At 41.1% G+C, this 72,089-nt stretch overlaps 4 protein-coding genes across 7 annotated transcripts; 2 read left to right on the top strand and 2 right to left on the bottom strand.

Annotated features, from left to right (window-relative positions):
* Positions 1 to 29,858: 29,858 nt before the first annotated feature.
* LOC137786878 (dexamethasone-induced Ras-related protein 1-like) lies at positions 29,859 to 30,999 on the top strand. The gene is made up of 2 exons (XM_068579009.1): positions 29,859 to 30,217; positions 30,332 to 30,999. Exons 1-2 carry the CDS (start codon positions 29,947 to 29,949, stop codon positions 30,853 to 30,855), a joined length of 795 nt encoding a protein of 264 aa, XP_068435110.1. The 5' UTR covers positions 29,859 to 29,946; the 3' UTR covers positions 30,856 to 30,999.
* Positions 31,000 to 31,866: 867 nt separating this feature from the next.
* Positions 31,867 to 32,659, bottom strand: med9 (mediator complex subunit 9). The gene is made up of 2 exons (XM_068579199.1): positions 32,568 to 32,659; positions 31,867 to 32,364 (listed from the first exon to the last, which is right to left on the bottom strand). The coding sequence occupies exons 1-2, from the start codon at positions 32,645 to 32,647 to the stop codon at positions 32,145 to 32,147; spliced, it is 300 nt and encodes a 99-aa protein (XP_068435300.1). The 5' UTR covers positions 32,648 to 32,659; the 3' UTR covers positions 31,867 to 32,144.
* Positions 32,660 to 39,108: 6,449 nt separating this feature from the next.
* LOC137786607 (ubiquitin carboxyl-terminal hydrolase 22) lies at positions 39,109 to 65,161 on the top strand. Of its 3 annotated transcripts, XM_068578598.1 has the most exons (14): positions 39,109 to 39,621; positions 40,527 to 40,559; positions 52,397 to 52,529; positions 54,182 to 54,295; positions 54,380 to 54,481; positions 55,732 to 55,898; positions 57,432 to 57,591; positions 58,166 to 58,271; positions 59,441 to 59,599; positions 60,585 to 60,711; positions 61,514 to 61,605; positions 62,066 to 62,128; positions 63,779 to 63,928; positions 64,015 to 65,161. In XM_068578598.1, the coding sequence occupies exons 1-14, from the start codon at positions 39,502 to 39,504 to the stop codon at positions 64,055 to 64,057; spliced, it is 1,569 nt and encodes a 522-aa protein (XP_068434699.1). In that variant the 5' UTR covers positions 39,109 to 39,501; the 3' UTR covers positions 64,058 to 65,161. The 3 variants fall into 3 exon arrangements, with proteins under 3 accessions (XP_068434699.1, XP_068434700.1, XP_068434701.1); XM_068578599.1 differs by lacking the exon at positions 40,527 to 40,559; XM_068578600.1 differs by lacking the exons at positions 39,109 to 39,621; positions 40,527 to 40,559 and adding an exon at positions 45,392 to 45,453.
* Positions 65,162 to 67,654: 2,493 nt separating this feature from the next.
* Positions 67,655 to 71,407, bottom strand: LOC137786545 (somatostatin receptor type 2-like). 2 transcript variants are annotated; one of them, XM_068578485.1, is made up of 2 exons: positions 71,209 to 71,407; positions 67,655 to 69,853 (listed from the first exon to the last, which is right to left on the bottom strand). In XM_068578485.1, the coding sequence occupies exon 2, from the start codon at positions 69,814 to 69,816 to the stop codon at positions 68,704 to 68,706; it is 1,113 nt and encodes a 370-aa protein (XP_068434586.1). In that variant the 5' UTR covers positions 69,817 to 69,853; positions 71,209 to 71,407; the 3' UTR covers positions 67,655 to 68,703. The 2 variants fall into 2 exon arrangements, with proteins under 2 accessions (XP_068434586.1, XP_068434587.1); XM_068578486.1 differs by lacking the exon at positions 71,209 to 71,407 and adding an exon at positions 69,947 to 70,033.
* Positions 71,408 to 72,089: the final 682 nt, after the last annotated feature.

The following is a 72,089-nucleotide window of genomic DNA, read 5'->3' as shown; positions in this document are numbered from 1 at the left end:
GGACAGTACACCACAACATATTAGGTGACCATTGCAATATTTGTTTAATAAGCATATGATCAGCAACACATGTCCATCCTCTCACACTTGATATCTTTTGTGGTATGACAAAGAGCAGAGGAGAGGGGAAAAAATAGGGAAGAGTTTGTTCTCCCATGTGGTTTTGGCCCATTCTGGGGAGCTTGGAGCAATGCCAGTCTATCCCTGGTCCAGCCTTTGATATGGATGGGGTTCATTATGTAACTAAATCTATTGTCAAAGAATAAAACAATATGGGGCCAGCAGGAGAAGCGTGTGTGTGTGTGTGTGTGTGTGTGTGTGTGTGTGTGTGAGGACCGACAAAGTAAGTGGCTGAGGGGGCATTTACACAATCCTCTCTCACTTTATCACAGTCCAGACACTGTGAAACGCTCCTGCTCTCTACTCTGGCTTTGAAATGAGCGACACACTGTATTTACAGACAGCGATCTACGGACAAGTTGCAGTTATTATGTTAAAGCAAATAGAAACAAATCCTTCAAGATATATATGTTTTTAATTTTCACTCTTTTTTTTGCGCATTCACACAACTGCAAAGCCTGAGATGAATCATAGGAGTCCTTACCACCTCCCAAGAATCACAACTGTGGATCATCAAACAGATATGAATCCTGCTTTATCGCCTCCTTGACATTTTCCTCTCATACAACATATTAACACATTTAAGACTCAGCACCAAACCCACGAAGTTGATCAGCTGCAGTCAGTCAATAGGCAAGCTCAACAGCACTGCAACTAACCAAATGGAGCATATAATGCAACCAAAATATTTGCTTTCACCCTCGGTCTTCCACTTCTCAAGCTACAGCTAGACCCCCTTGACTGCGGCCTCAGAGAGGCTGGGAAGCTGGGACCGAGCGATGGTAATGAAAGGAAGTCTTAGCCTTTTAGTGGTGGGCTGAGTTCATTACAGCTGAGCAACAAACCTCAGCGTGGTTACAGAGGTCACCCACTGCACAATGCTCTGGCGCCTCCAGCCCGTCGCTGGGTCCCTGACCGTCACTTGCTCTCACAGACAAGGAGACACACAGAGGCCCTGCACTGTGGCTGTTCACCGCTGCGCTGAAGAGACCAGCAGTTCGATTTGACTGCAGCAGCTGAACGCGGCTCGATGCAAATGGTCGCGGTCAGTTGTATTTGGATCAGCCGGGGCTGATGATGATTTGAATGAATTAAAATGAGAGCAGCTTGTTTGCTTTTTGAGGACAAGATAAGAGATAAAGGATATACAAACTTTACCGTTACGCTAGCTTGTTGCCAGCACATCACTCCAAACTTGGTATTCTGCGATGGGAATGACGCAAGGTGGAAGGGATGACTCAGTTTAGGTAAATGGTCAAAGGTTTGTGTCTGGGATCGTCAATCTTGACCACAATATAGCCAGTAATAAAAGACTGGGATAGGACTAATTCGGTGGTTTCCAATCCTCCTTCCTCTACTCTGTATTCCTTGAGGTATTGTCATGTTTGTCTTGGCCTTGCTTCCCACGTATAGAATCAACTTGACAACAGTCTGTTTAAGGTCTATTATATTCATAATACTTCATAGTGAAGCAACAACAATGTTTGACAGCACTATGTTGACTTTTCAGAAAGACCAAGGACTAAGCATTATGCTAAGCACTCAGTAAGGACACACACAGTCTGAACCCCGAAAAACTAAAAAAGTGGTTTGGGTTCAAAATCAACAAAAACCCAAGATCAAACGTCTGCCTGCTTAAATAGTCATTAAGCAGCTTATTGGTTGTGTATTCATAAAAATAAAACTCAACAAAAAGATTCAATAAAACAATTCAAATCTCACGTGTGGTGTGTTACACGCTGGGTGCTTACATTCCCTCATGACCACGGATAAAAGTCTTCCTTACAAGTCTCTCCTCAGTTCTTCAGCCAAGAGTAAGAAGAAGGGCTCCAACAACCAGATTCCAGTCACATGTCGCATCCCAGCTAACTGCTCGAGTGAAAGAAAAAAACCCTGAAAAATCAGCATTTGTCTTGGTGACAGCAACATAATGCCACATGGTTATGAAGTGATCTCAAAGGTCTGAGACCAACACTTGAGAAGGGCAGAGAGAAGGCCGAGCTACTCGGCTAGAGGAAGGGGGACGCAGTGAACTCTCACTTGTGCCAGAAAGAGAAACTATTCCCTGTAACAGCTAATGAGCTTGAACTATGACCTCTTATAGGCAAGAGGCCTGCTTCTCGGTTGACTGTTTTTATGGCTTCATGGAGGAGTGTGTTTGGCGATCAAACGGTAAAGCTTTCCACTGAACAAGATAGAATTTACAGCAAGTTGCTACAGAAATGGATTTCACACTCTTATTTCAGACATACTGAAGTCATCTTCCAAGAGAACTCTTGCTACATATATTAAAATGATCTGATTAGGAAGTTCTGCTACCTTCAATCACAAATGCCAAAGATATGATTGGCTACAAAGCTATGCATAGGAAGTGCACATGCACAGCTAGCCAGGTAGCTAGCGTTTCACATCCTGGCAGTGGAAGTGGGGTAGGATGGTGTGCTGGGATTATATGATCGAATGGGAAAAGTGATCTGCTTTTAAATAAAACAGATAGTTTACTGTGTGATTTGCCGTGTGATACCCCTGAGAAGAGGAGCTCTCACTGCTGCAGGGGAGGGAGGCTGCACAGGGCAAGCAGATGAGCCGGCAAACTGGTGAAGGTTACTGGAGGTCAGCGATTCACACTATAACAGATCAAATCACTTGAGGACAAATCATTTAAAAGGCACCACAAAAAGACCGCTTTTAAAATTTGATTTTGCACGCAGGTTATCTACTTTGTTTTTATAAGCAGAAGTAGGAAGGGGTATACTTTCCAGTCCCACTGGCAGGTGTGGTGGTGTGAATGGTTAATGGTTGCTGTATAGTGCTTAAGGAAATGATGGACTGATGCCATAATGTATGTTATTACAGTACAGCTGTGCTTCTTGCTATGACAAGTCACATTATCTGCCCTGAGAAAGGTTTTTGGGAGAAGTAGTTTGAAGCATGGCAGGTATTTAACATCTAGACAAGGTGAGTTAATCTAGAAGCCCAAATTTAGTTAAACATCACCTGAATGAGTGCAACTGCTAACCGACAAACTCTAAAAGTCATCCTCTGTCCAATTAAAAGTGTAAATTGCAAAAAAATGTCTCGGATCTAATTCTACTCATTCTTTTGTTTCTATTTTGTCAATTGCCCTCATAATTTGATTCTGACATATCCAAATAGAGTCTAACTTACAACTGATGCCCAGCACACTTCATTCCACTGCAACGTGGTAGCTTACTTTATTTATGCTGCAGCTTGTGGTTACTCAGGAATTCTGTGTTTCTTATTTCTCATTTTCCCATCACTCTTGACACTTTGCCTCTCTTTCTCAGCTTTGCTTTTTTTTCTTCCACTCCAATTATAGGGTGCATAATGCATGTAAAGCGTATGTGTGTGTGTGTATGTGTGTGTGTGTACACATGCCTGCCTGCACACATGTAAAATGTAGGATGGGACTAATCCCGGGGTGGCAGGAGCGCAGGGGGAGCCAGCACATGTGCAAATCTTTCAACTGCGGTTTGCAATGTTTAGTCTTGCTTCGTCAGCACTTCTTGAACCTGGTCCAGAAAAGCTTTCAAATCGCCCATAATTCTAGACTCCTTCTGCATCCTGAAGCACAATCGCCCTCTGCCCATGGACTTCCCCATCACAAGACGAAAACGTAACCAAGTGAACATAACAAAATCACCTTCATAATGCGATGTTGATTTCGTCAGGAGGTAAAGAAGAAGCCCCTTTTGGACTCCCAGGTTCTTGCACTGCGGGGACTTTCCAAATATCACTCATGATCTTTCATCACAAGGCAGGTTGGCACCACCAGACTCAGGTATCACTTGCTTTTCATCCCAATTTATTTCCCGCCTCCCTCTCTCTTGTCCCAAGTTCTCCTCTGAAATATCTCCAGGGCAGCTGATTTGACTGGCAAAACAAGCCACATTTTGGCAGGAAGGTTGGGGGGGATTCCCCTACATTTTTGGACTACGGTTTATCTCTGGCGTCCCTGTCAAAATACAAGCCACAGTCATGTAATAACATCAATTATCAGCATCTGAGAGGATGGGAAGGTGGATGCAAGTCACATGCTGGTTTAATAAGACAACTTACATTTAGCTATACGAGCTAACTTCTGTGAACTTGCATCATTGTCTATCTGTTGTTTGCTTCATGCTCTCCATTGTATTCAATTTCAGACACAAGCAGTTAAATTATCAGCACAGGGGCAGCCTCTTTCTTTGTTTGTTTTGTGTTTACTTAGACATCTACATGTGTGTATAACGGACATAAAGGGCACACTTCTTTCTCTGGCCCTCACTCTCATTGTGATCTCTGCACCTCCAGCTATAATAAACACTCGGTTGCAAAACACAGGACAACTGCTCGACACAGTAATAACTTTGCATCTGTCGAGCAACAGATGCAAAGCGGTCTGGTCACCCTGGTCCTCGGATCATAACAACAGCTGAGGCTCAACCACTTTCCTCACAGCAACCTCCGTGTCATGAGCAGCAACATAATCTCAGATATAGTCCCTCCAAAGCTCTCGTCTAACTGTTAAAACATGTTTGTTCAGCCTTTCAACTTTGTATTATCCTTTCTAACTACGCTTCCACCTGAAAATGATTTAAACATCCATTTAACGATGATCTAAAACATATTAGAATTAAACATTGCTCATCTCCATTCACAGATTGCTCATTATTCAAACCCACTCAACCCATTGAACAATATAAAGGAAGTAGAAACAGGGCCTCTTGTAACAGCTAAACACACAACACCCAGTGTATCTCGCCCACCTCCTGCACACACAAACACACTTCCTCTCTCTGCGCATGGGCGAACTTGGAATCAAACAGAAGAAATGATCTATTTACAGTTCAAGGTGGGGAATGTGTGCGTTATCTTTACTTTCTCCTGGAAAACACAAGACCCACAGGTGATTAAAGCTGCTCTGGAAGAGAAGATGACCCCGAAAGAAAAGGTCAAGATTCACCTGTTCTTTGGTTACCACAGAAACAACTGAGAAACATAACACTGTTTTACACATGACGTGAAGCTCTAAATAGTTTTTGCTGTAAATTTGTGGATTTTGTACTAACAGAAAAAAAAAAACGTCACACATGATATGATGTGTTGTATAATATTGACGATACGTGTGTTTCCATAAAGAGGTGTTGTCAGAAAGGCTGTGGGAACACATGAAGGAGTTCACCAGGAGATGGAGCTGCAGCACTTTAAATCCATTCATGTTTTATTCTGGTATCTGTTGCTCCACCAAGTGTTCAGAAGAACACATTACACACGTTAACTAACCAAACGATGCCTTTTTACCTCATTACCATCTCTGCATGGAAATAGTATCGTTTATTAATATACGTTCACATTCAGCTTGACATCAACACACTGGTGACTCTTAATACAGTGCACACATCCTGAGGTTTGAGAAAGCAACAAATCAAAAACTAACTGCATGAGTATTTATATTCAGCACATTGGCAGCAGAGATATTAAAACGGAATTCTATATCTTATGAATAAGCAAGCATGCACGTTGTTTATTTGAACAAAGTACCAAATTAAGATGCTTAAGAACTGACAATAATTCATTTTCACTGCGTAATAATCAAACTCTATGTACGGCAAAAAATGTTAAATCAAATTGGCCCCAAGACAGAATGAAGATAAGATGTTGTTTTGTCGGTACATTGGAATAAAATGCAACTCTTTATTAGTTACACTTGCCAAGCAAATATGGAATACATTAATTTCCTGTACAATGATGCTCATTAAACTCTTGTCCAAACAAACTTCTTCCACTATGAGCCACTGTGGAACCTGGCAACTCATCCTGTTTGCACGTTGTTATTTACCTGAGAGCAACATAATGGAAAGTTTTATTCTAAGAGACAATCCAAGTTAATCAGAATCAGAAAGATTTATTGCCAGGTATGTTTTACATACGAGGAATTTGTCTTGGCAGGTGGTGCATAAATTAGACAACATGTGAATGAAATAAATGAAAATATAAACACTGAAGGCCTCAACACCAATGCCGGATTGTGGTAGAAATGAACTTTTATAAACAAACTATGCTGCCGGCTGATAGCACTTCCTTTTCCCATGGGATCATATACTGCCTCTGCATTTGGAAAAGTCTGTTAATTTGGTTTGATTGTGTAGAGTCAGACCTGGAGATAATAGAATCACGGCACTATTATGGGTATACATGGCAGTCAGAGGGCACGCTAGATATATTGTAATAGTTCAATAATACACAGTAAGTAAATTAGGCAATTGTGTTACTATTTTACTTTTACAACAAAGGCTTAATGTAAATGATCTTAAATCAGAATAAAATCTATTCACACCATACTGTTTAGAAAAATATCCTCCAGAGCTTTGATTGATGCTTTAACCAGGCAGGATTGCTTCACAAGATGCAGCCACTTCAATGTAATAAAGATCACCTCTAACCTAGTCCTTGATGTATTAACATTTACTCAGCAGTCAGTCCTAAAGCATTCATAAATATTGATGTGTGTCAAATGTAGGCATGATTAAAAAAACAACAATCAGACGAGCTAATCATGACAAAAAGAAAAAAAATGATTTGAACTGTGTATTATTGTATTGTGGATGTAATCTAATAATGTCTGCTGCCTTTCTTTAGAAATCGTCCACCTTTCCTGTTTCTGTCTTTTAGGCATCACTGAAGATGGCCTTTCCGTTTTTGCTTTTGAATACATTATTACAATAACTGAAACATATAGAAATTCAAAAAGAAATGGAAAAAAATTAAGACTAAATTAACCAGGTTATAGTTGCTTTTCAATCTATATGCTCCAATTGAAAAGTATTGAAGATTGTACATATTGCCATCTTAAATTAGGTTATTTGTCCCCACTATTTCAGTTTCATCATTGTTTTTTTTTTTCTCAGAAAAATATTATAGCTATTGATTGTGTCTTTATGCATCAGCTGACACTACCCTTTAACAAATAACTCATTTCCACAAAGCCACTAGATGGCACATTAATGCTGCTGAGAAATTACGTTTTTTTTTGCCAATTGCACCCAAACCACTGTCAGACAAAGCCTCAGCAAAATATCAACCACATTGAATTTTTTTCCGGCCCAAAAACTGAAATATTACTTCTGGATTAAACAATACTTGCTTGGTATATGCAGGTGCATCTGCTCGAGCAGAGCCCCTCTGTTGAGCAACTAGAGGCGTCCAAGGTCTAGAAAGTAAGTTAGGGCATTTTTGCTCACAGCAGACCTAAACCTACAGTTCACGAAATCTGCACTAAATGAACTATACAAATATATAAGTTTTCTGAATCAAAGTCAAACTTTGCAGAGATACTATTAACACATCGTGCTATCTTGTATTTGAAAAAAAAGTGATGATGTGTAAGAAGAAGAAATACATCCTGGAATATTTCTTTTCTTCTTTCCTGTGTTCTATCATCAACTGATAAACCAGTAACACATAAACTGCTATATGAACCTCTTAAAGGGTATCAAAAGTGTTTTCTGTATATTATACCTCTTGAACTTATTCAAATAACAGTTAAGGAGATATTCTGTATTTAGTATGGGTATGCAAACCATTCAGAGTTTTTGAGGAAAATGGCTTGGACTCAAGTGGGGCTAAACAAGATAATGTTGAATTCATGTTTCGGGAGGTAAGGGTACCAGTTGAAGACACTGGCCAAATCCCAATGTCATCCCTAAACCCTCAAACCCACAAACCTCAGGGGCTTACTGATGTCACCTGGTAAATCGTTGAGTGTGAGAAGCTGTGACGGCTTGAAATAGCGTCGACACGAATGGGACGGCACTTTGTCTCGACATATTGTGGTCATGACAACATTAAAAAAATATTGTCTAATTGTACGTATTCATTTTATACTTTGAACTCCCTGATTTGAACGTCTTCAGGCTCTTTTCCTCACGAAATGAGACGTCATTTTAAATAATGTATTTCAAGCTTTCATAACAAAACCAAATGTTTGATGAATAAATCTGTGTGTGTGTGTGTGTGTGTGTGTATAAATGTGTATTTATATATGTATACATACATACACTTTATACAACATCGTCTCCCAGCTATGCTAATGTGGCCCTCAGAAAATGTGCAGAAGATACCAAAGAACAGCTCAGCCAGGAAACAGTGGACAAGGTGCCACATTGCTCCGATGTTGATGTTTGTCTTGCGTCAGTGGGTATAGAGGAGGAAGCTGTATCTCGTCATCGTGACCGCGGTTGCATCTGTGCAAAAGGTAGATTCCTGCTTGCAAAATAGAAAAGCGACAGATGTGATGTTCTGGCAGCAATAGAGCTAAGGGTGTGAGAAGGTTGGGCGTAGACTGCGCAGTGATTACTCAATGTGGAATGATGCAATCTATCTGATAGAAGAAGGAATTCTGTCAAATGTTTGCTCCATCTATGCTCCTTGAGGAGTCTTGTTGTGTTGTCTGCTAAAGAAAATCTGAAAGTATCTTTTCAGGAGAGCACTCAGCTGGCCAGACTGCCAAGACTTTGATTTTCACTGGCTAAATTCACATAAATGACAGTTAAGATCATTATGACTGGGTCTAGGAGGTGGTTCTCTCTGGCCTTATTGACTTATGACTGAAAGAAGACAATGCATAGAAAATATATTTGATTGTTTGTCTTTGGATTGCTTTTATGATCTTTATTATAATGTCGTATATGCTATAATAAGTTGATCATTTTATCCGATATTTTTCTACAATTTAATTGAGGGCAAAGCGTCGCAGTTTGCACCATAACATTAACATCACTATTTAATTATTTTAAATGATCTTAAATCAGAACACAATCACTTTATAGAGGATGCTTTTCCGTCTACTGCATGGAAAAGCATCCTCTGTGATTAATATTGGAAAAGGCAAGATTGCTTCACAACATTCCTCAACTTCAATGTAACAAGGATTTCCTCTGTCGATCCTCTGATAGATTCACTGCTGTTGCAGCAGTTAGTCCTAATGCATGCTTTAATATTGATGTGTGCCAAATATAGACATGAATCCAAATACATCAATCCAATCAGTCCATATCACATTAATAAGATAACAGAGATTTAATTTTCACATTTGTGGACATATTTTATTAACGCCATTTCAGGCAAGGAACTTAATGAAGCCAGATATGTTTGCCACAGTGAGAGAGGCGTGTTTGCTGAGTCACAAGTGCAGCTCATAATGTGGTTGCTCCTAGTAATGGGCCGGCGATGCGGAGCAGATGGTTGTTATTACTGTAATCAGTGGGCTGAGGAGAGCTGCAGAAATGAACTGAGAATTAACAAGATTCTGTACGCATATATACTCACAGGCCTAACCTGGGCCTTATTCCTCGTACTCGGTTCAACAAAGTTGATCACATGTCCTATCCTCCAGCTGAGATGATTGACATCAGGCTAATTCGTTTCATCAAAGGCTGATGCGTCCTCAAACGTTCAAACCAGACGTCAGATATACTTATAAGGATACATATAATGTATGTATTGTATACTATATGTTTATATGTGTAGATTATCATATAACTAGAAGTTTAAATGTGTGCATGGGCGGATGAGTATGCATGTATTATTCATAATCAGAAATTCAATCAATCGAAGCAGGGCAAATAAATTATGTGTGATTCTCTCTTATTCTTCTTATCATTAGTCCATCTTAATCATGTTCTACAATAATGATATGCATGGTGTACTAATGCCACTGTTATAATTATGAGTGCGTTCAACACATTCAGCACAGGAATACGCTCAGATCAGCAACACACTGCATGCTGTTTTAGTCTAATACTGAATGAAACTCGTTTTTTATAAATATTATTCATAAATAATAAACTGATTATACTGTCAGTGTAACAACTTCATTCACGCTGGCGACATTCTGTATATTCACACAACTCCCATTCTCACGGGCTCCAGGTGGTTATACTGTTCTGTTTCTCGTTGCCTAGCTAACTCGGTGATGCACTATACCCCCTAACACGTTGAGGCTCACATTCAACTTGCAAAACTCCGACATACATCGCTTTTACCCCACCTGAAAGCACAAGAATACACTCAGATAAGCAACCCACTGCAAGCGGCAGGCTATTTTAGTCCACTACTGAATGACACAAGCGTAACATTTTCCCTCCTTTCTTCCCAAAGGACCCCTGTGCTGACCCAAGTGGCTGCCTGAGCCTTAATCATCGTAACCAAGCATTAACCTCTCAAACCACTCCAACCTCCCTTGCAGATTATTACAAGCCAGGTGAACAAACAAAACAATTAACAATCAATAAACATTTAAACAAATGAGAATATGTCTAGTTTGCATTATCGTGTCCATTGTTAATGTGGGCCCCACACTGTACTATAATTAGGTTAAAGGGGTATTTATTGTGAGCACGTTATATTAATCTCCCAACTGCACTGTACACAAATACATGAAGCTGATCAGCTGGTATGAATCCGAACAGTGTGTGTTCTGACTGTTAATGTCGAAGAAAAGAAGAGCTCAGGAGGGAGGAAGAAGAGATGGAAGAGAAGCGGAGAGGAGAGGACGAAATGGGAGGACAAAGCATTAGGGCTTCATTCAGCACTCTACCCTGAAATCAATGTTTAGCCACAGCTTGCATCCCTGTTGTCCCTGCTGTCATGGAGACAAGCACAGGATGATTGAAGATAAAAATTATGATCTGGAAAAACTAAAACATCCAGATGAACAATGCGAGGAAGATTTCAAATTACTTATATAGGCTAAAAATACTTTTTCCACAATGTATCTTTCTTTGAAGCCGATAATAACTTCTATTAGTATACTTAGTATACTGTGTTATACACATATTCTAAAATTGCTCAATGAATGAGTCACTGTGTTAAGCCTCAGTTATACTTTCAGAAAGCAGAGTTCCCTATTTTCCAACTAAAATGTTGGATTTCCAAGTAAAAACAAAAACGCACAGAACCCACAGACACTCACAGATGCGGCAAGCATAAATCCGGCTTTACAAGCCTCAGGTTTCTTAAGGCCAGATGTAATGTCACATTACCAAAACAAAAATAAAAGCCTCAGGGTGCAAGGGTCTGGATTTCTGGAGTTTCGGTGTTATCAGCCGATACACGAGGCAAGACATCCTTACTTGTGCACATTTGCGAGCTCCATTTAAACCAATACAAATATAACTCCTTGTCAGACGAAAGTCTATATGTGCTCCAAGATTGCATTTCAGCCAATACATTGCTCTTTTGCTCTCCACACGGACTGTTTATCTGCATTCAACCAAAGCCTGCTCTTATGTGATTGGTATATGCTCTGACCACAAATAGAAACCAGAAGACTTCCGATACCATATTATTGTCCTTTTGCCCACAGATTCAGCATACAAAATGTATACTGACCATTAACTAACTACAATAAATCATTTTTTGAATGGAGCCTCTTAAGACCAGATGGGTTTAGGGGTTAATCATATTGGTGACTCAAGTCACAGTTATGGCCATACCAATCAATATGATACTTTCAGAGTTGGAAGTGGGGCTTTCATTGCCAGGAAACCAGATGACTTAAAACGCTGTTATGTTCTATAAAGATATCAATATAGAGGGTGATTTGATCGTGTTTTGTTCCCCGATTAAAGTCCAGAGGATGAGGGGAGTGTTAGTGTAAATACACAAAGGGAAAAAGGGTCACGAGCAACAGATGAATAAACAACATGGTAATTTATATCAACAATAAACTGAAATGCTCACAATGCAACAATTGAAAACAACTTTCTAAAAAGAAAAGCATCACTGATTAACAGCAGTAAAAGTTTAACTCAAAAGACCACAATTTAAAACAAACTACCTGGTCAAACAGAGGAGATCATCACAATCAACACACACTGCTTTCTTAATATCAAATGACGTTCATGTCTCCAATGTTTCACACACACACAACAGTTGTTTTTTTCAAAAAATAAATTATTCCTATTTATGCGTTTTAAAAAAAAATCTTAATCACCATGAATGAGCTGACACTACCCTTTTTATGTCTTATCTGAAGAGGGAGCATCAAAACAGCTCAACAAACCACACATATGTATACCTTTACAATACATTTACTCTGGAACTTGGGGTATTTATTTATAATAACTTAGTAATCAGTAAATTGCCTTAAAGGCCAGATATTTTATATATGACAAACAGAACATCTAATCAGAAAGTTTCAAGAAACATCTCAATTTTGCTTTTTTCTCCTGATGATTATTGCGTGCGTCAGGCTGTACATAGGTACACTATTCAATCAGGAGGACTTAACAAGGAGCAAAGGGTCACAACAACATAACACGATACTCAACATTACCATTGAGTGCATTTAGTGGAATCAACTTGTGTACATTTTGCTGAGCATAGCATTCAGTTTAGTTTTAAACTCTGAACTCACATCGAAGGTTTTTTGTCGGGGTTAACAAGGTTTGCAGTCACCTCCACACACTATTCTGAAACAAGGAGCCCTCGAGTGAAAAGACAACTATGTCGCACATTAGTCCCTCTTGTAACATTGTGCTGTTTCCACATCGCTGCTAAAATCACTGATGCATCCTTTCTGCCCTTTTCTATTTAGTTTTCTCAAATGGAGGGCACATGTTAGAGAGAGATGAGTCAGCTTGTATGTTGTTGTTGTTGTTGTTTTTTTCCTCTTCAAACACAGGAAACATTTAGAGTTCCACTTGAGCAGATTTATCAGTCTTGGTTGACGCTTTGGTGATAAGAGGGATTCACAAACATTTGATGCTCAAAGGACGTACCAGCAAAACCAGAAACAGCTGAATGCGAGGCCGTGCATTGACCGGGCCCAAAGACAGAATTAACTTCATTCTGCCGACCTTGCTTGGAAGCTCAACTTCATTTTGAATTCTACAAACCTGTGAAGCTTTGTGACTGCATCTTGCGAGTTGCACCACTATTCTGGTGACACAATCTGTCCACAGACATGTACCTGGACTCCAGGTGAAAGGTTAAAACAATACCAACGTTGTTGTTGTTGCAGCTGGTGATAAGCTGCTGGACTGTTTATCAACCGTATGTGTCTGTTCGGCATGTCTGGATTTGTTCACATAAATACTCACAATTCTTTGTTTCGTTTGTACATGTACATTTTTTATTCTTAAAGCTTATTCTAATATTGTTTATTTAGTTGTTGTACTTTGTCCTGAAAAGTTGAGAAAGCTCCTCAATAATTCAAAGTCATCCATATTTTTTATATTAGTTTCATATATTTTCAGTGGTCAATTTACAATTGAGTGAACTTGGTCATGGGCTACTGTGTGTAAAGGTGCGAGAGACAACACTGTTCTGCCAGTCACATCACTACGACTTAGATATATATTCCTAGAGAATGTTTTCTTCTAGACTAACACATTTCTATGAGGACTTGATACCTGCAACATCTCTGAATTAAAACCCTCAATCACGATGAGAGGGCTGTCTTTGGTTCAGCGCCGAGAGGACACAGACAGCAGACAGCCTTCTTTTAACTGAAACACAGTCAACAGTTGACTGATCACAGCTGACAGTGCTCTTGACTGATCTCAAAAGAATGTTTTCTTCAATGAAAAGTCCTTTTAATTCAAATATAAGCAATTGTATTAAATTATTGTTGAACTCTGAAACAGGTCTCTCCTGGTTGGAAGAGCATTGGCAGACTTTTTGGGGAAAATCTGGTCTGATTAGGAGAGACGGCATTTATCCCACTTTGGATGGAGCGGATCATATTTTTGCGAATATGATGTACAACTCAAACGGCAGTGAGCATAACGGTTGGAGAGGTGGAGCCACTGCCAAATAAGGCCACCAGGGCGAGGAAGGCCTCCACATACTTTTTGATCTGCTGAAGGAACTATCGCATGGCAAGACACCTTGTAATGCCCAAGCACATCCGAAACGACTCTTTTAAGAGCCAATGTTAAATATGGATATAACGGTTACCGTTTTTTTCCAAAAAATTGTGCTTCTTGCGATGGCTGCCATTTTGTAAAGACCAGCAAAGTTAAGTTGGCAAGACCACACAAGTTTTTCTAGTTAGCCTGGATGAAAATCAAAATCTTTTAAAGTTGGTGTTGAGCAGCATCGCCTCCTAAATTGCATTGGAGTTTATTTGTGCATGTCTGGGATTTTGTTTAGTTGCCTCTGTGTGCATATTTACGATCCATCCCTCATTTCCAATCTCAATTAAATGAGGCGGGTTTGATATAGTCAGATTCGGCCAAAAGCGTTAATGCTTATGTATTTCACATCATCCAGTGAAACATCAGGAGAATGAATTTGCTCATTAGAGTTATATGTACTGCAGATAATCTTCCTAAGCACCTACTTATGCAAATGTATTGGATTGGTATGTGGATCAGAAGTCACACATAAAACAAATCCTGTGTGCCTTTTCATTTGGCCCTACTCCCACTAAGTTTCATAGTATTCTATTTGCAGTACACATTTTTCACATTTTTCTTCAATGCCTGTGTTGATCTGAAAGCATTTTAATGAGAGTGTGGCTGTCATTGACATATATACATGCGTCATAATAAGCAGACACATGTCTTGTGGTTTATCACAATTCACACTATAATGCACTATATACTCAAATAAACATCTTGATAATTTAAGAGACAATGACGGAATACAATGTCTGTATGTGATGAAATCCGCTTTATTATTTGATTGCTAATTTTTGTTTTTGAATCATTAAGCTGCAGGGATTGTGTTTTCGAGTGCATGTGTGTGACCTATCAACAATAACCAACGAGTGTGTTAGTGTGTGTAACTTGAAGCACCAGGCTTAGCTTCATCTGTTCCTCAACTCAACGGTTGTTCTGCTCAGCCATGTAATAAAGGTACAAGTGATTCAGCTCGTGTATATGATTAGCATATGACAACGTACTTTTTGAATAACCTTTAAAAAAAACCCACACAAACAGCTTTACTTTGTTCACGTGATCTTTGTTGAGTTGGACAAACTGTTCATGTGTGCAAATTCCTAAGTCCATGATGGACAAACATTCTTAGAAAGCTAGTTCCTCAGAAATAGTCTGAACTCTCAGGAAAATGTACTTAACGGAATAGCTCTTTTATTTAAATGAATGGAAATTATAAAGTGTCACATAACTGAGAGTACATCTATTTAGGTATTAATTCTTATAATGTCCAAAAAGCATAAGAAATGACGCTTGAAGCAAATTCTACCACACTTGGTTTCTCCATCACCTCCAGAGCTCCATCTGTTGCTTACTTGATGGGATCTGGGCAAACTCTTTGCAATATACAGGAAAGAAAGAAACACATGTTTTTGTCTTGTCTTTTATTGAAGACAAGGCACATGCACAGACATATACATGTGTCATCATAATGGATTAATACATTTAATATGCCCAAAAACACATTAAGTACTAAGTTACAAAAAATCGAGATAGAGGACGGTCTTGAGAGATATGCATGTTATACTGTTTAGACATCATGGAGTCTTCAGCTGTATATTCTCCAAACAATATGTTATTACAAAGCAATTCAACAATATAGTTGAATACATTTAACCTCAATAAAAATACAAGCGCATTTGTTATCTTATATTTAGATGTCTTTAGCAAAGATAAACATGCAAAGAGAGACATAAAAAGGTGTAAGTATATCTTCATACATTATTTAATAAATATTGTATTTGTATTTATTTTTATTTCATGTATAGCCTGACAGTTGTGTTTAACTGTATGCAGCAATATACTTGATATCTGACAAATAACAGAGATTATAGAATCTTGTTAACCAAACTTGACGACTAATTTCCTTTTCATTACATTAACAATTTGTGGAATTACGTTCAGTGCAATCTTAGTATATCGGATGTTCTGATTATTCTAAGAATGACTTCCCACTACACGGAAATTGTCCCTTTAGTATTTTAATCCTGTGGAAGAAGTTGTCTGAAGGATTTCACTGTCGGCAGGATCAGCAGAATTTTATTTTGATCAGAAAGCTTCTACAACTTCCTCAGGGTGGTGACTGAAAGGCAAGATGAGCAACATTTGGAGTACAACAAAGTAAGCCATGGCATGTCCACACGGTCAAATAATAAATAATAATAATACTAAATAAAAAACAAGCATTTGTATTTTACTTCCAGTTCTTTTATTTGTAAAGGGTATGATTAGAGGAGTGCAGTACATTTCCAAAGAAAACCAAATGACTCTTTTTACATAAGTGTAACTATTATTAATATAATAGTTAAAAGGAATTGAATGATGCCTGAAGCCCAAGGCTCACACTTCACTATATGATTAAGATTAAAGAAGAAAAAAAGATTATATATATATATATATATATATATATATATATTTATATATATATATATATATAACAAATAAAGGCCAACTGTGGGTGGAACAATAGTGGTGTATTTTCTAAAATGAGCTGTTTTTCTATTCCATGCCACCCATCACTAACTCATCTACACTTCAACAGGATTAGCCAACAGGAGTAGCATGTTCTCTTACATAGACGTAAGGTTTTTATCATCAAACTCCCATCTTCTCCATAATGTGAATGACAGAAACATCGTTGTTCAAGATGTTACCTGTCCTTGCATATTACTGATGCATGGGCTTAAAAGAGGTCTGGCTGTGCAGTCTGGGGAGGTGGGTGTAGAGATGACATTTTTCCTTTTTGTCTAAATAATGGAAAAAGGAACAAGAACAGTATGTATGTCTGTGTCTATGTGCGTACGTGTCTATGTGTGTGTGTGTGTGTGGGTGGGGGTGGGTGAGGGTGGGGCGGGGGGATCTCCTTGGCTGTTCGGAGATAGAAAAAAGTCATTTGGAAATAGGACTCTGCAAGGTGTGAAGATGTGCACAACAAAAGTGCATGCACACAAACAGGTCAGGATGTGTTTGGCCTGCTGAGTCGGCAGAGAGAACAGCTTGTCCAGTGTGTGTGTGTGTGTGTGTGTGTGTGTGTGTGTGTGTCAGGTCTAGCAGTCCTTTCCTCCTAACCTTTTCCAAGGCAGCTTCTACTTTTGGTCCAGCCCGTGCTAATGCCTCGGATAATGTTCTGCTCTTTTAATTGTGCTTTGGCTGCGATGGCCTTATCATGAAGGTCCTGTGATACTGCACTTTATTACTCGTGCTCTTGAGAGAACATATTGTTATGTTCAGGGTGATTGTCATTTTCTTTGGATTGTTCTGTCTCTATTGCACTCAGCTACGAAAAGAGACAAATTGGTTTAAACTGTTTCATTATATGCGAGCATTATAGTGGCACAGAGAGTGAGAACGATCTGTTCCTGATTGGTCTGGATAAACAGTTTAATGTGTAGATAAAGTAGTTCATGCATTAAAGGAGTTCAAGTTTGTTTCTTCACACTTCTCTTCAACTTTGAACATCACATGCAAGCAGTCACACAGATATACAGTGAGGCATGTCCCTAATAACATCCAGTCGCTACTGAATTGTTCCTCACAGTAACTTAAGCTTCTGTTACAAACAGCAGTAAATTGGCGAGAGAATAAAATAAGCAAAAAAGTAGAATTCTCCTCTCGTGTAATAGCTACACATTATATTGTCTTGTCTCATTATAAAATAGACACCTTTACTCTATTGCAGATTGTCTCTCTACTCCAGGATACTTCCCACTAAAGAGCTTGAGGGAGCGGCTGTGACTTTTATTACAGGTAGTCCAGTTACATTTGTGTAAACAATACACACAATCGTGAGATTTATGCCTGATTAAAACAGTTTTCAGTTAGTTTAAATGTTCCACCTCTGATAAAAAAAATCCCACAGGTTCTGTCTCATGCACCATGTACCATATCAGTATAGAGCAGGTAGAAACGTTTTCTTGAAACGTTATAACTTTATTCTTAATAAATTACAATTGCATTCTCTTTATTAGATACAATATTATCCCTCAAAATATTACAAGGTTATTCTTGACTTTTCAGAGGACACTTGTGTTCTGAGTGTGCAGAAAGTTTGAACGTGTTATAAAAGTGTTTGCACCACCTGCTCACCTCTGCGTCCATTCTCACATCACAGAAAATATAAATTAAAATGAATGAATTCTTAACATGAATATACCTACATTATACAATATTTTGACTAAGCAAGGGAAACAGCCAGTTTGACGCCATATTGAGTTTATGTTTTACATACTCAATGCTCCTTACCATAGGATCAGCCATATAACCATGCACGCATAATACACGTAAAAGTGTCAACAAGGTGACCACGCTCAACGTCGTAATGGAACACTGAATTATTCAAAATGTACCATCTGCCTGACATCACCTGGCTGCTTGTCGCTGGCTGTATTCAGTGTGCTTGCGACAAAAGGTGAACCTGGTGTAATTTTGCATCGCATATGGTGAGAAAAAGGTTTCCCTTCAATAACATCTTTTCTATTTAAGAAAGTTCCAATTGTAAGGAAAGTAGGGCATGGAAAGGAAGTTCAGTGAGAGGTTGAACAAAAACATAAAAAGACAAAAACATAAAAAGAAAAGAACGTCTTTCTCCTCAATATGTTATACGATGAATGACTTTTAAAGAGTATTGTGTCGGTCCATTAAATAAAGCACATTAAAAGATTGACGCACGTGTTTTGTGGGAGTATAAGAAGGTCACCTTGGTGCTAATATGAAACATAAGAAAAGGGTTTGATTATGGGGGTTATAGGACTTCTTTTTTACAACCGACATGATGCACAGGTCACTTCCTGCTGTGTAGGACAGGTCACTTCCTGCTGTGGAGTTCTTTTTAGTGCTACTGAGAGAGTTCAACATTAAAAGGACAAGACACTGTGACATGTGCCCTGAAAGAGATATTGATTTCAGGAAATCTGCTCAGAAAACTGAGTAAAGTGTCCACTAGTAAAGTGATTGAATACCTCATATATTTATTATTGGGAAGATACAAAAAATGTTGAAAGAGGTGACTCATACAGCTTCCATGAAAAAAACCCAACACAAAACCAAGCAAACCTGCACTCTTTATCTGTTTGTCCTTTTCTGTCTCTTCTCAAGACGGTGACTGAAAAGAATCAAAATAAGTTCGACTCATTTTAACGTAGTCAACACACAAAACCGGTCCTGGTCCTTGAGGTGTTGTGCTGGGTTCTTGCTGCATTTAAAGTTATTGTTATATTCCTATCCCTGCACATATTTACATTTTCCCGGGGTCATGAGAGTCAAGAAAACCTGATTTAATCGATCCCTGCATATCTTCATTTCTATTTTTACAATGCAATCCTCTTGGTTGTCCTCGGTGAAACACGATGTAGCAAGCTCCACCCAGCACACGTTGTACTTAGTCGGGCTCAATTAGCAGGTTCCCCGAGGTCAGAGAAACATTAGGTGCACAGGGTTCTTCATTGGGGATGTTGATCACTATCATGCTCCATAAACATGGTTGTCCAAATTAAGATTCGAGGGATAGTCTGAACACGAAAGCTGCCATGACGCAGAGCGAACTGAGATGGCTCATCGGTTCAGGTGAGAGCTCGGGTAAGAGAGTGCACCGAGGTTCAGTATTTGCATGTGTGCATGAGTTTGTACGGTCATGTGTACGTACGCGTGTTGTGTACATCGGCTGTATATGTTTGCGCCACCTGTTCACCCCTGCGTCCATTTTCACATTACAGAACATCAGTTCCTCTATAAGGTCCGTCCCCAGGATCATGGTGGACTCCGAGCCCCTAATGCACACAGAGATGCTCCAACCAATTATAAACAATTAGCTGGGAGCAGGGGCTCCGCAACGTATTGACCCAGTCTGTCATTTGTTCCTCTCGCTGTGTGCTCCTGCTGTTGATAATGACTTCTCGGGGGCCAAAGGTTCCAGTTAGATGATCACCAACAGATTGGAGAGCATGGCCTTGTGTTCCCTCATCTTGTCACGTGGTGAGACATTACTGTCTCGCACCACAGGGACAGGAAATTCTATTTTTGGTTTTGGTGATCTTTTCTTAGCTCATGCTTTGAAAACCCGGCACTCACTATGAGTCTAGATTTGGGACAAAATATTAGCAGAGGAAACTTTTAAATAAACACATCTAGGAGCTTGGTGTGTTAAACTGAAAGAAATCCTGAAATTGCAGTGACTTATCTAACCAGTAACAGCTAGTTCTCATAGACAAATGGTTGAGATATTGCCGTGTGTTTATGTGCAATCACAACCATTACATACTCTTACCTGAATTCACCGAGACAGACTATTTCCTGGAAACTGTCGACTATGTAATTCTCATACGCTATTTCTGAATATGTTTTTTGCACTCAGTCAAACCACAGCAAGCTGAGTACATCTGATCATAGAGTCAACTCTGTCCACAGAAACCACAATAGATTGTATAGTCCCACTATGTCCAGCTAAGAACAGCTTGTTTTTCTATTCTCATATGAGACTGAGGGCAAATAAGAACTTTTCAGTCAGTTTCTGATCTCTGCTTCTCGGTTCATCTCGTCCCTCCCTACAAACTTTTATTCACTTCAGGAACTTGACATGAATGTAATCTCGAAAAAAAAAAAAATTCTCGGATCCTTAGGTGCGTATTTGTTTACAGTTTTTCCTCCCTGATAACTTTTAATTTAGTGTTTGTTTCATCATGTCAAATCATTTTGACATGATTTGACATGAGTTTTAGGATCCTGTCTCGGTTTACTGGGGCACTTCAAAAGAACAGAGTTATTATTCATGCTCTGAGTAACATCTTTACTTTTCCTATTGTGACCACATCCACAAGCATGTTGGGTGTGTCAACCAGAAAGAAAGACACAGCAATCTAATTTAAACATCCTAGCAATTGTTTACACTGTAACATAAGAAGTATGGCAATACTTTTGGGACACTTTGGCACGTATATCCAAAATAGAAACTATGACATTTTATACACAACAACTGAAATTTAACTTAATTAACCCAGACAAACTAGGTCACATGAAATGACTGAACATGAAATATGACTTATTGAATGACATTTGACACGAACCCAGTGGCTGGATGGGGACAAACTAAATTGGATAAGTAATACAGCCTCACTGGAGGCCTTCAACTGCTGGTGGTGTAAAGGTGAAAAGACTGGCTGTGAACAGCGGGAAACAAGCTTTTCTCGCTGTGGACTAATTAGCTGGCAACCAACGCAGCGACGAGGTTCCTTCCGTTTGCATCACCGGCCCTCAGCAGTCACTGACTATCTTTAACAGTGAAAATGCAATGTCTCGCCTAAATTATGGGTGAAATACAGGTTTATCACACTAACCTTGATTTGACAGTAACATATTTTGTTCCAAAGAGAACAAATGAGTCATAATTTCTCTCCAAGGTGAAATTATTCACCCAACTTTTTGATTCCTGTGTTAAATGAGACCAAGGGACTGTAACACACTGAAATGTGCTGGTTTGAAATATAAAAAAAAGGCTTGATTTAAATAAAAATCTTCCATCATTAGAGTCTCGTCATTCATTTGTTACACCAATCACATAAGCAGTGAAGCATGCAGTTTTGTAAAATGACCTGAGACTGCGTCCCCTTCAGCTCTGCACTAGTAAACCCTCCTGAAGGAGCTCAAGAAATCAAGCTAATATTCAGAAGCTTTCACAATGCATTATTTGTATAGTTCAGGAGCAGATTTTGAAGCAGTACGCATGACGAAGAGAATAAGTCAATCATAGTGTGTTGAGAAACACCAGTCACACTTTTTCATGGTGTGTTTTTATTGTAACTCTTTACACTGTGGATAGAATCCAGCTCTCCACTTTTGAACCTCCTGAAGGTTCTACATGTATAGTTGATGTCAGCTACGGTTGAGCACCGCTGATGTCAGAGCATAGAACCCTGATGTCAGAGCATAGAACCATGAGGTCAGAGCATAGAACCATGAGGTCAGACCATAGAACCCTGATGTCAGAGCATAGAACCATGAGGTCACAGCATAGAACCATGAGGTCAGAGCATAGAACCATGAGGTCAGACCATAGAACCATGAGGTCAAAGCATAGAACCATGAGGTCACAGCATAGAACCATGAGGTCAGAGCATAGAACCATGAGGTCAGACCATAGAACCATGAGGTCAGAGCATAGAACCATGAGGTCAGAGCATAGAACCATGAGGTCAGAGCATAGAACCATGAGTACAGAGCATAAAACCCTGAGTACAGAGCATGAGGTCATAGCATAGAACCTTGAGATCAGAGAACTAGAAGAAGAACAAGAAGCCTTCCTTTTGGGAGAAAAATGGGGGGAAATGCTCGGCCCCTTAACAAAAGTCATAACATTTTAGGGTGAAGACTTGGTTATATCATGGGTTAGGAGAAAATGTATTCCATTCTCGAGAAATGAATATAAATCAATATAATGTCTCCAAAGATCTTGTTTATGTGTGAATCCTGAGCCATGTGATATCTTCTTGTTTACATATCCGTTCAAACTCCAAAGTAGGACAAAAATGGTCAAAGCAGCTCCACACAAACTCACACAGACACACACAGATCAGACTTCATTAGGAGGGCTATCTTGCGTCGTAAGCATGCCTGTGCATGCTGCCTGAGTAATTATTCGAAAAGAACGTGCATATATATGCCTTATTAGTCCAACAGTAATGTCCATGCTGTCCACTGAGCGGTGACCCTCCTCACAGTTGGTGGGATTGGCATCACACTGAGTGAGAACGGGCGCTGATTACTCAGCGTAGATGTAAACAAAAACAGAGGAAATGGGTAGTACAGGCCACGTGTTCATGCATAATATTTACAGTGGCTCATCTTGGGTTATACAATCCTGCTTTGCTGATTTGAGTGGCGGCACCCGGAAAGTTTGAGTGCAAAATTAGCAAACTTCTTTGTTAATGAATAATACAACTTGGGGGTCACTATAGAAAAGAGAACACGGGCCAAGTTAAAAAAAAACAAAAAAACGGTTGTTTCTTTTGAAGCCTGTCCTTTACGCAATGTTTTAGTAAAAGGCCTCAGAATTCACTGAGTGACTCAGGACTCAGTTTTCTACTCAACCACTCAGCAGGTCTTTCGTTACAGCAGCAGTTTGATTTTTTTTTAAACATGTACATTTTTAATGTCAATCATGTTTCTTATGGCCTTTTTGGGTGCTATTTCCTCTTTGGTATGTGTGTGTGTGTGTGTGTGTGTGTGTGTGTGTGTGTGTGTGTGCGTGTGTTGTGCTGTGTGGACAGTGTCTATTGTTGTATGAGTTTTTGGAGGCAAATGATGAATGTTTTCCCACTAGGGATTAATTCAGTTTCAATTTATATAAGTATAAAATTTACCCCATATGCCTGTTTAATATAGTGAGTGATGAGTGGGCTTTTAAGAAGAGGTGTGATGCAGCGCCCCTGACGTACCTCCTTGGAGATCTGGGATCAGCTGATGCAGCGTTGGAGGGAGAGCAGTTTGGGTGTCATTTAGGTGTCATCGCAGTCAGCAATTGAGAACCACGCTTACACGTTCCTTAAATTTTAAATAAATACAAAGATGCCGTTAAACCAACGGCATCGATCTAGACTCGTATAGTTCATTACAATTTCACACACAGCCCGGGTGAGACGTTTCATACACCAGCTCATGTACCACCCGGGGAGTTTATTTAATATTTGTTTGGGGTGTGGAAGGGGTGTTGTTGGGGAGATTGCAAATGTTTACAGAACTGCATGGAGGGTGGTACAGCTGATGTTATTATTTTTTTATATTAAAAGTGTGTGTGTGTGTGTGTGTGTGTGTGTGTGTAGATGGAATTAAATATATCAATTCTCATAAAAGACTTGCTACCTTTCTCTCTCTCCTCTTTTCCCCTTCCCTCCCTCTGAAGCTGTTACGTAAAGGGCAGTCGCTCCCTGACGTCTGTAAGGTCAAGCATTTATAAGATCACTCAGTGGTCGTCACGTTTACCAACTTCGATGCTCGGTGAAGTAACACAGATTTGGAATTGACCATTACCTCTGATACAAATCTGAAGAATACTTCATGGAAACAATAAAGCGCCTACGACCAATTTTCCAAAGGTGCTCTTTTGTTGGCTGACTCACAAGGAAACTAGTGAAATGTTATATCTCTGACATACAGCCTTGTGCAACTGGGGAGAAACTCTTAAGTTCATACTTCACATAATAATGAAGTTGAGCAAAGTTCCCACCTTCCAACATCTCAAACATAGGAGAAAGAAACATGCCTCTGTCTTTCTCTATTTAAGTTTAGAAAACGCTTACCTTCACCCATCACTGCCTGCCATTATGAATCCCATTGTAAAGTAAGTATAGTATAATATATTAAGTAAAGTATAGTAAGTATGCAGGACTCTGTTCCCTTATAACACACTTCAGTGCTTTTTTCGACACAGGGTTGTCTCCAACATCACTTTTTCATTAAAAAAATAAAAATAAAAATTGATCGAGCTGCACACATAATAACTAAAGGTACAATTGTTAATCAATTTATTATTTTTCAGTGGAGATTTTTTTCTGAAACATTTTTGGAGAAAGAAATAGCAGATTTGACCAAAAAAAAATAAAAAAGGATTGAAAGTTATTGACACCATTGAATCTGAATCCACCTTTTTATCTGGATAAAACAAAACAAAATATTATTTATTGGGGATATCACATTTGAATATGAATGGGTTCTCTGACTGAGGTTGACTTAATGTAATGTCACTTTTCCGAGTGCTCAGATGGTAGATGATAGTGACAGTAATTAGCCTCTCCTTCTGATTATTTCGTGAAGCGAACATGGATATTGATCAGATTGACATCCTTTCACCTCTGTGAGGTGAGTTCAGGTCTCCGGTCCACATAATCCGATGTGTTTGTCTGTGCATCCACTGCTCTCCAGTCCATTAGCAAAATAACCACCTGTTCAGAAGAATCACAGGCCACACAGGTCAGATAAGAAGAACCCTCTGACCAGCCCTCTGTTCGGTGCATGTGATGTCAACCAATGCCAAATCATTTCTGATAACTCACACAAAGAGAGCGTATATTTCTAATAACCTGTCAGGCTTCATAAGAGTTCCACCACCATCATCTCTCAAAAGGTTAAAATTGATGGATCAAACATGAGATAAAATCGGCGCCCAGAACATTCTCTTAACTAAACCGGTTAGGAACATATAATACAAACACAAAGTGTAACACTGATTGTGCATGGAGGCCTTATAATCACTGTGAGTGATGTTGGGCTTCACATGTTGTATGTTGTCCACGAGGTCGCACGTCATGGATAATAACACAGATTACAGATTGCAGCTTTATCAAAACATACAGGTGGTCAGCAATGCTCTGATTGGCTCTGAAACCTGAAGCCTTTGTACTGGAAACTACAGGATCATGCTTCACTCAACAGTTTGAACAGTCATGGCCCAGCCTGACACGCGACCACGCCGAGTCTCACGCCATGTAAACACAGAAGGACCCCTCCTTCCCTCAGTGTACACGATCAGATCGCCTCTCCTGCACCAGGAAGACTGAATTAATCAAGTTTCATCTCGCCATATGGGCTTCATCTTTCTGAGCGAAACTGGTCAATAGAGATTTTGCAGGGCGAAAAAGATGTTGTTTTCAAACACATTATCTATTTGTGGAATACAAACAAATGTACTTATTAGAATGGTTGTTCCAGTACACATCGCCGACTACACTTGCAGGCTTCATTGCATATATAGTCTATTGATGACTTGCATTTTTGTATTTATATATTTTCCAGCCAGTTGGGGTATTTCAACAAAATGCATGGCAATACATTGTAATGGTAGTCTGCAACATAGCTTACACACTGACGGATCAGATTATTCCACAAATATATTTAAAGAATTAAATAATACTATTAAATTAATTATGATTTTGTCGCCCCACCAACAGGCAAAAATACATCAAATTTTTTAACAGTGATTTGTGCACGTCACCCAATCTTGGGTGACACAAATGGGTTAAAGAGTTATGGCATGCAAGAAGTAACATTGGAATATCAGTAAAACAGTACAATGCTTACCAAATTTATAATATTGTCTATGAAAATTTGTAAATCATTGAAATTAGTAGTGTGGAAACTCTCAACAAAATGAATTGAAGTAAATGGCTGTAATATTTAGATTTTTGTTTGTGGAGAATCTCGAAAATCTTTTTTCACCTGGCCTGCTCAAGTGTTGGAAAAAAATATTCTGGAAAAAAGTAAACCCAGCCGACTTAATTGGCCTTGCTGTCTGTACACATAACTGTGACGTAAGTCAAAAAGAACCCCATGAAGCATGTAAATCCATGTGGATCGACTCATTATCTCCACCAGCACACTCTCAATCCCACGGACATAGCCGGAAAATTAGACTTCTCGCTAACAGATTATGTGTGGTGCATGTTACGCACAGGCGCTTCACATGTGATATGCCATCGCAAGGCACAGGGTGTGATGACTCGGTGCCAAGAATGTTACTGTTCTGTCTGTAATCAGATTTCTAATTATGTGCTTACATATACTGTACGTCACGGCCGTGTCAGTCAGTGTGTTCCTTAGGCCACATTTACACGTTGACAGGTATTTACGGAAACAAATATTTCTGCCCCTCTGTTTTCAAGAATAACGTCGTACACACATGATCGTTTTCCAAAGAGTTTTTGTTTACATGAACCCACATAATAGGCCACCGAGCGCCGTGATCAGTAAGCAAAATGTAAACAGAGGACGCTCATATATGACGTGATGCATTTTTAGTCGCGTACGCTGAGTACCTAAAACTCTGTTTGACCGAGTGCACACACGAAAACATGAAAATGGAGTTTTCATAGATCTCCGCTTTGGCCGGAGTTTTTTAGAAATGATCGTTTTCCGTGATAAAATCTCCGTTTTCGTGTAAATGAAAGGCCAAACCGCATGAATATATATGTGTTTTCCCCTCGTGTAAACGGGGCCTTAGGCTGTTTTTGCTTCAGCCGTGTCTTATTTAATTCATAGACTTGCAAATAATGTCAGAACATAAAATGTAAAACCTAGTAGCAAAAAGACTTGAATAGCTCTCCATGGTCCACTGAGTATTTGGTCTTTATTGTTCTTTACATTTTTTTTCTTTACAAGATTGGGGGAGTTTTTCCTGATCCGATGTGAGGTTCTGGGACAGGGATGTCATGTATACAGATTGAACCCTCCGAGGCAAATCCTGTATTTGTGATTTTGGGCTATACAAAATAACCTGAATTGAATTGAAGATTGGATCCTTCATTAAAAAACATTGCTTTGCTGCGTTTAACTGAAATCTGGTTCAATCCCTTCACAGATTTAGAAGTAAAAAAAAAATCAAAACCATCAGCTGTGAAGCTCGGTTTTACTCACCGTTTATTTTCTGTCCTCTGCACTAATAGATGAAGGCAAACATGGCTGAGAAGGAAATGAGTCTAATGTGTATGATTGGCCGTGGCCGGAGTGGGCTGCAGCTGCAGTGCGTGCTCGGCTTGAGGGCCACGTTGCCAGGACAGTGCCTGTGTCGAGGTTCTGCTCAAAGAACAAGCTGCCAACAGACTGAGGCACTAACAGGTCAAGACTAAAGACCCGAGTCAAGGGGCACACAGAGAAAGAGATTAAAGACACATACTGTGTGTTTGTGCTTTCTAGAACTAACCCTGAGCTGGTCTTAGGGAAGCAGCCATGTATACGTGTCACGGAGGTTCAAGAGAACTAACAGCTGAAACATTGGTCTTTCTCTTTCTCTGACCAAGCAAATAAAGAAACTCTCTAATCTTTCACGATGGAATGAGAACATACATGATATTCCCTCCACCATGTCTTTGTGCAGGCAGTGTAATATGGTCATGCTGTGCTGAACAAGCCTGCACACCGCTGGGACACACTGGCTGGATTACTGACCAACAGCAGAGAGGGTAGCAGCGGTTCACTCCTGGTTACATACACCCGTTGATCAAGCAGGGAACAACCAGGCTTAACCACACCTATCTGATTTCATCCCCAATGCCCTACAGAGGGCTAAAAAAAAGGTCATCTGGCAGGTTTTAGGTTTCACATGAAACCAATGTAAATACCGAGACTTAGGACTATATGTTTTTCTTGGATCTGTTTTGGACATTGTGTAATATATACATATATATATATATATATATATATATATATATATATATATATATATATATATATATATATACATATACATATATATATATATATATACATATATACATATATATATATATATAATATGTTTTCATTAAAGTTTGTAATGTACAGAGCAAAGCTCAGAAATGATAAAACAGCGGGAACAGAGGAATCAATACGAGGCTCATATGGTATAGGTTACATAAATAATTAATTAAATAGTTTATACAGATATTATTATAGATGCTGACACTGTCTTTGGGGCAAAAGTAACACACGAATCACAAACACGATTTTTTCTTTTAAAAGTAATGTTCTCCCTCCACATTGATTCACAGGTGAGAAGATGAGGGAAAGTTGATAAGTGGTTCAGGTGGCAGCGTGAAGGAGCAGAGATTGAGTCACAAACTATCTTTAGACATTCTGCGGGTTACTTTCATTGACACGCAAGAGAAAATCAATACAAATTTGATTGGATGGCTTTCAGGCACGAGTAGTACCCAGCTGTTCTTCAGTTATATGTTTTTTTTCTTCTCTCTAATTTTGTACATTGTTGCTTCCATTCACAATGATCTTAAATTTTCAAACGTTACACGTTTTGAAGAATAAATCCATCAAATATCTTCTTTGATTCAAATTTTAACAAGGACCTGGACAATAGCATTGCCACTGTTTCTAAATGTTTGAAGTACAGTAAATTTGGAAACTAGTGCTTGTTTAGTCTCCTCAACTGGATATTGTTTTAAATCTGATGATATGTGAGAGTTGTCATAGCCTAATTGTGTGGTTTGACGTGTATTTACTGTCGTAACATTGTTTTTGCTGCCCTTTTAGAAATCACTCAGACAAATATGTTAATCCCAAAGAAACATGCAACCTTAAAATATAGGACAATGGAACTTGATTGCATTTTGCTCACATATAAAAACACAAATACAATAGAAGACCGCTGTACATAGAGCCTATGAGAACAACAACCTTTAGACTTCAGATTATACAACATCAAACATAAAGTCAAGCACTGGAGAAAACATACTGGCAGTAAAAGGATTAAAAGCAAACACACACTTGTTCAGCTGCGTATGTGTATGTTGCACCCCCCCCCCCCCCCCCCCCCCCTCTCTCTGAGGGAAAGTCTGTTCACTAATTACAGGTGAATGAGGAAACAGATAAAGCCAGTGGTCACACGCATTTGACTTAATGTGCACGCGCTTCTCTGCGGATAAAGCTAAACAAAGAAAAGGTTGTTTAGGTGCACGCACGAGATGTATTACAACCAACTGGTTGATGCACACACCAAGTACTTGTATGCATACTGTGACTTTTATTTTAACGATTTTTTTAAATGTCATAATCAACAGTTCATTTGTGGTAATTACGCATGAAAATATGGCACCATGTTTTACAAGATTAAGCATTCTATTTGAAAACAAGCTCTCTTTCTCCTTTTCTGTTGATAAGGGGTGGACAGGGCTGACGCACAAAAACTGCCATAGTGACATTATAATATCGAGTCTTGCTCCAGCTCCCCAATATAGTGCGTGACGCATGACGCATTTGGGAGGCGCGGCCTACTTTCCCCATAAATTCCCATCCTGCTCTCCTCGGGCTTCAGAAGAGACAGCGAGGAACGCAGTCTCACATCACTGAAAGGACTTACACCCATCTCCTCCTATAGCACCATCGACCTCAGGGTGCACCTGGTGCAAGCATGATTAAGAAAATGTCCCCTTCCGAGAATGAGTTCGACATTCCGGCCAAGAACTGCCACAGGATGGTGATTCTGGGCTCCACTAAAGTTGGGAAGACAGCCATCATCTCTCGGTTTCTGAACGAGAAAGTTGACGACCAGTACACGCCCACCATCGAGGACTTTCACCGGAAACTCTACGGCATCAGGGGAGACGTTTACCAACTGGACATTTTGGACACTTCTGGAAATCATCCGTTCCCCGCGATGAGGAGGCTTTCAATTCTTACTGGTGAGTTGAGCTTTAAAACGTCACGTGGATACATAATGCAGTTTGAAGAGTGCATGTGCTGCTATTAAACTGTTATTATTTGACATTGAACGCGTCTTTCACTGTGTTTTTCAGGTGATGTGTTCATCTTGGTGTTCAGCCTGGACAGCAGAGAGTCCTTCGAGGAGGTGCAGCGCCTGAAGCGCCAGATTCATGAGTCCAAGTCGTGCTTGCGAAACAAAACCAAGGAGAACGTGGACGTCCCGCTGGTGATCTGCGGCAACAAGTGTGACAAAGACTTTTACCGCGAGGTGCAAGAGGACGAGATTGAGCAGCTGGTCGGTGGAGATGAGCACTGTGCTTACTTTGAAGTCTCAGCAAAGAAGAACACAAACGTGGACCAAATGTTTCAGACTCTCTTTACCATAGCCAAGCTGCCGAACGAAATGTGCCCCGGGCGGCACTGCAAGGTCTCTGTGCAGTACAGCGAGGTTCTGCACAGAAAGTCATTCAAAAGCAAGAAATGCAAAGATGGGAGTGCATATGGTATTGTGGCGCCGTTTGCACGGAGACCCAGCGTGCACAGCGACTTGATGTACATAAAGGAGAAGGCTGTAGGAGGCAGTCAGGCCAAAGAGAAAGGCTGCATCATATGCTGATACAATTCGTTGTGTGCAAACCGATTTTCTGCGACTTTCCAGAGCTGAAGCAGAGCCGTTGTGCATGCAGCGCACAAGAGCCCAAATACTGTACTGCAGCGCTTGAGAGGCACATTGTGATCCAAACTGTGATGAGACATTTACATGGGGCTAGTGGCCCACCTCATAGGCCTGTCCCCGTGAAGTGGTGCAGTAGATGCTGTAAAATCTGCCTCTATAGTAGATTGACGAGGGAAAAAAACGTTTACATTTTGCTATTTTTTTTTTCTCCAAACTTGCTGGACCTTGAATGTTTGTTGCATTACGAACAAATTTGAATATGAATGTGTATTTATTATGTCTACGTCACTTTTGGAAAAAAGAGAAAATAAAATCACTTGTTACTTTCATAGTCTGTCTTCCTCTGCTCTTTTCTTTAACACTAAAGTTACACAAAACACTGACTCTGCAAACTTTATGTAGCACAACCTCTGCGTGGTCACTATACTGGGAAATAGTCTTGATTTCTAATACATGACCAATATCCTATCCTGTAACTTCATACAGATAACTGACATTATGGTCTCTCTAGCATGTGATTCTCTACCTTTTTCAGTAATGGAAAGTATTTTTAGTTGGAAAAAATGTAGTAGTGTGCCATCAGTGTCTAATGTGATTTAGACAATTCAGTTTCTGAACTTATATTTAGGATTTTTGAATGGATGACATTTTTTAAATAAATCTCACGTACGCCCAGGAGTACATGTACCCCCATTTCAGAGCCACTGGTCTATAGGACCATTAAACTCCACACAACATTTCTAGCACTTTCACTCAGTTAAATATTTCACTCATCTGCCACCACCAAATATGTGGATGGGAATTCTAGATTCCACAACTTATTTGATTTTGAATATCCCTAAATCCCTTCTGAAAAGCAACAGGATGATTGATCACTTGTGTAATATAATGTGTAAGACTAGTTGGGAAATCAAAAAAGGCCCTAATCCCAAAGTTAATAATTGATTATTTTAATAAAAAAAACATTGCAAGATATCACAGGAAATGACCAACTAAAAAAAACAACCCTACATTAAATGCATATACTATAAAGCAAGTCCGCATTCTCACAAGACAAAAAACATGATAATGAGTGATATTCAAAAACATTTGGCATTGTGATGATATCGGGGGAAATGTCCATGTTCCTTTAAATGTCCAATTCGTGATCTGCTATGGTGAGGATAACAACAAAACGTCCTTTCTCTTCTTGTACCTCGACTCTCTGTGAGTAATCCAAGCTTCGGTTTTCATGATGCTTTTGGCACGTCAAACATGCACAGACTCTTGTATTTCTGCAGCAGCTGGTTCTTGGTGCGGACCTGCTCCTGCAGGGTCGCGAGCTGCTGCTGCTGCTCCAGCGGACTGCTGTTTACCCCGGGCATGCTGGAGATCTGCTCCCGAGCCTCTTGAATCTTTACCTTCAGCTTGGCCAGCTCTTGGTGGACGTCCTGGCTGTCCTTGTCCATGCTTAAAGAGGAGAAGGTAAATACGGGGGCATGTTATTGCCGTGCGGACGTTATATTGGACATTAGCTAGCTTTTTCTAGTTAGCCCAGCGGTAACAGCTAACGTTGGTTTTAGCTAACGCAACCTCCACAATGACTGTTTACAACAAGCAAAGATGTTTTCCCGGAGCACCGAGTACACACGTGAATGTGCCGGTCACCTTACCATTTGATAATGTCATGAACTACAGGCAGCAAAGAGCAGTCCTCGCTCTCTTTCTCTTGCCTTGGTTGAGACACCGCCATCGCTTTTCCTTCTCCGCGGCGCAGACAGTTGACGTCATTCGCCTTCTGATGACGTCAGGTCATGAAAACATTTGAAGCGGAGGTCATTGCCTCCGCTTCAAATGAGCCTCGCTATCTCAGTTAGGCGCTCATATACATAGCATTTGGGGATGACTTAAGCTTACAATAGTGCTTAACATGACAGAATGATTCATATTGTGTTGATTTTTTTAATTACGGTAATCCCTAAATTCTATACATTTTCTATTTTGTTGCTGGGTCACACATTACGTTAACAGAATAACTATTTATATTAATAAATTGTATTGCTAAGCTGTGCTTGAATGTGTTGATCGCAGAAGATTCACAAACAGCGAAACATATTTCTCTCATATTTCACAACAACAACACGTGGAAAGATGGAAATAGTGCAGTTTCACCCAACTATGTATATTCCCCTTTGCCTAAATTATGGGAGTCATGACACATCCAACCACAAGATTGTAGCCTATGCAGATGAGACACCATGGAGAAATCTTATTTTTTTAAGGGTCCATTGGGTCATAAACCTATACTTTGGAGAGAACTAACATCAATTTATTTTCCAGGAAACCAGTTACCCTGCTGTTTATGAGAAACTGTTCCACAATTAGATTTTCTTTGAAATGAAACCCCTGATAGCCTAGATATTTCCCATGAAATAGGCAGCCGAATCTCTAGTAATACACAAAACAAAGAAACCTAACCTTCGATACTTGGGAATAATGCCACATATCGCTACCTATCAACCTTAAGCGTTTGTACCTAAATTCAACCTTCTAGTATGTCTACAAGTGTGCCACAACACGTGGTGTGCATTTAAAGTGAAACATGGCAACCAGTGTAGCTATTAGTGTGCATGAAGGGCAGAATATGGTCTAATGGACTCCGGGAGTCATACTACATAGATGAATAAAGAGTTTTATTCAGGTCATACATTTCTATTTGGGCACCCATCAACCTTGTTAGACATCACTTCTTTGTGTAGAAATTGTATAATTGTCACAGGATAAAAGGGAAAACCTCACACAATATAAACAGGAAAACATCAGCCTCTTGTATGCAGCTGGTACCGTCCAGATGCATTCTCTTTTTTCAGTGCTCTGCAAATTAAGACATACCCTGGTCCATCATTTTCACAACTTTCATTGACCCTATTTTCTTGTGATATCAGGCCTCAATCCCCCACAGGTCTCAATCGTCTTTGTGCCAGTCGTACGCCTCATTAGCCTGACAACTTGAGTGATTTTGAAATAGGCTCTCTAAGTGTTTGGAGAGGCTGATAAGTCAGAGTGAGTCAATATTGGTAATGACCGTGTGTTAATTGAGTTGCTTATCGCCTGCCTGTCTGCAAATGGAAGGACAATAATTAACAGCATCCCAGCGCCACTTATTTCCTACTGTGCTTATGATGTAGTTGATCTGTAATTCAAAGACTTCATAAACACACTTGCCACCATTGGCATGCATGTAGATTCACAAACGGGTTTTTGGGAAATTTTGAAGACGAATACTAGATCTTTCACAGCCATGCGGCCTCTTTTTTACTTCAACCACATTCCACAAATACATGCTCTACTCTGCCTTTGACTGGCGATAGCACTCGTTGCCTGGTGGTAGAGGTTGGAAGGGTATATTATTCCTACTCAGATGTGGATGTTTCCAAAAGGATGACAGCGTTATTATCTGGCGCTCTGATTACGGAAGAAAAAACGCTTTGGACAGGGAGGACATAAAATTACAGTTCCGCTGGAGATTTTGCCTTTGAATTGAATGGTTATATGGTTATACTGATTAACACGATGAAAAAGATTACAGACACCTACTGTAAAGTGTCTCAGATCTTTTAAAACAGAAAAGTAACAGCCTCTACTTATACTGCTTTTCCTTTTAAAGGATCTGACTTTACCTCTTGATCTTCTCAACCCCACTGACCATTATACAGATCTCATTAAAGAATGGATCTAGGAGTTAATCACATTTGCTTCCCACACACACACACACACAAACACATTACTGCTCCCGCCATGGCGACACATCCTCATTAGCCACCACAGCAGAGCGACCACTGCCGTGACACAGCCAGTGAAGACCTAATTAAGAGTAGCTTTAGAGAGACTTAATCTCATTGGACATTTTCTTTGGTCACACCTCCAACTGAGTGGTAGTTGTGAGTTTACCAGACACCTCCATTTAGTGCTAATGCTGATTTTCAGTATAATGTTGATCGTTACATAGTGAATTTACAAAGAATGATTTTGTGACCAAGATTTGAATTCATAGGATATTATGTAATCCAAGTGTTTTACCTTTTGGGATATGGGAAAAGGTCTGACACATCACATTGATGAGGAAAAATGGGCCATTTTGTGACCCAATAATTTAATCTCACAGACAAAAACAGACAGAATTAAAGATATTCGACTGGAATAACATGCATGTTGTTATTGTAATTGGACAGATATTAGAACATAACAGTTGTGTCATCAGTGAAATGATGTGTGTGTAGTAAAGGTGTAGTATATACATACACACATATATATATATATATATATATATATATATATATATATATATATATATATATATATATATATATATATATATATATATATATATATATATATAAATAGATGTATCCATTTCAGAAAGATAATGAAAGTAATAAAAGCAACATTGCCATATGGAAAGTAAGTATAATTACAGTATGTCCTCATCTTTTCTGTTAGCGGAAACATACTATTCCAATCACCACTGGAAAAAGACTTGCTTCAGTACAGCTATTAAAGAAGCAATGATTCTTGCATAGAGCTTTATTAGTGAACTAGCTTGAAATGGGAAGCTTTGGTCTCTAATGCAATCAAATATTTATGAACATACATTTAGTTAATATATATTCACACTTTCTGGTTCTCCTGCAGTTCACAGATCCTTCCCTCATCTAGGAAGGTAGAAATTACTTTTCCTTGTATATGGTTGACTGATGTTTAATGTTCTATATAAAAGCCTAATGAAGCATCCGTATTAAATTATAAATGAATTTGTAAGTTTTCCCTCTACACAGTGTAATGGTAGTTCTTAAACATGTGCATGGACAATATAATACCATTTATTATGAGTCAATGTCTGAATTGGTTCTCCATTTTTTTTTAAAAGAAATTTTAGATTTACACAAAATCCTTCATGTCATAATCTGTTTTGAGAAAAAAGTCTAACCCCAGCACTTCCAACGAAAAACTTAACACCTAATATGAAAATGATGTACAACAAGAAGTAAAATCATTGAGAAAGGCTAAAGGTATGTTTGGCATGTACACATTCTGGCCTCTATAGCAAAAACTCCTATGTATGAATTCCAGTGATCTTTCTGGAAAACATCTCATGGGGCGGATAAACTTGTGTTTTATGACTATCAAGGGAGTCCCGGCTAACTTTTGGTTTTCTCCCCCTCCATAGTACTCCCAAAGTGGCTTGCCTTGCCGCGCCCCCGCCTCTGTGATGTCGTGAATAGACCGCTGGGTGCTTCCTAAAGATGTGTCACCTCCCAGCATCTCTGGAAGAGAGAGAGAGAGAAGCTTCTTGGAAAGAAATCTTCACCATTTGTTAATAAAATTAACAAAGCTTCCTCGCCATGCATTCTTGTGGTCATTTAGTCATACATTCCTGTGTGTGTAAAATGGATTAAGGGTCAGAGTTTAATAAAGGTCCAAAACCACTTCAAGTGAATCTATTAAATTATTCAGAGTAAACTGAATGACGCTTCCTTTTACTCAGAACTGGCTCTGCCATAAAACTAGTTCATACCCATCAATGTCTATTAGGGCACTCTCGTTTCCCAGAAAGCAGATGCTCAGTTCCATGGAGCCTAAATATTCTACTGATTTCAGCCCACATCTGTTTGGTGCCTTTATTGCATTACAGCTGCTGTTATTGCTGAAAATGAGACATGCAAACAAACCATGTAGTTCATCAATCAATTAGGCACTTTGGGCAAAAGGCTAATTGTTTGCAGGGCCAGCAATTTATTCCATTCTCGATGAATCACATTGTTATGATTGTGAAATACTGTAATGACTCTAATTACCTGGGCTTATAACTGATGGTTCACCCTTAATCAAAAAGATTTAAATGACACTTCAACTCCTGCTCTGTACACTTAAATCCTTGTACACTATCACTCTCATTTCAACATCTAACATTATATTTGGGCTTCTTCATCCCTTTTCTAATATTCCAACAATTCAACTGCTCCTTAAAACAAAGTTTATTTCCCAGTCAATTATAAACAATTCTGTCCAGCTATACATCATTTGATTTAGTTCAGTTTGCAGTTTTTTAAGCAATGCATTAAAGCTCATGGCAAATTATCCATTTCAGTGCCAGCAGTCAAACCCCAATGTTGTGTAGTTTACAACAAGAGTACCCTTTATCTATGTGTTTCCACATGCCTTAAAAGAAGTCATAAGTCATTGAAAGTATTTTACTGTACACTCGCGTTGATTAATACTCAACTGTGAAGTGACTCACAGTTGAGTGAAGGAAATAAACAATGAAATGTGAACACGCTGTTCTTTTTGTTCGGAGGACTTTGTTTAATACAAGAACATGCGTTGTTTCTCCCATTGAGGACATGATAAGCAGAATCATCATTTGAGCCATTAGTTCTTCTTTTAAGACAGCAGGTGACTAAAGCAGTTTAAGAATTTGACATATTATCCTCCTGTGCCAGTCTCTCTGTTGGTCAGTTGACTTTTTTAAGCTATACAATTAACATATTTTCAATTTGTTTTCCCCTTACTCACAGTTATCATGATTTAATTTGTTATTTTCTGTTATTATCAAAACACCCAAAACACATAATCTGACTGTAACTTTAGACGTAAAATGCCCAAACGTAATTTATTTGCACATATGAAATAAAAATTAAATTGTTTTCATAATAAATGAAAACAATAATAGAAAAAGCAGAAAAAAACAGAACAAATCAGAAAAAGCAATAATAATGGAAAAAGCATTCTGTAGAAAAAGTGGAAAAAACTCATGTAATTCGAATGTCAGTTTATTTTAAGATTTAAAAATGGCATAGGTTTTAACTCATACACGATGTAGAAGGAATACAATGTACTTAATTGAATTCATATATTTGTTTTATTAGTAGTACAGTACTATGACTAATAGCACATTTTCCTCCTGAGAAATACAAAGTTTTAATGTGGGGCTGAAAAGCCTTTCACTGCCCCAAGTGAACGGTCGAGGGAATCACACCATTACAAACAAGGCCGAAAAAGCCTCTTTTTTTATATCTTGGGTAGTGGTACTGCGAAGAATATGAAGAATAAACAGGTGAGCTGCTTGCCCTGGGTCATCTTCCTTTCCTGATGCAGAATTTACACCATTACAACTACCTCCACGACCTTCAGCATACCTGCCAGAGATGAACAACATTCCCACTTGTGTACAAGGTCCATTAACCATAATACAAGTTGACAAAAAATGATTACACGTCTGTAAATCTTCATTGGGAATTGTCCCATTAGAATTACTTTGCAACACATAAAGACCATTCAGTAGTGCCTAATTACTATTGTGTTAATACAGTCTGTACCGCAGTAGGAATATTATTGTTGAATGTAGACTTTTAGTATAAATGTTTTTTCTTTTGTATTAACACAAGTAAAACAATAATCCTACTAGATAAGGAACAAAATCTGCCAAACTGAATTTGAGTGTGTCAGGGCTTTGGGATTGTGTCTTTAAAAACTTTTTTTTTTAACATGATCCGTGGTTTTCTGAGCATCAGCCCTGCAAGTCAATCACAGCTGAGATCCCATTTGGTTTGTGATTTTGGGCTATACATAATAAATTGAATTGAATCGCCTGTATTCATGGCACCGAGTTGCTTTAGATCCGTGACTATAAACACACACCATACAACCACTAGGTGGTAGGCTTTAATTGGCGATAGCAACGGGTTGGACGTTTACTATTATAAATAAGGACATGGGCTTTTTGCTGATGTTCAGATTTCAAATATGTAGGCATCGTTTTGATTCTTTAGATGTCACATAGTCAACTACATTGCAGTCATAAACTGATCATATGCATCCGTGAGACAGTGCAAGCATCTCGCACATCAATCAACAATGACTGACATTAAAAAGGAGCAATAACAGATGAGTTTGAAGGGTGTGTGTGTGTGTGTGTGTGTGTCGGGAAGGACACCTTTCAGAATAACGTTGTTGTAAATGTCCCATATATAGATTTGATTGGTAGGTGTTTTTTTCTTCTTCACTATAACGTCATCGATGGATTAAAAATACAACAATCACCCAAACGGAACACATTGGGATGAAAACCAAGCACACCCAACGTGCGCGAGAGCCGACGTGGTGACGCAACGTCTTTGTGTAGGCAAATCACGGCGCACGCTGGGCGGGCATTGTGAAGCTGTAGCGGAGCGTTAGCAGGCTAACTAGAGAAAGAAAGCTAACTAATCGAGAGAGTGGAAGTGGAGCTAACGTTTAAGAAGGAGAAGAAGAAGAAAAAAGGGGCAACTGTCAATACAGCGAGCGGAGCATCATTTTTTTTTGTGAAGTGATAATTCCGTGAGGTGACCACATGAGCAGATGTGTTGCTAGTTAATCGCAGCCCGTGTTTTGTCAGATGCCCGGGGAGCATTTTTGGATACTACATCGATTGTCCCATTTCCAAACGGAAACCATTTCTGGACAGACAGTTCGTGCTAGCTAAGCTAGCTAGCTAAGTGAACCCATCCAGGAGACGTTTCATTGTCACCCAAAAAAAAAGAAAAACCCAAACTGAATGTTTTGTCTGTCATGAGTCCGGCCGGGTGCTCCCATGTGAACGGTTATAAGGTGGACAATTGGAAACAAAATCTTCGAGTCATATACCAATGCTTTGTTTGGAGTGGTACTGCTGAGACCAGGAGACGCAAGGTAAAAACACACAGGAACCGCAACGTTTACCTTCGGACACACACGTGAAATAATGTGAATGTGGCACGGACAGACACGGACCTGGCGTGCGAATAATGCCCCACAAGGAGTACAATCACCGACAGTCTCAGTGAAGCTGTAGTCTTGCAGCAGTAATGCAGCTAAACAAGGGCTAGCCCGCTAACATTAGGTTATCACCGGTGTGTTAGCTAGCGCGACTGGCGGCTCCTTTTTGCTCTTTGAACAGCAACCTTCACGTCCTTCGTATCAGCCCAACGAAACTGTTATTCAAGCGTTTTCGCTTTGAGTCAATCGGTAAGGGTTATTTGCTTGGCGGTTCTGTTTTGGTAGATGCTGAACAGCTAGCTTAGCGTGTGGCTAAACTTAGGGGAGTTGTGGCCATGAGCTAACGTTACCACACCAAATGGACCCATTGTGGCTCTCCACACGCGCATATTGGGTCCACAGATTAGCGGCTCTGTCTCCTAAGCATCCCAGGAAAGTGTGTTTTTGTTTTTCTTCTGCACTGGTCATTCCCCTACGACTTTGGATGCTGGAACGTCAGCTGATTACTTAATTGTCAATTTCTTTTTGGGCTTATCCCACACCTGCTCGGCCCACACAGCTCCGAATAGCTCCATACAATGTGATGTCATCACCGGACTGTTGCAGTTTCTTTCACTTTGTCACCCTTTCATTCCTCTTTTTGCAAACATAAACTTGTGTTTTTTTTCTTCTTTCGTGTGCCACAATGTTCCTTTCAGGAAATACATTACAGCTTAATTTGTTTTATAGATTAACACAATTGTAGGTTGCCTGACTGTTATAAATATATATATACATATTTTTTTAATCCATGCTTCACTTAAACATGTCATACATTTTATGTCGTTGTGATAAAATAGGTGCTTCAGAGTGATGCAGGATGGACAGAGCTGGTGAGTTGAATTATCCCCTCCTCATCTTCACTGACATACTGTAGTTCAGAAGAATACGAACTGGCTTGCTTTCTCCCTCCTTGCTCATCTTTCTGTGCGCCTCGGTGCCTTTGTCATTTAATGCACTGAATATTAAATGTAAACCTATGTAGTGGAATAATTCAGCCCCATCCCTGAACCTGCTGTGATACACAGTCACAGCCAGTGAGAGTGCTGGGTGGAATGGTGGACTATGTTCAGAACAGCCAAAATCACAGCTCAGTTACATTGCAGGCATGTTAAAGCAAATAGGAGCGCAAAATGGTCGATTGCCCTTTTTGTTTTTACAGTGTTGTAGTGTCGAGCTTTTGGTTGTCTTTATGACTATTTTTTTTTTACACTGATGTACATCAGGGTTAAAGTGTGCTTGAGAGCATCTGCACATTTATGAGACAGTCCTAAAAAGTTAAAAAGGCAGTCTAGTAGGTGACACAGCAACAGCTTAACCAGCATTTTTAATTAATTTTAACATTTACTTTTTTTAGTTTATCTTATACATTCTTCCTATTGGGAATGCAATCAACGGGAGCTCAGTCAGTCTTTAATGAAAATAAGACTGGCCATGGGTGCTTTCTATTGCTCACTTCTGAGCAATTCACACTGGTCTGCCCAACCTGTTAGCTTTTGCAAACCTTGCCAGTTGCTTACTCCTGGGAGAATTTCACTCTCTCTGCACCATCCCCCTCAGCCTTTTTGCCAAGATAACCAGTACCAAATCTAGTACTTTATCACAAGCCACCACTTTTTCTTCTAATCTTTACCTCTCCCAAAAACTATAATTTTGAGAGAAACACTATGTTAGTGGTATAGTAAAAATTCACTTAGATGTTCTACCATGCTGCATGAATAAAAGTATATTGTCAAAGTCTTCAACGTTAGATGGCATTTAAAGTCGATTTTGCATTGTAAATATATAGTTGCTCTGTTGTGAGCAGGTTTCGGTACACTTTAAAGCCGTCATTGGTAGTTTCAGACTGGATTGTATAGTAGTTTTATGCGCTTTTCGACTCCTGCATCAGTCCATGTCATCTGTCACTGCAGTTTTTAATTCTTCAAAATGAGCACCACCTACTTTCTCTAGCATGCCACTGCGTCACAGTACATCTGTGGCCTTGGCTTTTTGAATTAACTATAGGCATTGAAAACATTGCTGTTTAATATAGAACTTTATCAAATAGTAAACTTTTAGATGCATTATATATTTAACATTTTAGCTGTAATATCAGTGAAGAGAGGACAAGCCTCTGTTGTTGTTCCTACATTTTAGAAATGCTGGCAAGTGTATATTATCTTAGTATAATCTCATATTCATTCTCTGATTTTGAAATACGAGCAGTGGCTGCACAGATGTTTACAATTAAAGTTGATTGACAAATAGCATTAAGCGACTGGTACAGGAGTGGCTCCTGAATAAAGTGTTGCCTATTGGACCTTACAAGTCCGAGCCTTGTGCTGCAAACCCCCTTTCACCAAGGCTTTTTACCACGGAGCTACTCTAACATGCAGTGCAGGTGTAGTGCTGCTCTAGTGGTACACAGGCAGTGCAGTCTGTCATTGTGTTCAGCTCTGAATTGTGAGCCTGAAGACAAGGTGCCTTGTATCATAACATCTTGTTAGCTTGACATTATTAAATAAAAATAAAAATCCTGAACTCTGAACGTTGGCATGGTCGATGAAACAAACCTCATCACTGTACTGCTTACTATGTATTCATATTTCAATAGTACAATAATGGCAAACACACTGCAAGTCATACAAGAGGCACCTTCTGCATAGAAGGAAGTTGAAAGACCTTGCCATTTGGAGACTGATGAATGGAAAAGATGTGTTTTTACATTGTATTCAGACTTGGTTTGATTAGCAAGTGTCTTTTATCCTGAATTACCGTTTTTCACTTCCCTTTTTTCCTTTTCCTGTAGTCTGTACTCTGCAGCCTCCCTGCAAGCTGTCATCCTCTCTACCTTAAGCTAAAATCAATTCCCAGGCTATGTGCAGGAACATTAGTGGAAAATCTGTCACCTGCTTTGCATGCACAATCTGAAACCCACATGGGTGAAATAAATGGTAGAATGAGTGCCAGAGACAGGAGTTTGCAGAGATGACATCACAACCCAGTGTGGCTTGGGATCTGCCATCCTTAATTACTGCACGTTAATTAATAAGAATTCTTTTGGGATGTTGATCCTCGATGAAATGCCCTGTTAGCTTAGGTTGTGCATGTGGGTTAACGCTAACACAGAGTATGAGAGCGTGCACTCTGGAACTGGAAGTGGTGGCCGTAAATTATAGATTTAACTTGCTGACAAATTTGATATTGTTGTAGATTACTCGTGTCTGCTGTCCTTTTTGTAAACATTTCTCAATGTATGTGACACAAATGTTCCATGGAAAAAAACAATTAAATCAAGATTGAGCATTGTATAAAAGATGCCCCATGTAGGGAGATGGCAAGAATTCACATGTATGCAATACTGTTTTCTCTTAATTTTTAATGAATGTCAAATCTTTCATAATTTTCTTCTGTGCATTTGTGCTTCATTATATTCTGTTCTGGTCGAGGTGTGCTTCGTGCCATATAGCCAGAGGGGCTACACCCACCGTAGCCTGTCAGTTTGTGTCACGTTACAAAAATCGACTCCATTTCAGATTGCAGAGGAGAAACTATTGTTCTGATCTATCCTCTGCTATCTTCCTGGTACCTTGTTTTATTCCCTGTCTCTTCATGTATTAATTTTAATTTATTTAACCGTGTTGTGAGTCTATATTTAAATCTAGTGAGCAATGGTTTGTGTACAGAACATGTGCCTTAGCGTGTCTTTGTCTCCAACGATCCCTTGTTTCCTCTCTTAATATAGATTCATGTTACCCCGTGTTGCCCCGTGCCAGTAAAGCAGACTTGCACAGAAGGATGTCAGCACAGCGTGGAGATAAAAAACCTGTCGTTGCTTTTAACAGTTGAATTCATTCCTCTTAGGCCCAACTCCAGTCATATTCATAATTTATAGTTGGTGAATGACGATGGTGGTGGAGGCCTACAGTGAATATTTATGAAGGTTATGTATTTTGTGTCCTGCTCCACCCAGCAAAATATACTCTATTTTCTATCTATACGAGGAGGCTCTATGTCTACTAAAACACTGTTGCCATAAAGGAATCTGCTATGCAGTTAAACCAGAGCTATTATCTTAGGTTGAGTGGATATTGGATGAGATGAAAGCAGGGTGGGTGGGGTTGATGGGAATTTACAACCATAACTTCTTTGAAGAATTTGCTGTCACTTTGATTAAAAGAGTAAGGGTTGTGATTAAAGAGCTGACTGAAGTCAGCTTTTTTTATCTTCTATTTTTGATAAATCATATATGATCAGAGGAACCACAACCACCCCCCCCCCCCTTCCCCACTAGTGCATCTCCCGATTCTGCTTGTGATGAGGGAAGATGAGACAGAAATCATTAGAGAGATGTTGCTGAGAATTTCAGAGGTATGAAAATTGATATATTTCTCAAGGATGACACATTTACTTCTTTCTGTCATTCTTTTCTCCCTCTTGTTCTTTCTCTTCTCTCTCTCTCTCACACACACACACACACACACACACACACACACACACACACACACACACACACACACACACACACACACACACACACACACAAAGACAAAATGCACTGAGGCACGACCAATCCCAGAGAGCGGCTGATTCCTGTGCTGTGAGCAGATCTCTTTGTCGGATCAGTCTCTATCACATCACAAGCCTGCTTTCTGACTCATCAGCATACGTTTGTAGCATCAGGATCTATTCCTCTTGCCTCTTCATAGCCCTCGCTTGTTCCTCTTCTGTGCTCACTCCCACGCTTTTGCTTCCTCCTTTTCCCTTTCTGGCCTTTTGCTTCTTTTTTTTTTTCAAAGCTAGTTCAGCTCACAACTCTCCTTTTTATTATTCAATTAAATGTGTGCAATACTTGTATTGTTTATATTATACTATCAGAATCAGAACCAATTATTGCAATAACCATGAACATTTAACTATAATATCTATCTATCTATCTAGTCAAAAAGATATATCTATAGATAATACAAAATGAAAGTATACAAATGTATATATAACAAGTAGAGATGCAACAAGTAAAAAACGAACAAATGATAATAGTAAAGTGCAAGGAATGAGGTTATTGATTGTGTCAAAGTGACAGGTGAAGGCTAAAGTGTATAGTTTTGCAATAATTTTAAGATTACTTTAAATATAATGTTGTTAAACTTGGAAAAATATATACTTTTTCATTCAGTGGTTTTCCTGTGACTTCCGAGGATCCTTTTGAAATTCATAGCAAATCTTCCCTCTTCCCCCTCCTTCCTTTTCCCTTTTCCCTCTGCCTCGTAGAAAACACTCAGTGGGTTTGGTGATGTCAGTCATGGACTTCTGGTCGCCTTCCAGCCCTATGTCTTCCATGTCTGTGTGCTCTCTGTCACTCCCAGGTCTCGTCTAATGTGGCTTTCAGTCTGTCAGTCTTTCTGGCTGTGGCTCAGTGAGTCAGATGAAACAAATGGCACAAGGTCTTTCACCTCCTCCCTTAGTAATGGGCCTGGTGTGTCACCTTGTGCTGACCCCTTTGCATGCTATTGCCTCCCAATGTTTCAGCCTCAGATAATCTAGCCTCCCATAGATATTCAGCATCTTCTTGAATAGTTTCAACTGAAGGAATTGTGATGTACTTAAGTCTAGGTCATTTTACTGACTATGCTGGATGTGCTCTGCTACAATGCTTTCATCCTCTTTTTATTTTCGATCAGATATGCTAAAGAAGGCCAGAAGATGCAACACTGACGAAAGTGAAATTGGTGAAAAAGGAGGATGGTGGGTTCTGCTTGAGACCTATTAATTAACGCTGTTGAACGTGGAGAAAAGAATCATGAATAAAAATGTGTTTACATTTTAAAGTTGGTTATTAAAGTTATAGTATGTTCAAAGACCACATATGCCTATGGGTGCTTAAGGAGTAGTCATACATTTTAAAATATAGCTGCCTAAGGAAGAGCATGACTTTGCGTTTTGATTAAGCTCCTCTCGGTGTTAGCTGCATCCAGCACTCCCCTCAGCCCCTCCTTGCTAGACAAATTCACTTTGACTGATTTTCGGCCTCTGACCATTTCACGTCTTTGCCCTCCCTTCAACTGGAGACAGAACTTCTCATTTGACTGTCCAACCGGCTTTGGAAAGACATCACTGCTACAAAGCGGGCTGGTCATAGCCTGAGCCAGCCAATGAGGCTGCTGTTCAGCCCTCACATACTACCACCATCTGGCTAATGAGCTGTCAATCACTCCCCAGGGGCCGGCCAAGCCCAAAAACCAAGAGGCAATCATTCCCTTCTAGTGTGGACACTCAATTATTCTCTATTGTTAAAACCTTCGGTCCGAGTGACAACTTTTCTCGGAACAAGGCATTTTGTGTGAAAATAGTTCTCTGTCTTTGTGAAAACGGCGAAGCTTTTGGCATTAGACTCTTGCAAGGTAACTTCTTCCTCAAGTCTGCTCTAATATGTTATCACTTTTGAGTACACTGCAGTTGCACCAATAGCCCCATGTGCCTCTTTCCGCAGTGCTCATAGATTTTCCTTCAGGTAACGTTCAAGGCTCTGTGCGTCCTAATTGGTGCTATGGGGATGAGGAAGGAATCAACATGATGTGTAGCGATTTGAGTCCAAGGGGACCAGTCCAATCAGTCACAATTACGGATTCTCTTCGATGTGTGTTTTCTTTTTGTGGCACATGGTGGTTGTGGGCATCTGGTAGCTGCAGGGTTTGACAAGTGATCAGGCACCCTTTTGTTAAGCTGAAGCTGAACTGTTAGCCATCTGTGCAGACAAACACACTGCCGGCTGCAGGATCCTCCCGCTTACTGTCCATGTTTGTCAATGTTTTTTCCTATTTTTTTGCAGCCTTGGTCAGTCTACATACTGGTCAATTGGATAAATATTGCCTTGATACTATTTTGTGACTCCTTTTTATAAGGCAGTAGTTTGTATTCCACTAGTCCCGCTCTAAATATTTGTATATAGGCACAAATAGTCAGTCTCTGACCAACTGATTGTTTCACTCCATAATACAGCTCCATCTCTGTGCTGTAGTAAGTGGAAAGCTTTCTGCTGCCTTCTATGTTGTTCTCCAACACTCTCTGAAAATCAAGGACGCACAGCCTATTTCCCTAGTAGAGTGATCTTAATGAGATTGACACATGTACGCCTTTTGTAGATCCATCCCATGTGCTGCAAGCCATGCTTTATCACGCCAACCTACACTACTTGCAGAAACCCCTGAGAAGTAGTCAACATTTTTTTTTTCCCATCATGTATAGAGTATCTCAGTTTAGTTCCACTCCATTCTCATTTCATCAAAAAAAATAAAAAATCTTCCTGCGCACGGCAAGAAGCTAGACTCCCATCGACAGAATTTAGCTCTAATGTTCTTATAGCTGTGTCTGACAGTATGAGGCCAAACTGCACACCAACAATCCCTCATCTCTCCCTTAGCTTGGATTCATTTAAACAAGGTGGGAATACATTTTCACGCAAATGCCATACAACAAGCCATCGCCAACAGACGTTACAATGAGCTGATGGAGGACGGAAGTGAAAAGAGAATAGAGCGAGATTGGTATTGTGTGGGTCCCTTGGGCTGCTTACAGAGACTGCATGTTACAGGCCAGGCATTGTCATGAGGGGATAGTGGGATGTGAGGCTGCCAAAGCACTGACAGGCTGCAGCCCCACGGGGTCAGTCGACAGCACGGTTGTGGACCATCACCATCAGTCGCGCCCCCCCCCCCCCCCTTCCCCTACTTCCTTTGGCTTGTTCACATTAGTCATGAGAATCAAAAAGGACTGTGTACGTATGCGTGTGTGTCTAAGTACTCGTAGCCAATGTCTACCAATTTATGTGTATAAGCTCAACAAGAGATTCTGTGTGTATTTCAATGAATATTATAGTGTTGTATGCATGTCAGCGATTGTTAATTCTGTTGTAGTATAGGCATGTTTTTGTGGCATGGACAGGCGTATGTATGTATGAGTGTGAGGCAGCTTGGTGACTCACTGCTCTCACATAGCCATGCTCCCTACCCCGTATTGACTCTCTCTCCCCTCCCCGGTCTGTTCTTTGCAGCAGCAGCAGTGTGCTGAGTAGAGCCAGACCTTTGTCCACATCATAATTGTCTTCGTCATTTTCTCTCCTCAGTTACAGCTCATCACATTACTTGCTCTGTTTGAGAATGTGAATGCATTAACCTTAACATTGAGCTAGGAATAAGGCAGTCGGATTAAATGAATGCAGGAGGAGATGAAGAAGCTGAGTATTGGTATTCCTTTATATAGATGTGTATAGAATTAGATCTTGAACATTGGACAATCCAAGCTGTAATTGTGGGATCCCGGTCATTGTAAGTTGAAGGCCGCTCAGCGGACCCACAAAGCATGTAATGCTATCTTATCCTCATGTTAAACATGTATTGGATACCTTTTCATCCAGCTAATGCCTCTCTGCACCTGTTCTCCCATCAATCAGCAGCTTTGTACATTAGTGGGTAATTCTCCTGGACATGGATCCCAGCCTAACTTGCCTCAAAGAGCACATCCCAGATGGGAAATGCAGCCTAGTGCAGCACAAACTTGAGCTTGCTACCTGTCTGACACTTGTTCCAGTCATCTGAGCCAGCGGCTGATCAATAGCTGATCTAATGGAACATTAAATGCCCTGGGTGCAGAGAAAGGCAGGACTGCTGACACTGATGAGCAGACAGCCTGTGAACCATGGTGAGAGGGAGAGATTACAGAGAAGCCAAGGGGGTGCTGGAGCAGAGATAGATTTTCTGCCCGCTAAAGGGGTATTGAGGCAAGGGAGGGGGAGGGCAAGGCGTGGCATTGGCAGGGTTTCTTGTTTTTGACTTGGAGTCCTGGTGCAATGGAGGTGGAGTCGGGATTAACAACAACAACCCTGCCTCTGTAAGATCGGCTCAAAGAGGGAACTCAAACTATACTTAGCAATTCAGTTGACGTCGGATGTGTTTCACAATGTTTTGCTCGTACATGTAGGGTTTCGTTTAGATTCTGAAAACACTCCTGCTACACACTCTATGCTTTTTCTTTTCTCATTGCATTTCAATAACACCACCTCTACTGTAAAAGTTCAAAGATCCAGCTGTAGATGTTGTCAGTTTTTAGTGACAGTCAGCACTTGTTTTCTTTCCTTTCCATCACTCACCATACATCCCTTTTGGTAAAGCATCATCCGCTAATTTGGGTATCCTTTCTCTTTCCCAGCCATCAAAGCTGGCTGGCTAAAAGGTCCAATATGAAAAAATAAACAGAGCTTAGTGTCTGCGACCCTGAATATCCCCTCTACTGCTATGTCATCACAAACCAACCCACGCCTTCTAATGTGCAGCCAAAACACAGACTGGACAGACCAGTTGTGCGGCCCATCTCTGCAGCACTGCATAGTAGCACATTTTATGTATCACGCATGTCCATGGCTACCATGATAATACTTCTGGTACCCTCTGTCAAGATCCATAGAAATAGATGCAACTAGAGAGATTTGCTTGGGACTGTTATTTCAATTTTGCACCCACCGTTTCCTTCCACTCTCAACAAAAGCTATTCCTGATTTGCAGAGATTCAGATCTTTCCCACTGCAGAATATATTATTGTTAGTCACTTTACTTGAATTAATGTACATAGCTACTCATAGGGTTTTTATTTGTCAAAATTTAGAATGTAGTCCCAATTTGCTACATAGGAAAGACAACGAACAACAACAACAAAACTATATTATAGATGGAGGCTGGAGGATGAAGTAAGAAGTCTCACAGCCAGAGAAAAGGAGCTGTTTTGAAGTCTGGTTGTTCAGCAGTTGATACTTCAGTATCTCCAGATGGCAGCAGGGTGAACAGGTTGTGGCTGAGGTGGGTTTTGTCTGTTAATATCCCATGAGGTCTTTGCAGGCTTCTCTTCTCACCAATATCACTCATTCTCAGTTGGTGGGTGCACATTTTGATTGTGATTTCTGTTTCCCAGGAACTTAAAGCCGGTAACTTGCTCCACCTCATCTCCAGTGATGTGGACACGGGTGTGCGTCTTTGCCACCTTTTATTTAAAATCAACAATCAGCTCCTTAGTTTTATTGTTTAGCAGTAGGTGCTCTGACCACCACTCTGCAAGGTTGTTGATTTCCTTTGTCTTGGTGCTGTTTGTAATCTGTAAACTTCACTACATAGTTCTCTTTATGTTTGGGTAGCAGTCGTGGGTGTACAGCGTGAACAAGAGGGTGCTGAGCACACAGCCCTAAGGGGCTCCGGTGTTCAACACAAGAGTGAAGGAGGTTTTGCTGCCAATCCGATCCGCCCGCAGTCTATTTGTGAGGAAGTCTAATAACCAGTTCCAGAGTAATCAAGCCCAGAGTGCTAAGTTTGCCTATCAGTTTCATGGGGGAGATTGTGTTGAAGGATGAGCCGAAATCAACAATCAACATTATGATGTAGGTGTTATTTTCCAGAAGAGTGGAGAGCAGTGGAGACAGCATCGCATGTGGATCTGTTGACTCTGTATGCAAACGGGTGAGGGCCCAGGCTGGCTTAGATGTTGTTTTTGATGTACTAAAGAAGTGCAATAGCTTGATTCGGGATGTTATGATGAAGACACGTTTCTGTGAAGATGTGTGCACAACAGACTCAGTTCTTCCGTTGCTGGGTCAGTCTTATTTTCCAGCAAACAGACCTTAGCTAGGAGCAAGCTTGGTGGTGGAATAATCTTATGTCTACACTGTTTAGTCCTTTCCCCTACTCTATTCCTTTTTTTTCTGGGTTGATCACGCCGCTTCCAATAATGTTTTGTTTTCGGCCGGTCTGGCTGAGTGGCATCTGCATCTGCTGCCATTGCAAAGATTGCACAAAAGCAAACTTTAGTCAGATAACCGTTGTTTTAAAATACAAAAGCCATTATTATTACGTTATGTTCTACTAAACAGCTATTCTTTGCATTTCGTAATCATTCCCATTGTATATATCGTTCTCTGTTACGTGCCAACCAGAGAGAAGGAAGTGAAACTGACTGGCACAACCGGCTTTATTCCTCCGCAACAATACGCTTTAATGTTGTTCATGTGGTGCCAGGTTATTCTATTATGTCTCTAATCAAAAGATATCAATAGGCTGACAATACTGGACAGGGCCTTTTGAGTTTCTGTCCAATAGCTTAAGCAATGTGTGTAGGAGTGTGCGAGTCTCTCTTTCGAGCTAGTTTCACAGAACCAGAAACAAAAAAACAGCTAAATCTTTCCAGCCAATAGTTTCCTTTTCATTTTGTTTCTCTTCACCTTTGCTTTCCACCTACTTTCCCTCTGTCTTCTCTCTCCAGTATGAGTGGGCGACTCATTGCGGCATGGTCTGCACCCTGTCGGGCTTTGATTGGATCGTCTTGCCTCTCTTAGTCAATTTCACTTTCTCAAAGCAGGTTTTGTGTTGCCATGCTTTCACGAACATTACCAACATGACTGTATAGTGAAAGCATTGAGTATAATCACTGCTGAAAGATTTAACATTTGTCGACATAATAATTGGTTCAAAAATGATTTAGTTAAATGTCAAACTTGCATGCTGTACATTTTGTGCGGGGTCAGAAGTTAAATGAAATTGGGAATATTCCTCGTTCTACTTTTTAAAATCTTTAAATGCTTGTTCAGACAGTGTCATCTATTACAGCTCCACTGCAGTTAAAGCACCATGCAGCCTGTAAGCAGGTCTACAGCCATGCAGCTTGTATGTCTGAGAGGCCTTTGGTATGTTACTGCAATTATTAGCATGACTGGTATTTTACAATGAAACCTGGTAAATCAGAGGGGATTAAGATTATGTTTTAAATATAGGATAACTTAGTCGGCCGTGGTTTAAGTCCTTCATAATGCACTTATTAGGTATTCTTTTTCTGCCGAGAATTTGCTTCTCTTCACCATGGTTACACTTGTCAACCACATGGTGTTCCGTTAATCTTACCATATTTTGGTCACTGATTAAATGCCAACAATCCTTCTCTGTTCTCCCCCTTCTCAGAGTTGTTTCAAAACGTTTAGTATGTATGTATGTATGTATGTATGTATGTATGTATGTATGTATGTATGTATGTATGTATGTATGTATGTGTGTTTATATTTATTTATTTATTTATTAGTGAAACCACCACCAAATCTCTGAATTGTGCATTCGACCTGGGCTCCTGTGCAGCTGATATAGGGCACATTTTCTCTGCAGGTTTTCAATGGATGTCAGACGTTCTAATGTCCGGTTACCTTTTGCAGCTGCAGTCAAACCAATTACACACCCTCCAGCTGCTGTTAGTGTGTGCTTCAAACTGATTTTGCTTGCCTTCTCCGGTCTGCCTGCCAAGCAGCAAATCCCATCATGCACTGCATGTGTTAGAGAGCAAAGGATTCAGTGAGGAAATATGTTGTTATTCAACTGCAAAGAATTTGTCAACAGGCCCAGCAATCTTTAGTCCGTCTCTTCATATCTGGTCTATTCAAGCATCTTGTCCTCCAAAGTGTTTGTGTGACTGACTGAAAGATGGTAATCTGATGCAGCTAGCAGGGAGTTCCTCTCAGTCTGCCTCCACCACTCTGCAGTTTAGCTCATGACTCTGTCCTGCTGCAGAGACACCACACTGACCGTCATCTCCTTTTTTTCCCCTGTCAATTCTTCCCCCATATCTCCCTTCCCCAACCCCACTTCTACTTTGGGTCTTTCTTTCCTAGGCCAAGTCGTGTATCTGTCACATGTGTGGAGCCCACCTGAACCGACTCCACTCGTGTCTCTACTGCGTCTTCTTCGGCTGCTTTACGAAGAAACACATCCACGAGCACGCAAAAAACAAGAGACACAATCTAGGTAAGCCACACACTCCCTCAACCATTTAAGAAATAATTTTGGAGCTAATTTTAATTGCTTTGAAGTTTTAATTGAAACCACAAATTGCATATGATAATGCTCTATATTCAAAATGAAATCAAACAGTGCTAAAATGATAGGAGATCAATTATATCAATATACGTATAGTCCCTCCTTTCCTTATGTCCAAGGCCCCGTCCCATCACATCAGTCCTCACATTCACATTCACCCGTGTGGCTCACTGCAGCATCAGCTATTATCAGCAAAGGATTACAGCATTACTTTGGCCAACTTCCTCCTCTGAGCAGACAGGGAGCCTAAAACTCACTCTCACCGCAGCACATTACCATTCTGGTGGGGAGCGCCTTAGCCAGTCAAATGTCATGAGTTTAAGTTTGTACTCTGCCTTCCATATGGCAGCAAGGGACTATGGTAGACATTGCTAATCCACAGCTACCAAAAAGCCCAGCTCCAATCCTACATGCCCATTATGCTAAATAAGATAATGACACTAATGAGCAAGATTTTGATATCACCTCTACAAGGACACCTTAATATAGACACCAGGAAGAGCGGATGGTGGCATGGTAGCTCTTTGAATGGCTTTAATTGATTTAATGCATTTCAACAGTGTGGTTGCACACAGACACCCCTGGTGCACGGCCACAGTGTTAATTACCTTTGAGCTTTCCACAAGTGCCTCTCTGACACTGGCGCTCTGTTCGTCTCCACCTCATCAAATTAATCCAAACTCCCTGTCTGCTCTAGTGCAAGAAAGCAAGCTCCTTTTGAAGGACTCTTTTATTATTTTTTATTTTATGCATCTCCTTTTCCTAACAACCTCACTCCTTAGGAATCATTTCATATCTTTTTTTCTTTTTCCTGTCCTTTTTGTTACCTTGTCATAGCTACATCATTCACTTCTAATTTTCTTCCACCCCCATGTCCTTCTTTGCTCCCATCTTTCGCTCAAGTGAGCATGATCTATATTTCTCTCTGTATCTTGTGCAGCACTTTATCGTCTGTGTCTTCTTCCTCTCGTTGCCACTCGAGTCTCATTTTTCTCTTCTAATTGGGCTGCTGTTGTCAAGAGAGGAGCGTCCATTGTGGTCATGCTTTAGCAGAGAAAAGAAACATGACATGGAAAGACAAAATTTAAAAAAATAAAAATGTCTTTTATTTCTTTGTATGTTGTCGTCACACACTTGGCACAGTGACGACAATATAACATGCACCATCTTTCTATATGATGTGTTCGCTCACGTCTCAGTGTGTGTAGCACCGAAGACGGAACGATGTCCAGTTCGCAAAGAATAGGTTGTCACGGCAACAGAGCTGCGCTATTGTTGTCGTGGAGTTTCACAATGGAAGAGGCAATGTTAGTTGACAGCCCAGGTGAGGCGCGAGGGGCGGGGGACAAATGCACCCATTCCATTACTACGATCTTCATATCTCTTATAATTGCTAATTGCAAGAAATGAGCCATTGCAGTGGAAAACGTTCGGCGGGTGAAGTGCTTGTCTTGAGGCTGGCTGTGCTGGCGAGGTTGTACTGAACTGTAAATAAAACCCATTGCGTCTTACTGTGGTGGAAAATCTATTTGTAATTATACTGCAATCTCTCCTTCTCCTTCCCTCCCTTCTGCTACCAGCGATAGACCTATTATACGGCGGAATATATTGTTTTGTGTGTCAAGACTACATATACGACAAAGACATGGAGCAGATTGCCAAAGAAGAACAGAGGAAAGCCTGGAAGTTGCAAGGTAAAGCATTCCGTTTTCTCTCCGATAACTTAATGCAGCTTTTGAAACGAGGCCGTCACATTTAGCATTTTCTTGAATCCACAGGCATTGGGGAGAAATACACAACATGGGAGCCAACCAAGAGGGAGCTAGAATTATTACGACACAATCCAAAGCGGAGGAAAATCACTACGAACTGCACCATAGGTAAGCAATGGGCTGCAATGTTTAGCCTGCTCTGCTTTTGATCCCGAGACCTGCTTGTGTGTCTCCACATGCTCCTATAGCGTAAGTGTGCCCAAAGTCAACAGCCCCACAGGCAGTGCACTATAAGAGACACAACAACACAGTGTTTCCTCGCTAAGGCTGTACATGCACACCACAGGAACATGAAGGTGTTATGACTCCACAGGGACATAATGTTGCGGGATTGTTCATCTGTCCGGTCTATTGTTGTTGGTGTGATACCTCAGGTATGCCCGAGAGGAAATTCATTCAAATCTGGCTGAACCAACCACCAAGACTCGATACTTCCATTTGATAGTTGAAGATCACTGCGATCACAAAACATGTTTTTTTGCCCATAACTCAAGAATGAATGTGCTAATCATGACAATTTTACACATGAATTGAATAGACAGACGTGTAAACAGCAACTTGAGTGGTTGACGGAGGCACGCAACCGAGAGGCGGTATAATTCACTGGACTCTTTTCTTAGTGATTTGTTTCTTTCATGGCTTTGTTTCTTTCTCTGTTGTGTCTGATTTTGAACATGTGCTTTTGCTGGTTGTATCTGTCCCTCTGCCCACTGTCTCCTGCCATCCTTCCCCCCTTATTTTATTATAGAGCTTGGTTCGCTGCCCCAATTGGGCAGTAGACTTGGTGTGTTTATGTGTGTGAGCGCACAGCAAGACCAGTCTGAAGTATTAAAGCGCTCAATTGGATTTGACCCAACACCCTGCTGGTTTTCACCTGTTCTACTGGCCATCACTGCAAGACTTTAGCTTTCTTTTTTTTCTCTCTAAATGAATCCATTCACAGCTTCGGGGTCTGTTCCAGGATATACACAGTTTTGCTGGCAGACCTGACCCAACACCATATTCTTGTTTTTATATGTTTAATAACTCTTTCGGCATATTGAGATGTGGTTCCATCATGAAGTCGCAAATCATGCTGCCAATTGTTTTTGGGATTAAATTGATTTGAACAGTTTGCATAAACAATACAAAATGGTTTATATCAATACTACATGTGGTTCTTTTGCTACCAATTCAGCAATGCTCTCATTTTGATGGTTTCTAACGAGTAAATTGAGCAGTCCAGTGAAACAGACAGGGTCCTTGGTGGGGATTAATTTCCCTCCGTTGGCAGCAGCATGAATCAGAGGCACTGTCATGTTTAATCTTTGTTGCCATGCGTCTCTCATGCTGTTCTTTGTCTTTTTTTTGTCTTGCAGGTTTACGAGGGTTAATAAACCTGGGCAACACATGTTTCATGAACTGCATTGTTCAGGCCCTAACACACACGCCGCTGCTGCGAGACTTCTTTCTCTCCGACAGACACAAGTGCGAGATGCAATCAAACTCCTGTCTGGTGTGTGAGATGTCGCAGCTCTTTCAAGAGGTATGGTGCACAGTTTCTATGTCTGAATTTGTTACATAGGTGTGTTAAATCCCACAAAGAAAAGAACGTCATATTTTGGTTAAAACTGAGGCTATAAAATCTTTTCCTTTTTTTCTTCTTCACAGCCATGTAATACAAAATGTTCTCTCGCAGTGTAACCCACTGCAGAGGGCTGAGTCACTGTTCAGCTCTTTTGTCAAGTCCAAAGAGGGAAGCAGAGAGGGAAAATATTGCCTGAAACAAATGTACAGAGCCACATGCAAATGAATAAGCAGGAAGCCGTAATTATATATTTTATTTAACCTCCTAAGTCGATGCGAATAATGTTGCACAGCGATTTATAGCCTCTTAATCCTTGTTTTTTGAATGCAAAAGTTTGGCATTTTACATCCAACAAACTCATTGGCCCTTGACATTATGTAATATCTGCCTGGGCTTCTCCCACACGGCATCGCTTTTTGTTCTTACACCCTCTCACTTCCCAGTATATATTGGCCCACAGATGGCAAGTGGTGCAATATTGAGTTGAATCATCACCGACTTCCACAACACGTACACAGAGCCTTTCCTCGTCGCTGAACCATTTAGCTACATAACACATGAAGGAGGTAATCGATCACTTCTATCACCAATTCAGCTGGAAATTCGGGATCAGTCATACAACAAAATCCCATGTTGTTCTACCTCCTTGCCTTGTCTCCAACTCTCTAATTTCAATGCTTACTTCCATCCATCCCCTGCCGTGATTCTATTTCAACCCACCTCCATATCGTCATCAAAAGCCGACGTCTTCTGACTCTGCAGACACGCAGAGTCTCTGAGCTTTTTAGATGCGAAAGTGAGAGGTGTGGCCCCGGCCTGCTTTGATCAGCCACTCTCTCCTCTCTCCAGTTTCCTCCTCTTCTTGTAGCATCGTTTGTTTGTCAACCACCTTCAAACTGCCGAAAAGGAGTTCAAAGGAGACTTCAGCGTGGCATGTTTTCCAACCCCTCACAGCTCAATCAGATTTCCGACAGCGCTGTGGAGAATATAGCGAATTGTGTGCACCCTCTGCGTGTCAAGACATGAGGGCCCTCTCTGGCATTAATGAGCTCTGGTTGGAACTTCATGGTAGCGTTTGCACCCTAATAACTCATGCGCTCTGCTCATCTCTGACCTGGATTGTCACTCACTCAAATTCCCATGGCAACACAAAGACTCTGCATCCATTTACAGATGAATGTTTTTACTCCAAACACTCCTGTTTTCCAACCAGTTCCTCCCCCTCTTGCACATCACACCTCTCTACAGATATGCTGTTCAGCGACATATTCATTCATATCTGACGAGGCATTTAGAAGGTAGCTGCTCAAGGAGTCAGAAAATCACCTTGAGTGACAGCGCCCATGTGTTATGCTTCAGCAATGAATTATAGATTACGGCGTGCGATGTCGCTATGAGGTTGCCACCGAGGTGATAAAATATAAATCCCCTGGTAAACACCTGGAAAAATAGGCTAACCACCCACTCCTCATCTTTCTTCCCTGCTCTCAGTTCTACTCGGGCCACCGTTCGCCCCACATTCCCTTCCGGCTGCTGCACCTGGTGTGGACTCACGCGCGTCACCTCGCAGGCTACGAGCAGCAAGACGCCCATGAGTTCCTCATCGCAGCATTGGATGTACTACACAGGCACTGCAAAGGGGACACCATCAGTAAGCCATACAGACAATCAATATGGCATTCCCAGTGTGTGTACGGCATTTATATTAAAAAACTAGTGTGTTGTCTTTAAATAGAGTAAGATTGGAGGGTTTACTTTTTTTTTTTCTTTCTTGAATTAAAAAAAGTCGGACTGAGTGGGGAAACGCAGCTAAGAGCAGTGTCCGTTGAAATTGAGAGGAGTGTGTCTGGGCCACCTACTGCCTCTGATCCGGCATGTGGAGTTGCACCTTAGATCTTCGCGCAGAGCACAGTGCCTTACTTCACTGGAAGCATACTGAAGGAGACTGGCAATGGTGGGTACCAAAGGGACAGGAAGCAAGCAGTGTGAGGAATGTCAATAGGCCCTGCTGCAGTGCAATGACAGGCTGACTCACCCACAGACCTTGCAGTAAGGTTTCCTTCGATTATCTAGAATCCAGAGAGTTGTGAAGTAGCAGAGAGGTTCAGCTGCAGGGGAACGGTAAAGTGAGAAAGAGGGCCAGACAGAGTCCTTCAGAGGTGCTAAACAGGTTGCAGGTGTTATCTGTGTGGCTATTTATACTTTCTGCTCTTTGCGGTCCACAGGAGACGACAATGGGAAGAAGGCCAACAATCCAAACCACTGTAACTGCATCATTGACCAAATCTTCACTGGGGGCCTGCAATCAGACGTCACCTGTCAGGTTTGCCAGTAAGTTTGTGGGTCTGCAATTTTAAAAAGTGTAAAGAAGTGATCACCGAAATAAAGTCCCATCTCAGAGGTTTCCTTTTCCTTTCTCCTTGCCATTAACTTGATGGAACATCACCACCTGCACCCCTCCTTCCTCTTTCCCTATATTTACTCACTCATCCATCTAGCCGCGTAGTCGTCTGATTGCGTAGTCACCCCTCACCGCTGGCCTGATCGATGTGGACGTCACCTGTCCACCCAAAGTGGGTGAACCACTGGTTGTGTCCTCTCCACTGCTCTTATTTAAAGGCCCCCGTCCCTGCAGAACTGCTGTAAGGGGGGTTGTCTAGACAGCAGCACAATCCGAGCGCTGCCTGCCTGCCCCCTAGAGCTGTCCTGTCACATTAACACTAACACGCTGCACTGAACTGCAAAGCACCTAGCCCTGACTCGCAGGCAAGCCGAGCCCAGATCTGTGCCATGCTACCTGCCTCCTCAGTGAAAAGAGAGACTGCTGATGCAGAGCTAGTGATGCTGCCTTGAGTATCATTCTTCTGTAAATTGAACTCCTCTGTAATCATTAAACTGGTCTCCTGTTACCACAGATTACTTATGGGTAAGCCTGAAGCAACAGAAAGGCATCCCACAGGCTTTTTCAACAAAACATGAAACCATAATGGTTCCATATATTCCTGCTTGGTCACCCGTCATAAATACATGCCTACTTGCCTTAATAGCCACCTGCTGGTACCACAGGGTGTCGCAGCATCATGACTCATCTAATCAAGTGATAATGTGCCACACTGTGTGTATATATTTGTGTGTATTGCATACATTGTACACTGAAAGCCTCCATTTTGCCAGGGTGCAGTCCATCACAGCCATCGGGGTTATAATACAAATTCCTTTGGTAAAGCCAATTCTCTCTGATGTAACACTTCATTGAATTGCAAATGGACCTAGAAGAGCAGTGTGTATATTATGCACATGCACACACTCAATCTTCCAGCAGGCTTGAACAAAAACATGATCAGAATTTACAAAGCCTGTGTGAATTTAAGCTTGCGTGTATTGCCATCTATGTCATCATCCTTTCATCATGACCTGTAATAAATGACACACAAACCTACACACAATCACACACTGTTTATTCAACCGAACTCTCTTCTCTTTTTTTTCTCTCTCTCCAGCGGGGTTTCCACAACGATAGATCCATTCTGGGACATCAGTCTGGACCTTCCTGGCTCGTCCACACCTTTCTGGCCGCTCAGCCCTGGAGGGGATGGCAGCACCGTCAATGGAGAGAGCCACCTGTCAGGCTCCACCACGCTCACAGACTGCCTCCGCAGGTACCACTTCAGTCTCGTCTGACAAAAGACAGATTGTCTTTTTTTTTTCTCTGTCGGGTTTCTCTCCCCCCCCCCCCCCCCTATATCTGAACAAAACTAATTCCCCTGTCATGTAGGTTGTAGAATATTCAATAATGAAAAATCTGAGACGCTTCTATGACGGTCAGTTGCCTTACAGCAGTACGGCTAGCTGTTTTCTTCTATGCTGATGCAGAACAACAGCGTATTAAAACCTTAGCAGATTTATGTTCATAACACATGGAAAAGAAAGATGGCACTGTCACTTTCTCCTTTTTCCAATAGGATTATTGTCCTTCATCCCGTTTGCCTCCTTTCCAAATTCATGGGTATCAATCGTCTCCAAATAAATTGTATTCATCCCTCCACTTGTCTAAGGGGTTACATGTGGTGTCTGCTCAGGCGCAGCAACCCTGTTATCACAGGATCTCATCTTCCACCAGGTTGGCAGATGTGACCTCTCGTATCTCCTCCACTGCCTCTTCATTCTTGCAATTTCTTTTCCTCCTTATCTTATTTCATTCCCTCTCCTCTGCACCTAATTCCTTTCCCCGTGTGCCCTCACCCTCTACCTCCTCGTAGTCGTATCATCCTCCCCCTTTTTCTCTCGGCTCCTTTCCTTCTGACTTTTTTTTTTACTGCAGCACCTCACACACCCCTAGTTGCTGCAGCAAGTCTCTTAAAGGTACAGCACTGGTTGGTGCTGTTGCCGTGGTGATATTACCAGCAGGGGTCTGGGTTGGGTGGGCTGACATGCAGAGCGGCTGCACCAAAACTCTGCAGGCAGACTTTGCACGCACCCTCCTACATTTACAGACTAACTTGACTAGAAGCAGCTGTTGCGGGCTGCAAAAGGGTTTATGTAACATCACCATAGTAGTTGGCTTCCTTTTTCTTTTTGTGTGTGCCAGTTTTCACTTCCTTTCACCTCTTCTTCTCTTTCACGCCAACCCCCTCCCCTCTGCAGGTTTACGCGACCCGAGCATCTAGGAAGCAGTGCCAAAATCAAGTGCGGCGGTTGCCATAGTTACCAGGAGTCCACCAAACAGCTGACGATGAAGAAGCTCCCCATCGTGGCGTGTTTCCATCTCAAAGTGAGTCCTCCCATGACGACGTGCTGTCAATTGTCATCGGTTACGTTATCTGTCACCGAGCTGACAATTTAAATATTTAAGCGAACATTGAGCTTTTCATTTTTGTCTAATTGTGTCATCACTCCAGAACAGCAGATATATCATGTAAATATTGTCATGTGATGCGACTTCAACGATCATCCAAATGGAACACTACATTTTTTTAAAGAACTTTATTCTATCCTTTTTAATAACTAAATTGTTATGTTTTGCAATGTATATAAAATGCCAAACTATATGACCCATCCTGTGTGTGTATGCAGCCGTGTATCCGATTTAGGCAAAGTTCAGATTTTGCAGAGACAAAGCTGTCGGGTGGAGTGCTTGTGCGTCGGTGTGTTCATGATTCGATTCGGTTGTTGGTGCATTACAGTCTACTGTGCAGCTCTTTCACCGAGCGTCCCAGGACACCTCTGACTTCAATGACTTGTACAGTCCTCATTTGTTCATGTTTTATTAATCACAACAGTATTGGATGGGACTATAATGTATTTATGATATTCATAGGAAAAGGCTGCCAGAAGATTGTCTCAGATCAATCCAAGTCCTGCGATTATCTTGTTGTGAATCAGTAAATGTGACATCCAGGGTGGAACGCAAGCGTTTTCACTTTTCACTTGCTTTGTTTTATTTTGTGTGTCTTGTGATGATGATGCCTGTTATTTATAAATGTGTCCTCTCCCCTCCCCCCATTCTCTCTCTCCTTTTCATGTTTCTGCCCCTTCCCCCTCTCTCGCCCTCCTCCCTCTCTGGCCAACTCCAGCGGTTTGAGCACTCTGCTAAACTGCGGAGAAAGATCACTACATATGTTTCCTTCCCCCTAGAGTTGGACATGACGCCCTTCATGGCATCAAGGTAAGCCTGGAGTGGCCATCGTAGCTTTTCTCCCCCCGATAGTGAATCTGGTCCTGCCAGTCTTCACATCCAGATACATTTCTTTAAAAAAAATAAAACCTGCATCAGCCTCTTTAAATGTGTTATTACATTTACTGTGAATACACTTTACATTATGTGTAGTCAAAATAAATGCACACTTCTGCGTATTTGACAAAACAGCATTATGAATTGCTCCCTGAGATATATTTTGATGTAAGTAAAGCATTCAGGAGCAGTATTGCCCCACCCTTGCCTAAGCATCCATTCAGCTCTGTTCAGAGACAGTCAAACCATTTGAGGCACAAGCAGGGAAGAAATCTGCTTTCACAGAAAGATCATTCTGCCACCTAGTGGATTTATGTGCCAGTGTAGCACGTTTACACATACATGCAACTTAAGAAATGTTAATGTCTCGCTATTCTGTTTCTGTCTCCCACAGTAAAGAGAGCAGAATGAACGGGCAGTATCAACAGACCGTCGACGTATTAAACAACGACAATAAGTAAGTACCTTGGAAAGCATGCGCTTCAGCAAATTGATTTAATAACAGTTGCTTTGCGGCAGCACTGACATCATAGGAGAACATCTTTCCACTCGCAGCACATGCTAATGACCTGAAGCATCTGGCTGTGACTTCTCCCACATTAAATCAATTTGAAGCCAATTAAAAGCAGCTTAGTTTTCCTCATCCATGAAAGTTACAATAGCTTCAATTTTCCAGGATAGTCACATGGAATGTGTCTTAATACCACTGAAGGGTTCCTTGTAGTCAAGAGTCAGTGTGCAAGACTCTTCGATGATGCCTCTAGTGCACAAGAAAGAGTTTACGGTGAATAAAGGCGCCCTTGTATGTGGAGGATAATGGTGTTTATTAGATATTTGAATTAAAGGTGCGATGTGTACGATGTAGCTCCAAACAAACAGCGGCCAGCATTCCACCTCGAGGCTTGCAAACCTGTCACCGTTGGCCAATCCAAAAAAAAGTCACGACTTGATTCCCACTGATTCGATGCACAAGAAGCAGATCGAGCGCAAATGAAACGGACCTTAAGTTCGCAGTTAGTTGTCGCAACTTCTTCTCGCTCTCCTCTTGGCAAAGTAGAGTCCTGAGGCCTGTCTCACGAAGCTGGGTTAACATACCCAGGGTTTCCCTCAGTTATCCAGCTGCACTTAACCAGATGTCCGCGGTCTCACTTTTTGGTCTCACGAAGCCGGTTATCAACTTGTCAAGTCAACCCAGGGGTGTCTCATCTAGATCGGTGCACATAAAAGGGGCGGAGTTAACTCCGTTTGACCAAGAAACCGCCGAGAGCAACGTATTTTATAACGGAGGAGCAAATTACGATCTTAAGAATGTATGAAAAATATAGAGAAAGAATACAAGCAAAACACATAAAGCAACACTACTGCAGCAGCCAGAAGCCGCAAGGAATCGTGGCAACAAAAAAAAACCCAGTGATTCTGTTAATGCGTAAATTACTCTGATTGTAATATTAAATCACCGTCTCAAATGTATGTTGTTATTTTTTATTACCTTTTCGTTCCTCAACGGGATTCTGTAGAAATGGGCAGGTCATTTTTCCAGGACAATGATTGGTCAGTCGGCATCTTTTATCCCCGCTGAGATCTTATCCGGGAACTTAACCTGCTCAGGAGCAGGTTAGGCGTTCAGCGTAAGTTACCGGGGCAACGTACCCCGCTAAGAAGTGAACCAGCTTTGTGAGACGGAAACCCCGGAGTTAATCCAGAAGTTACCTCGCTAAGCGGAAATCCAGCTTCGTGAGACAGGCCTGTGGTTGCAGGGAGGACGAAACTGAAAATACAAGTTGTTTTCTTGTTTGTGCCACTTTGGATTTAATCCATCAAACAACCTGTAAAAACAGACACGGACCACGTGCCTTCACCAGCTCTCGGGGCTGCTCGACAGCTGGACTGCAATTAGCACGTTAGCATGCTTATATTAATTTGTCTCTGCAACAAAATACATAGATCTTTGCATCATGTCAACGCTAACCTCTTCACTTTCTGTTACTAATACTTTTTTTTATTGTTTTAAATTAAAACCCTGGACTGATGTTACACATTGCAACTTTTAAAAGCGAAGTCGGACAACAGAACGGAGACAATTTCACGTCTCTTGGTCTTTTCCCAGGTATTCCTTGTTCGCTGTGGTCAACCACCAAGGCACATTAGAGAGTGGCCACTACACCAGCTTCATCCGCCAGCACAAAGACCAGTGGTTCAAATGTGATGACGCCATAATCACCAAGGCCAGCATTAAGGATGTACTCGATAGCGAAGGGTAAGAATAGAAACGAGACATCAGCAGCTCTACAATGACGTACAGGATGAAATCTCAATCAGATGTTTGACTTTTCCTCCCCTCAGGTATCTCTTATTCTACCATAAACAGTTCCTTGAGTACGAGTAGTCTTCGTGACCGCTGACCATGAAGAACCACTGCTTCTAATGAGAGTCAAGGGCCTGGGGAACAGGATGACACACAAACACACAAACCTACCTGAAACTCTTTGACTACCAGTCTTTGCTCCTCCAGCTCTTGGAGGACAACAATAAAAAGACATGTGAAATCATGCAACCGTACAAAAGAAGAAGAAAAAAAAAGAAAGGAAAAAAAAAAAACACACAAAAAACAAGCACTGAGCTACTTCTTGGCATCTACTTGACAAAACTGAATGAAGAGGAGAGATGGAGGAAGAGTCGGCCGGTGACAGTTCCAGGCTTGGGCAGAGGAAAGAGGCCACACCCCCTCACTCTCTCTCCCTTCCCTCACCTGCTGCAGGGGCGTCTGAGTGGGACTTACTGTCATGTTGATTGGGCACAGCTGGAGTTTTCTTACAGTATTCTGACCACAGACACACACACACACACTCGCGCGCCCTCCATTTCTCTCCCATGGTGCTCTTGTTTCAACTGACCAAGCATTTTACTTGATGGAAGACAGTTTGTTGTCATATGCATAAAGGACTGAACACACACAAAAAAAAGAACAAGAACAGAATAGTAAGAAATGTATTATGGACTGTTGCAAAGACATTTGAAAAAGTATGGTTATGATTCTTATCATTTGTGAATTTTGTTATTAAATACTGTATGAATATAGTATACATCTATTTTTTAAGAGCAAAAAAAAAAAAAAGAAACATGGGAGAGCTTAGAGAGGCTGCCTTTGCCAGTTGCTGGGGAAGTGCTGCCATGGAAACTAAGCATATTTGGACCGGAGTGTGCTCATGTTCATTATATACTGTGTTGATTGTTTTATTTTTAAGTCTGGTTGAGGGCAGGGAATATCTTTTTTATTTCTCTTTTTTTTATTTTTTTTTAAGCAACTCATTGCATTTTTGTTTACTGTTCTTTTCAGTGTCTTTTTTTTAATTTGTATTTTTCAGTACAGTCACATGTCCCTCGCTGTCCTGGTACTGGAAATGTTTTTTTGGACGTATTATACTTTCATTCTTGTGGAATTGTTGGTATAATGATGGTGATGGTTAAATTGGCTCACCTTTTTGCTGTTTATGACTTGTATGTTGAATGTGAGCTTTGGGTTTTCGTCTGGCATTCTGAAGAGAAGACTCGATGTGCGAGGTCCTATAATACATGAGAATGCTGTGGTCTCTCTCGAACACCTCGAATGCTCTGTGCAAAAAAAAAACAAAAAAAAAACAAAAAGCCCATTTAACAACACTGCATGCGACTGGGCTCTCATGATCTTATAAGATGTGAAAAATTGCCCTCAGTGATGCCTCGAAGGCCTGCTGCCCATCATGGTTTTTGTTCTGTAGTTTGGGGATGGGAAGACGGTCACGTGAGATGTATAGAGGGGAAAAACATACTGCACGTATTTGGGCGCTGTGCGACCGCAGCCCGGCTCTGAATCCATCAGCGTTAATCTTCTCCATGGCAACTGTGTGGCTGGTGTAGACCGGTGTGGTCCGTGGTGTCTTGCCTCTGCAGTGCAGTAAACCCAGTGCTCTATTCAATCAGTATGCTGTCAGACTTTAGATAATGCACATACACATCAGGGTGTTGTGGTCTGTTTTGTTTGAATATCACTGATTGTGTATGTATTAAAAATATAAAAAAAATACTGAATAAAAAAAAAATGCACTCGTGTATAAGATGAGGGCCCTAATCTATCACAGTAATGCCACATTAAAAACCACAACCCCTGGTTGTTTAGCTGCTCTGTAATTGAAAACAAACATAAGCATATCCTTCGGTCTGCTGCAGAACCTCAGCTAGAGGGCAACAGCGGGTTTTTTCCGAACAGTAAAATCAAAGACTTTCGGTGTATCATGGAGCAGTTAAGGCCACCCAAGGACATTCAGGGACGCAGCTGAAACGAGAAGGAAGAGGAGAGCTTCATTATCTGTTTCAGTGATTAAACTCAGAACAAAACTGGAGTGCGTCTGTTCTGTCTTTTGTCTCGCTCTGCCATTCACACCCTTCGATTAGTATAGTATGCTTTTTCCCAGATTTGAAGTACTGCAGGGTATTCAGTGGTGGAACAAGACGGTACTGTAAAGGAAACGGGGTCTTCTTTTTATTGTGGCTGAATACAGCGCATCACTCTTGCACACATGCACACTCGCATACGCTTTCTATTAAACTACCATGTTGTGTGTCTGGCCTTACAGCAGCTCTTGTTATGAGCTTGATTATGGCGCCGCTTAGTGGTCAAACCAAGAAGGCTCAGGAGGAGAAAAAAAAATCCAAACTGCCTTCATGTGATGTAAACGCCTTCAATGAGAGAGCCTCACCAAACAATATTTTAATGAGTCATGAAATGCCTGAATCTAAATATTTGGATTAATGTAAACATGCAGTGTCTTGTCATTGTTTGTTAAATATTTGGCATCTTTTACCATTCATCTTTTCCATAGCATCCCACAATTTTGCACCAAAAAAATTAACGACTTTACTTATTTTATTTCGGTTCAACACAACTTTACACAACCCATGTTCATACCAGTAAATGCATGTTTCAGTAGAGTAGAACAGAAACTGGAAGCTTGATGCTAACTTTCTATGGAAATGGTCAAGTTTTTAACAACTATTTTCTAAAGCTATGCAAAAAAAAACAAAAAAAATCTTTGTTCTCTAAAACAGCTGCAGGATATTGTACAACATGAGGTGTGTGGTTCTGTTATACACATCTTACACAAACTTCACTGCACTAAACTATACAACTATTACAGAACTGAGGTGAAGTCATGCCCATGATGCTAATGAGTGTAACCATGGGACTAACACTTGTGGTCACTGTTGCTATGGAAATATAAGACACTCAAGATGTACCATGTCTTTCCGTGGCAATGAGACGTTACGGACCAGGATACTAATCGTGTGTGTGTGTGTGTGTGTGTGTGTGTGCGCGCTCTGCTGTGCGTCATGTGAGACTGAAGACAGTAGCATCACTACGAGTAGTATCAGAGTGGTTGGTATATATGTATACATTTATGTATAGGCGCCAGATGAACATTTCTGAAGCCGCACAGTGATGATTAAGGAACACCAGAGCCTCTTGAGGATGAGTGTTCTTCTAGCCCTCCACCATTGAATGTCACTGAGACGCCCGGAGACAGGACCAGGAGGCTTCAGTGTCATAATACAGAGCGTGAACAAGTATCTTGCAGTGGGAGGCAGCACATGAGCAGCTAAGCCCCTCATGTCGGAAAAGTCTAAGAAAATAGAGAAGCAGAAGGTTATGCGGGGGTATTTCTGTAATAAAGCACAGTGAAACAATACATTGAGCATGTGTTCTAAATGTAATATATTTAAATCCAGTTTATATTCCAGTTCAATACCTCCAGATAGTGGCCCATCTGCTTCGTTGGAGCAAAAATAATCCTTCAGTATAATCTGGACAGGTTTTATGCTCTCGGCTGACATTAAAACACGGAGCTGGGTATACGACTCTGCAGTATATATATATATATATATATATATATATATATATATATATATATATATATATATATATATATATATTTATTGAGTCGTGCCGTTTGCAATTTTTGACAAAAGCAGACAACTGCGAGCAATGGCAGAAACATTATTACATGACATACATAACAAACCATGAAAAAGAACAGTCCGGTAGAAACAGGCATACAGTGGCATTGGTTTATATTATACGATTCAACATTGTAGTTTTCTACATCTCAGCAGCACTTTGGTTCGAGGCTGGTTCGGTATATCGAGCCAGCACCGTTACTGTGAAATAAATTATGCATGTAGCTATATTTTAGCAGCGAGTGACACAGGACAAAATATTTGCCGGACGACCGAACAGATATTTACATATTAAATATTCCTTCACACTTAAAAATAGCCACACATAAATCAGAATGTTCTACTACAAAACACAGGAATCAATGGCACTGACATTCATTGTGTTCGCTGTCTAAAAAAGAACCAAACATTATTGATCCACACGTCATATTTTAGGGATCAAAACACTATGACACACTTATATCCTTTGACTTTTGCTGCAGTCTCTTTGCTCTATTGTCTGCAGTTATTTACAGTCGAAAAGAGAAAATAACTTGCAGACGAGACGGGAACAAAACAAGAGGAATGATGAGGCTGACAGTTTTAACAACAGTGTGTTGTTTTCCAGCGTATGAGCACGCTGTTTTTGCACAAAGCGGGACTGTGGAAACTTGGCACCCGCCCTCTGCTCTGAAACTATGTCTGTAATCCCGGGTCTCCAGGGAACATGTATGTCACCCTGGGGACTGTTTGCAAGTATCATCCACCTTCACCTCCGAGTCAATACACTGAGAACAAACAGTTCATTTTCAAATAAAGCATCGAGCAAACAGTTGCATGAACTCCTGATTACGTTACAATGGATTTGTTTACAGACAGAGAAACCCAACAGTGTGTCGAAGGCAGAGAGAGGAAGAATCTGTTGTTTTGTCCTCCTGAACACGGGACGTGTTCCTCTGTGAACCAATGCTTTGATAAGGCCCTCTTCCTCTCCGCTGTGACCTAAGAGATGCCAAGAAGAGCTGTTATGAGTTTCAGATATGGAAAAAGGTCCCCTTCCTCTCAAATGCTGGTCTGCAGGTCCCCGTTCAGCAGAGTACTTTGGGTCTCCGTGGGGTCATTTATCATACGAGACTTGTCCTGCCGGCTGTCGCTGCGATCTGTCTCCTCCAGCCCGCCCACCTTCTTGAGACACAGGACATTCTGGAAGCTCTTCTTGAAGTTCTCCGACAGGAAGGCGTAGAGGATGGGGTTGGCGCAGCTGTTGGCGTATCCCAGAACCACCACGAAAGCAAAGGTGCTCCTCAGGATGGGCGTGGTGCTGATGTTCCCCGTCACCGAGGTGACGTTGAAGACGTAGAACGGCAGCCAGCAGAAGACGAACACGGCCACCACGATGGACACCATCCGAGTCACCTTCCTCTCCGAGCGCTTCCTCTTGGAGGAGCCCACGCGGATGCCCGAGGACTTCACCTTAAAGATGATGCACAAGTAGCAGAGGCAGATGACCATGAGGGGCAGGAAGAAGCCCAGGATGAAGGTGTAGAACATGAAGGCCGTGTAGTAGGCCTCCTGAGGCTCCGGCCACACGATGGTGCAGAAGCAGCCGTCGTGCTTTGTGATGACTCCGCTGTAAATAACGATGGGCAGGTTGACCATCAGCGACGACCCCCACACCGCTAAGTTAATGGTCTTGGCCATGCGCGGCTTGCGCCACTTGGTGGACTTGATGGGATGCACCACAGCCAGGTAGCGGTCGATGCTCATGACCATCAGGCAGAAGATGGACGTGAACTGGTTCAAGGAGTCGACGGTCATCACCACCCTGCAGAGCACGGGGCCGAACGGCCAGTGGACCAGCGCCAGCTGGATGGCGATGAACGGCAGGCCCAGCATGAACAGCACGTCGGCCACGGCCAGGTTGAGGATGTAGATGTTGGTCACGGTCTTCATCTTGGCGTAGCGCAGGATCACGTAGATGACGAGGGTGTTTCCGCACAGTCCCACAGTGCAGACCAAAAAGTACATGCACGTGATGACCACCGTGCTGGTTTTGTTGAAGCTGTGGTCGGTGTAGTTTCCATGGAGGTCGGACTCATTGCCCGGCAGGAAGCTGTCGTACATGAGGTGCTCCGACAGGTTGGGAGGGGACGATGGGAAGATCCAGGAGTCCATGATATCTTGCTGACTCGTGGGGATTATGGCATCTCACCTGCACACGCAAAGATGTATATCAGTTACAGTGTGACACGCTTGAAAGTTATCTTTTTTAATACGAGGGATTTTGTCTTCGGCGGTTCGCTACCTGAGGCCAGACATTCTTTGTGTGTTTATTAGGCTGCGTCCTGCTACCCGGGGAAATCTCTCTGCACACCCTGAAGTCATATAAGCCGTCCCTGGGGAGACGCTCGCTCTTTAAATGTTGCAACATGATCAGCTGCGACGAGTTACACGGAAGTCTTTGCCGACACAATTTTGAAAATTTATTAGGGGGTGGGCATGGATGTAAATTAATACCAGCCTAAGTAATTGAATGAGGGGAGTCATAGTCCTGCCAATAGCCTTGCCGTAGTCAGATTGAAGTGCTTGTCACTGCCAATGCTCACAAGGCAAACATGGTATGATAACTTAGTTTGGTGCCAATAACAAGAGAGGTTTTATGATGCCAGTTCATCATTTTCAACATTGCAGCAGAATACGGTGGACACCGATCGGAGTCTTGTCTTTGGTGACTACATTTCAGTGAAAAGCATGTATGTTGGAATATTATATAATGTATATTTGGAAATGCATTGGGAAGAACAGCTTTAACAAGCAAGAGTGTTATTATTATTCCTACAGTAAAGGAGAACAACAGACCACTGAAGTGACAGAAAGTCCTCTGCACTTAAAGCAGCAGGTGAACAATAAATAAAATGGATGACTATGGAGCATGAGTGATATTTGCGCCTCTCTTTTGCCATATTGTTTGTGAACTATTTGAAAATACTTAAGGTATGCTTCCTTTCAAACCAGACCAAACCAGCACTAAGCCAGCAGTCAAACGAAAGCATGTGGTTTTCCATCCGAACAACAGGATGGAAAACCATTTTAATTAAGAGGCTACTTTAAGTTCTTAGTCTTCCCATCTGCTGCTTAAGGCCAGGCATTACTTTAGTTTTCTTGGCTGAAAAGTAAAGGATTAGAAGACAGATATTCAGCCCGATATATGATTACCTGCTCATAGATAATTATGCACGTCCATGTTAAGGGGAAATAAAGTGAGCATGATGTAAAATCAGACATTTCATGCACAATGTCAGGAACACGGACCGAGCTGAGGGTTTGGTGGCAACAAATCCCATTTATTTCAATACACATGCCAGAACAGCCTGAAGCTACCGGTTAACAATGCAAGTGCATACTGAGAAACAATTCCACTGGACAATAAATATTATAGCGAGTGCTTTACATGCCGAATTTTGACAATCGCTTCAACTTATTTATAACGGAATAATCACATTAACCTGTTGATGGATCCACAATTCATTAATCACTATACTGCGAATCAAAAAAAAAGTCTCTTACCTGCAACTGGAGTCAATCTCTCTATCTACAAAATGCGCCAGTTCTGTGATGAAACTATGTCGGTGTTTACGATGGATTCATCTCAATTATCTCCAAATATTCCTCAAGTTTCTCTCACCGGCATCGAAGTGAGACATTTCTCTGCAACGCGCCGTTGTTCTTTAAATACTCCCACAATGTAACATACATCACATGCGAGGAGAAGAAGACAGAGAGCGGGTTGAACGAGGGGATGAAATACTAACGTGCGCTGCACGAAGCTCCGACGGTGCGCTCGCGGGGCGATGCGCGCGCTGACTGCCTCCAGCTGGAGAGCTGCGCGCGGGTTAAAGGACGCGCGCGAGGAGCGCTGAGGAGATGCTGAGGAGACTCAGCTCTGATCCCGAGAGAGGCTGACGCTAGAGACCGATGTCCAGTTCTGCTTACAGGTGGAGCTAAATGAAGTTAAGCGTTACAATGTCGTCAAATTCATTCAGCGCGTGTTGAGCATGGGATGCAAATTAAGTTGTAAGTGCCTTCACACGAGAGAGTCGGTGTTAACGGTAATGGATTCGTTTAAAGTTAAGGTCGCAGGACAGTTTCCATCTTTAATTGATCTCCCGGACCTCAAAGCGCAGAGAGGCGAGCACTTAAATGACGCGCCATGGAAGTTCCCCACAGGGACTCCACTGCTGCCGATTGTTTTTAATGATAGCCTCATCAATAAGACACAGGTGTTAACGTAAGTAGGTGGAACGGCCTCCCCGGAGTGTGGATGCAGTATTTTCGCTCCACATTAGTGGCACGCAGGCTTTGAAATTTCCTGATATTCTCCAAACAATGAATTATGATGCCCAAACGTCCCTTCAGCATATGGTGGGCGGTCAAGCAGAGTCCATGTC

The sequence above is a fragment of the Clinocottus analis genome, unplaced genomic scaffold (assembly GCF_023055335.1).
Source record: "Clinocottus analis isolate CAN_PGR_092001 unplaced genomic scaffold, fCliAna1.0.p SCAF_16, whole genome shotgun sequence".
Lineage (NCBI taxonomy): Eukaryota > Metazoa > Chordata > Actinopteri > Perciformes > Cottidae > Clinocottus > Clinocottus analis.
Note: the sequence above shows the minus strand (reverse complement) of the source record. Positions and strands in the feature narration are given on the sequence as shown.

Excerpts from the sequence above, each read along its gene's own strand:
- LOC137786878 (XM_068579009.1), top strand. The coding sequence starts at position 29,947 with ATGATTAAGAAAATGTCCCCTTCCGAGAATGAGTTCGACATTCCGGCC. Across the intron at positions 30,218-30,331 it reads GAGGCTTTCAATTCTTACTG|GTGATGTGTTCATCTTGGTG; the intron begins GTGAGTTGAGCT and ends TGTGTTTTTCAG.
- med9 (XM_068579199.1), bottom strand. The coding sequence starts at position 32,647 with ATGGCGGTGTCTCAACCAAGGCAAGAGAAAGAGAGCGAGGACTGCTCT. Across the intron at positions 32,365-32,567 it reads GTTCATGACATTATCAAATG|CATGGACAAGGACAGCCAGG; the intron begins GTAAGGTGACCG and ends CTCCTCTTTAAG.
- LOC137786607 (XM_068578598.1), top strand. The coding sequence starts at position 39,502 with ATGAGTCCGGCCGGGTGCTCCCATGTGAACGGTTATAAGGTGGACAAT. Across the intron at positions 57,592-58,165 it reads CTGCAAAGGGGACACCATCA|GAGACGACAATGGGAAGAAG; the intron begins GTAAGCCATACA and ends TGCGGTCCACAG. Across the intron at positions 63,929-64,014 it reads GATGTACTCGATAGCGAAGG|GTATCTCTTATTCTACCATA; the intron begins GTAAGAATAGAA and ends TCCTCCCCTCAG.
- LOC137786545 (XM_068578485.1), bottom strand. The coding sequence starts at position 69,816 with ATGGACTCCTGGATCTTCCCATCGTCCCCTCCCAACCTGTCGGAGCAC.